At 42.3% G+C, this 72089-nt stretch overlaps 1 protein-coding gene across 2 annotated transcripts; it reads left to right on the forward strand.

Moving 5' to 3' along the window:
* The first annotated feature begins 32981 nt into the window (after nucleotides 1–32981).
* On the forward strand, nucleotides 32982–51137 carry klhl20 (kelch-like family member 20). 2 transcript variants are annotated; one of them, XR_006007246.1, is made up of 15 exons: nucleotides 32982–33101; nucleotides 35610–35673; nucleotides 37632–37889; nucleotides 38014–38122; nucleotides 39127–39333; nucleotides 41947–42105; nucleotides 42265–42359; nucleotides 42604–42719; nucleotides 42872–43055; nucleotides 43205–43348; nucleotides 43662–43795; nucleotides 44128–44336; nucleotides 44577–44683; nucleotides 45723–46458; nucleotides 46762–51137. XR_006007246.1 is itself a non-coding variant. In XM_041949278.1 (14 exons), the coding sequence occupies exons 2-14, from the start codon at nucleotides 35651–35653 to the stop codon at nucleotides 45805–45807; spliced, it is 1830 nt and encodes a 609-aa protein (XP_041805212.1). In that variant the 5' UTR covers nucleotides 32982–33101; nucleotides 35610–35650; the 3' UTR covers nucleotides 45808–51137. The 2 variants fall into 2 exon arrangements, 1 of the variants encoding a protein (XP_041805212.1); XM_041949278.1 differs by having other exon boundaries at nucleotides 45723–51137.
* The last annotated feature ends 20952 nt before the right edge of the window (nucleotides 51138–72089 follow it).

The following is a 72089-nucleotide window of genomic DNA, read 5'->3' on the forward strand; positions in this document are numbered from 1 at the left end:
GTATCATCCTGTGCCTTAACCAGCCATGTTTTGTGAATTATTTACACCAGATATCTTGACTTGTACTTGAAATGATCAGCCTGCTCCATGTAATGAATAATAGGAAAGGTCACAGTCTGCTTTATTGCAATGTTTATTACCAGACAAAACAGACTTTTTATATATTAGTATATGCCTCACTGGCACGTGCCGAGAGCAGCAGTCAGTGCAGCTGACAGTAACTCACCTCTGGTGAAAACCAGGGATTCCCACAAGAGCAAAGGCGTGATCAGATGTCACCTTATTTTGATGGACACACTTCCAGAGATGTGTAGTGCTGAGGGCAATCTCAAGACCACTGACGTGGAGGAGTTGCCCCTTTGTAAGTGTAGTATTGAAAAGCTAGTGAATCACAAACATCACCTCCAGTACCAGACTGATTGGTCAGCCACAGGTAAGGGTCTCAAATTAATGGACAGGAGGCTGGCAACTTCAATTTAATTAGCCACTTTATTTACACATTCAATAGTACATAAAACAGATAAAAACAGGGCAATTTATCGAGCTGGACTGCACTGTCATACACCGTCACTCATAGCATGGGATGCAAGGAGATACAATACACTAGGCTACAATGCAGGACAAGATGCTCGTGGTTGCCAAGGAATTACTTGGCAACAGCCTCAGAGACAGGTAATTAGTGGCCCCCTAAAAAAATCAAGATAACAAACTCACAGCAAACAATAATAATCATATGATCACACCAAAAGAATGAATGCCACTGCAAACTCACACAAGGGACCTTTAAACAGGCTGTCTCTTAGTTGAGGAAAGGGATTGCACCTGCCCATAAATGTATGGCACTGACCCATAAAACTTATTGCACATGACGGCATCACTCAGCTCAGATTAATTACCAAAATATAATATGACCTCAAGGAAGAATAAAAGAAAACAACTATTAAAATGGCCCGCTGATTAAAAAAAAACAAACTCTTAAGGTGGGAAAAGAAAACAGTGACAGACAGTGTTGCACAGGATGACAGTTCTTTAAGAAAGCATACTAGCAGCCAAACCAGCGGTGTGCGTGATGCTGCAGTGGCCACAAATAAAATCACTCCAGGTTCACTCTGAGTTCTCCCTGAGCTGCTAGAATTTAACGGAAACAATTTAATTTTAGCGTGCTTACACGGCATCCACTGTTTAAAGAAAACTGTGCTATACAGCGCAGCGTTCGGTCTCATCAGATGAGCTGCGCTCTACAGCGCAGCATACAGCCTCTCCTCAAGCTCAGCGAAAGAAATGTTTGGTCTTCAAGGGCTTATTTTTATTGCAGTGATAAACATGCAAGGTATATAATGGTATCAATCCAGTGAAATTGGCGTCTACAACAATGGACTACACGTGCTGCAGCATTAAAGACTGTTTTATGCGCGATACAATGTGCACTTAATTTCTCACCAAATTAGTCAGGCGTTGGATTCGCTCCAGCATTAACCTGTTCAACCAAAACTGTTCCTTAGAAAATATCTTAACTCACTGCGTATTATTTGTAGTATTGGCTTGCAGGTAAACAACTTAATGAACAGTTAAATAGACCATGCACAAATGAAATTGAGGCACTTTTTTAATATATGATGAACATGTCTTGGTCCATTTGGAATGAAAACTGCACAGATGAGTGATTTCCTTTTTTTTGTAAGTAAACTCAGATTTTATTTTTTCACTACTTTCTTGTGGGATGTCTTGTGTCTCACCCTGTAATAAATTGACACAAATTACATCACCTTATTAAGAGACCATCTGAGGTGTAGTCAAACAAGCATAGCCAACCTGCCACGTGCTACACATACGTGTCTGTGGTGCTTTTATGAAATAAACTGGTATGAAATTACAAAAAAGAAAAACATTACCAAATCGCAAAAAAACAGAAAAACAAAAAACATTTGCAACCACAAAAGGCTTTTTTAAGGCACCAAACAAACATGCAGCAGTTCAATTAATCTGAGTGAACGTGTGGAGACACAAGTTTTACACAACTGCGAACATACTTAGAAATCTAAAACTGAACTTGCATTTACATTAAAATGTATATGTACAATCACAAATTTTGATTGGCCTGTCCAACCCCCCCACCCCCCCAGGAATTGAACATGAAATAGTAAGTTGTAATTATATCATAATACTCCAGAATTAGCTGTAGGAGCCAGTGACTCGGTGCGTTGCCCCGTGTCCCTAAAAATAGTATGAAATTTCTTTTTTTTTTTTTTTTTTAAATCTGGAACCACGTGATCCTGGAATAGCCCCGCCCACCAATGTTTGTCGTCAGAGTTCAAGGGCGTTGATCTATGATTGAACCTCCCAGAATTAATGACTTGAATCAGCTACACACACAAGCACGTTTTCCTAAGTGTCCTACTACGATCTGCGAAAACAATTAGAGTCTGCAACAGACAAATACAGTCCACTAGAGACCAGTACAGTCCGCTACAGATAGTGCAATGGCTTACCGACGCAACCCCACAAACCCTAACCCAAGAAACAGGGATCACTTTGTTGGCCCTGTTTCTCAGGGCAATCCGATCCATCCCGGAGAATTTCTCCGTCTACAATCTGCTCTTGAGCAAAGTCGCCACCAGAACAACTTTCTGAGAGTCCAGCTGAACCGCGCCTGGTTTGAAAGGGATCAGCTCCTGAATGCGAAGCGCAGACACGTCTACACTGTGTCCAACTTGGAAGAGGAAATACGTAGACTGGAAGAGAAAAACAGCAGTGAGAGCAGCGCAGAAGGTGAATCTGATGTCTCCCCCAAAGAGACGAGCGTGGAGTCCCAGGTGGAAAACATCCAGCACCTGGAGAACAGCGAGATGGCAGAGACTCAGAAGAGACTGCAGATGCAGGTGAAGCAGCTGGAGCAGCAGCTGCAGGAGAGGGACGCCCACATCCTGGACCTCACAGAGGAGAAAGAGCGTCTCTCTGAAATGCTCGCAGCGGCCACAGATGGCGCTGAAGTTCTCAAGACCAACTTCACGAAGGAGCTGGCCGAGAGGGAACAGAGCTGGGAGACCAGACTCAGAGAGCTGGAGGCCAGAAACAGACAGCTGTCCGACAGGGAACAGAGCTGGGAGACCAGACTCAGAGAGCTGGAGGCCAGAAACAAACAGCTGGCCGAGAGGGAACAGAGCTGGGAGACCAGACTCAGAGAGCTGGAGGCCAGAAACAAACAGCTGGCTGACAACGCACAGCGCTGGCAGACCATCGTCCAACAGGTGGAGGAACTGGAAGAGCTCTGCCAGAAAAGGAAGGAGACAGAGACAACAACGGAAAGTTGTAAGACTGGACAGGAAAAGGAAGAGAAAGAGCAGATGAAGGAAAGGAAGAAGAAAGAAAAAGAGGAGAGGAAGGAAAGGGAAAAGAAAGACAAAGAAGAAAAGGAGGAAAGGAAAAAGAAAGAAAAGGAAGAAAAGGAGGAAAGGAAAAAGAAAGACAAAGAAGAAAAGGAGGAAAGGAAAAAGAAGGAAAAAGAAGAAAAGGAGGAGGAGGAGCGAAGGAAAAGGAAAGAAGAAGAAGAGAGGAAGGAAAGAAAAAAGAAAGAAAAAGAAGAGAGGAAGGAAAGGACAAAGAAAGAAAAAGAGGAAAAGGAGGAAAGGAAAAAGAAAGAAAAAGAGGAGAAGGAGAAGAAAGCTGCCGGTTGCTCAACCACAATTCCCTCTCCCCCCTCCCTTCCTCCCACCCGCATGTTCGGACCTCACTTATATTTTGACGTCAGATCCACCGACACCCCTTTCCCGTCCTCCCGTCCCCGCCGCTCCATTCCACGCCCCTAAACTCCACCATCACCCCTACCTCCTTCCCCCCTTCCTTCCACCCCCCCATCCCCCCATCCGTCTGTCCTCTAAATTTCGGGACAGCAGGATGGTTTACAATTTGGCATTAATTGCCAAACAAATAAAAAATCAATCAAAATCATATTAAAATCAATCATTAAAATCAACTATAAATCAAAGAGAATCAAATGAAATTCAATCATTAAAAATCAAATAAAAAGGAATGAATTCGATTAAAAGGCACGTGTCTGCGTCTGTGAATAAAGGTATACAATAGAAAAACAACTGTAAGACATTATGGTGGTTATAAAGAAGAAGTGCTGCTGTCTGTCATCAAATACTGAAACAACACTGAAATCCTGTTTGAACACGATGAACTTCAGCTCATTAAATATGTTTCCAAACGCTCAGTAACAGCAGCTGCTTCTGTACTGGTCAGTGGTGGAATGCAATTAAGAGCATTTACTCAAGTACCGCTGTGAAGTACAAGTTTGAGGTACTTGTGCACTGTAAAAACTGTCACTGGGTTTAATTACTATTTAGTCAATAAATAAAGGTAAACTATACGCACTAAACATACAGTGCTGTTATCACTGTTCCCTCTTTGTGGTCAGAAAGGAGAGACGATCAGATGTTAATGGAACAAATATAAAATGAAGGACGGACAAACTTCTCACGCGTGTTGTGATGACGCTCCCTCCTGCTGCAGGTATTTGAACGGCCTCTGGCAGCAGAAAGAAGTCTGTTCTGTGTTTATGTCCCTTAAAAAATGAAAAATGAAGCGAGTGGGTGCAGAGAGCAGGGGAAGCCACTGGGGGGCGACACATACTGACAGGCTTCCACCCAAGAGGCGCTTTTACACCGACACACTCCACTGTCAAGTTTCAATGATTTATTAATCACATTTAAGTCAGTTTTGTCTCAGTTTTGCAACATGATTAGCTGCCTTTTGTCAGTAAGCTAACGTCATACTGCCACTCAATTAGACGGGACAAAATAAACAGCAGAGAGGGAGACATCGGAAAAACGACCATAATACGTTGAAAAGAAATCTGATTTCTGGTTTGAAGCCTTGGCTGAATGAATTTAAGTTTGAATAAAACGAGGTTACTGGTGAATAGCGTGTGTATCATTTTCTAGCTCTATGAATGCATCACGGTCACGTTGGCAGAGAACCGCGCATGCGCAATTAATTCACACAGTCGTGGGGTCGAAGCCATAGACCAGGGGTCGGCAACCTTTACCACTCCCGTTTCCCACAGTAAAGAAAACACGGAGCCACAAAACCCTTTGATATTTAAAATGAAAAAAACACTGCATGTAACGTTTCTTTTTAGCCTTTATGCTATGAATAAACAAACTATCATGTGTTGCATTTATGAAATCAATCAACGACTGCAGAGAAAATGAAATGACATTTCTTCATGCAACAAAAACATTCTGAACTCAGAATTAAAGACGTTGGGTTGAAGGTTACTTTCAAGTAAAATACTCAATGTCTGTTTGAGTCCTTGTATTTATGAAAAAAACTCTCCACCAGCCGCAAACCAAAAATGCCGTCCACTCTCTGCGTGCCGTCATCATTTTACTGGCGCGTGCAGTCAGCTGTCACCCTGAATAATAAAAGGACTATTTCACTGAACAACGAAAAAAAAATATGAATATATGTTAAATAATAGGCAATTAAAATATTAATCAAAGGTGGTTAATGTGATTTCTGCTCCTGAACCTCAGCGCACAGCGTCTGCACCTCAGGGCTGTGCGCCGTCACCTGCATCTGCACAGAGGATCATAAACTGTCATCTGTGAGGCGTGCACGATGTTTGTTTCAAAATGAACGAACTAAAATAAAATACATTTAAATGCTCATTAATTATTTTCAGGAGCCGCATCAGGGATGAAAGAGCCATGCGGCTCCGGAGCCGCTATGTTATAGGCCCTTATACAGCCTGTTGAGATAGACCTAAAAGAAACTGTGTTATTGGCAGTCGGCACCACAGCTATAATAGCAGCATCCAGCCACTGAAAGTTTTTTTTGTCAATCGATACAGCACGATGTAAGCACATGTATGTAGCAGTAGGGCTGTAGCTGTGTGCTGCCTTAATTGGTGCTGGTCTCTGCTTGGGGCGCAGTCTATAAAGGTGGCTGGTTGTGCCCTGGGAGCCCTCTTGCCTGAAGCTTCCGGTTGCCCAGCCTCCAGTTGCTTCACCATGTCGCCTCATGCCGGATCGCTCGGCTCGCCGGTCCTCGGTTCCTGCACTTAGGTGTCCCCTCTCCATGGTCGGAGACAATCGCGGCCCATTGAGTGTCTCTCCCTCTGCGCCTCGTCTCATGTGCTGTAGCGTGGAGGTGGGTGGTCCGCGGTCCTCTGCCGCGAGCTCTCCTCTTCCTCACCTTGTGATGGTCGTCCTCCTGACGGGTACACGTGTGTGCAATCCGCTCTACCGGCTCTAACTCCGCCCCTCTGCACGCCGCATCAGCTGGCTGCTGTTTCGCCGGTCTGTGTTACCTGCTGTTTTGCCGATCTGTGTTACCTATCAATAAGAACATATATTAAAATATGTTACACACACTTGAATTATTTATTATGATAACTGAAGTCAATGATGATGATTATAATAGTTCAGCATTTTTGGTTAAAGAACAATGATATTGTATCATCCTGTGCCTTAACCAGCCATGTTTTGTGAATTATTTACACCAGATATCTTGACTTGAATAATAGGAAAGGTCACAGTCTGCTTTATTACAATGTTTATTACCAGACAAAACAGACTTTTTATATATTAGTATATGCCTCACTGGCACGTGCCGAGAGCAGCAGTCAGTGCAGCTGACAGTAACTCACCTCTGGTGAAAACCAGGGATTCCCACAAGAGCAAAGGCGTGATCAGATGTCACCTTATTTTGATGGACACACTTCCAGAGATGTGTAGTGCTGAGGACAATCTCAAGACCACTGACGTGGAGGAGTTGCCCCTTTGTAAGTGTAGTATTGAAAAGCTAGTGAATCACAAACATCACCTCCAGTACCAGACTGATTGGTCAGCCACAGGTAAGGGTCTCAAATTAATGGACAGGAGGCTGGCAACTTCAATTTAATTAGCCACTTTATTTACACATTCAATAGTACATAAAACAGATAAAAACAGGGCAATTTATCGAGCTGGACTGCACTGTCATACACCGTCACTCATAGCATGGGATGCAAGGAGATACAATACACTAGGCTACAATGCAGGACAAGATGCTCGTGGTTGCCAAGGAATTACTTGGCAACAGCCTCAGAGACAGGTAATTAGTGGCCCCCTAAAAAATCAAGATAACAAACTCACAGCAAACAATAATAATCATATGATCACACCAAAAGAATGAATGCCACTGCAAACTCACACAAGGGACCTTTAAACAGGCTGTCTCTTAGTTGAGGAAAGGGATTGCACCTGCCCATAAATGTATGGCACTTACCCATAAAACTTATTGCACATGACGGCATCACTCAGCTCAGATTAATTACCAAAATATAATATGACCTCAAGGAAGAATAAAAGAAAACAACTATTAAAATGGCCCGTTGATTAAAAAAAACAAACTCTTAAGGTGGGAAAAGAAAACAGTGACAGACAGTGTTGCACAGGATGACAGTTCTTTAAGAAAGCATACTAGCAGCCAAACCAGCGGTGTGCGTGATGCTGCAGTGGCCACAAATAAAATCACTCCAGGTTCACTCTGAGTTCTCCCTGAGCTGCTAGAATTTAACGGAAACAATTTAATTTTAGCGTGCTTACACGGCATCCACTGTTTAAAGAAAACTGTGCTATACAGCGCAGCGTTCGGTCTCATCAGATGAGCTGCGCTCTACAGCGCAGCATACAGCCTCTCCTCAAGCTCAGCGAAAGAAATGTTTGGTCTTCAAGGGCTTATTTTTATTGCAGTGATAAACATGCAAGGTATATAATGGTATCAATCCAGTGAAATTGGCGTCTACAACAATGGACTACACGTGCTGCAGCATTAAAGACTGTTTTATGCGCGATACAATGTGCACTTAATTTCTCACCAAATTAGTCAGGCGTTGGATTCGCTCCAGCATTAACCTGTTCAACCAAAACTGTTCCTTAGAAAATATCTTAACTCACTGCGTATTATTTGTAGTATTGGCTTGCAGGTAAACAACTTAATGAACAGTTAAATAGACCAAGCACAAATGAAATTGAGGCACTTTTTTAATATATGATGAACATGTCTTGGTCCATTTGGAATGAAAACTGCACAGATGAGTGATTTCCCTTTTTTTGTAAGTAAACTCAGATTTTATTTTTTCACTACTTTCTTGTGGGATGTCTTGTGTCTCATCCTGCAATAAATTGACACAAATTACATCACCTTATTAAGAGACCATCTGAGGTGTAGTCAAACAAGCATAGCCAACCTGCCACGTGCTACACATACGTGTCTGTGGTGCTTTTATGAAATAAACTGGTATGAAATTACAAAAAAGAAAAACATTACCAAATCGCAAAAAAACAGAAAAACAAAAAACATTTGCAACCACAAAAGGCTTTTTTAAGGCACCAAACAAACATGCAGCAGTTCAATTAATCTGAGTGAACGTGTGGAGACACAAGTTTTACACAACTGCGAACATACTTAGAAATCTAAAACTGAACTTGCATTTACATTAAAATGTATATGTACAATCACAAATTTTGATTGGCCTGTCCAACCCCCCCCCACCCCCCCAGGAATTGAACATGAAATAGTAAGTTGTAATTATATTATAATACTCCAGAATTAGCTGTAGGAGCCAGTGACTCGGTGCGTTGCCCCGTGTCCCTAAAAATAGTATGAAATTTCTTTTTTTTTTTTTAATCTGGAACCACGTGATCCTGGAATAGCCCCGCCCACCAATGTTTGTCGTCAGAGTTCAAGGGCGTTGATCTATGATTGAACCTCCCAGAATTAATGACTTGAATCAGCTACACACACAAGCACGTTTTCCTAAGTGTCCTACTACGATCTGCGAAAACAATTAGAGTCTGCAACAGACAAATACAGTCCACTAGAGACCAGTACAGTCCGCTACAGATAGTGCAATGGCTTACCGACGCAACCCCACAAACCCTAACCCAAGAAACAGGGATCACTTTGTTGGCCCTGTTTCTCAGGGCAATCCGATCCATCCCGGAGAATTTCTCCGTCTACAATCTGCTCTTGAGCAAATTCGCCACCAGAACAACTTTCTGAGAGTCCAGCTGAACCGCGCCTGGTTTGAAAGGGATCAGCTCCTGAATGCGAAGCGCAGACACGTCTACACTGTGTCCAACTTGGAAGAGGAAATACGTAGACTGGAAGAGAAAAACAGCAGTGAGAGCAGCGCAGAAGGTGAATCTGATGTCTCCCCCAAAGAGACGAGCGTGGAGTCCCAGGTGGAAAACATCCAGCACCTGGAGAACAGCGAGATGGCAGAGACTCAGAAGAGACTGCAGATGCAGGTGAAGCAGCTGGAGCAGCAGCTGCAGGAGAGGGACGCCCACATCCTGGACCTCACAGAGGAGAAAGAGCGTCTCTCTGAAATGCTCGCAGCGGCCACAGATGGCGCTGAAGTTCTCAAGACCAACTTCACGAAGGAGCTGGCCGAGAGGGAACAGAGCTGGGAGACCAGACTCAGAGAGCTGGAGGCCAGAAACAGACAGCTGTCCGACAGGGAACAGAGCTGGGAGACCAGACTCAGAGAGCTGGAGGCCAGAAACAAACAGCTGTCCGAGAGGGAACAGAGCTGGGAGACCAGACTCAGAGAGCTGGAGGCCAGAAACAAACAGCTGGCTGACAACGCACAGCGCTGGCAGACCATCGTCCAACAGGTGGAGAAACAGGAAGAGCTCTGCCAGAAAAGGAAGGAGACAGAGACAACAACGGAAAGTTGTAAGACTGGACAGGAAAAGGAAGAGAAAGAGCAGATGAAGGAAAGGAAGAAGAAAGAAAAAGAGGAGAGGAAGGAAAGGGAAAAGAAAGACAAAGAAGAAAAGGAGGAAAGGAAAAAGAAAGAAAAGGAAGAAAAGGAGGAAAGGAAAAAGAAAGACAAAGAAGAAAAGGAGGAAAGGAAAAAGAAGGAAAAAGAAGAAAAGGAGGAGGAGGAGCGAAGGAAAAGGAAAGAAGAAGAAGAGAGGAAGGAAAGAAAAAAGAAAGAAAAAGAAGAGAGGAAGGAAAGGACAAAGAAAGAAAAAGAGGAAAAGGAGGAAAGGAAAAAAGAAAGAAAAAGAGGAGAAGGAGAAGAAAGCTGCCGGTTGCTCAACCACAATTCCCTCTCCCCCCTCCCTTCCTCCCACCCGCATGTTCGGACCTCACTTATATTTTGACGTCAGATCCACCGACACCCCTTTCCCGTCCTCCCGTCCCCGCCGCTCCATTCCACGCCCCTAAACTCCACCATCACCCCTACCTCCTTCCCCCCTTCCTTCCACCCCCCCATCCCCCCATCCGTCTGTCCTCTAAATTTCGGGACAGCAGGATGGTTTACAATTTGGCATTAATTGCCAAACAAATAAAAAATCAATCAAAATCATATTAAAATCAATCATTAAAATCAACTATAAATCAAAGAGAATCAAATGAAATTCAATCATTAAAAATCAAATAAAAAGGAATGAATTCGATTAAAAGGCACGTGTCTGCGTCTGTGAATAAAGGTATACAATAGAAAAACAACTGTAAGACATTATGGTGGTTATAAAGAAGAAGTGCTGCTGTCTGTCATCAAATACTGAAACAACACTGAAATCCTGTTTGAACACGATGAACTTCAGCTCATTAAATATGTTTCCAAACGCTCAGTAACAGCAGCTGCTTCTGTACTGGTCAGTGGTGGAATGCAATTAAGAGCATTTACTCAAGTACCGCTGTGAAGTACAAGTTTGAGGTACTTGTGCACTGTAAAAACTGTCACTGGGTTTAATTACTATTTAGTCAATAAATAAAGGTAAACTATACGCACTAAACATACAGTGCTGTTATCAAACACTGTTCCCTCTTTGTGGTCAGAAAGGAGAGACGATCAGATGTTAATGGAACAAATATAAAATGAAGGACGGACAAACTTCTCAGGCGTGTTGTGATGACGCTCCCTCCTGCTGCAGGTATTTGAACGGCCTCTGGCAGCAGAAAGAAGTCTGTTCTGTGTTTATGTCCCTTAAAAAATGAAAAATGAAGCGAGTGGGTGCAGAGAGCAGGGGAAGCCACTGGGGGGCGACATATACTGACAGGCTTCCACCCAAGAGGCGCTTTTACACCGACACACTCCACTGTCAAGTTTCAATGATTTATTAATCACATTTAAGTCAGTTTTGTCTCAGTTTTGCAACATGATTAGCTGCCTTTTGTCAGTAAGCTAACGTCATACTGCCACTCAATTAGACGGGACAAAATAAACAGCAGAGAGGGAGACATCGGAAAAACGACCATAATACGTTGAAAAGAAATCTGATTTCTGGTTTGAAGCCTTGGCTGAATGAATTTAAGTTTGAATAAAACGAGGTTACTGGTGAATAGCGTGTGTATCATTTTCTAGCTCTATGAATGCATCACGGTCACGTTGGCAGAGAACCGCGCATGCGCAATTAATTCACACAGTCGTGGGGTCGAAGCCATAGACCAGGGGTCGGCAACCTTTACCACTCCCGTTTCCCACAGTAAAGAAAACACGGAGCCACAAAACCCTTTGATATTTAAAATGAAAAAAACACTGCATGTAACGTTTCTTTTTAGCCTTTATGCTATGAATAAACAAACTATCATGTGTTGCATTTATGAAATCAATCAACGACTGCAGAGAAAATGAAATGACATTTCTTCATGCAACAAAAACATTCTGAACTCAGAATTAAAGACGTTGGGTTGAAGGTTACTTTCAAGTAAAATACTCAATGTCTGTTTGAGTCCTTGTATTTATGAAAAAAACTCTCCACCGGCCGCAAACCAAAAATGCCGTCCACTCTCTGCGTGCCGTCATCATTTTACTGGCACGTGCAGTCAGCTGTCACCCTGAATAATAAAATGACTATTTCACTGAACAACGAAAAAAAAAATATGAATATATGTTAAATAATAGGCAATTAAAATATTAATCAAAGGTGGTTAATGTGATTTCTGCTCCTGAACCTCAGCGCACAGCGTCTGCACCTCAGGGCTGTGCGCCGTCACCTGCATCTGCACAGAGGATCATAAACTGTCATCTGTGAGGCGTGCACGATGTTTGTTTCAAAATGAACGAACTAAAATAAAATACATTTAAATGCTCATTAATTATTTTCAGGAGCCGCATCAGGGATGAAAGAGCCATGCGGCTCCGGAGCCGCTATGTTATAGGCCCTTATACAGCCTGTTGAGATAGACCTAAAAGAAACTGTGTTATTGGCAGTCGGCACCACAGCTATAATAGCAGCATCCAGCCACTGAAAGTTTTTTTTGTCAATAGATACAGCACGATGTAAGCACATGTATGTAGCAGTAGGGCTGTAGCTGTGTGCTGCCTTAATTGGTGCTGGTCTCTGCTTGGGGCGCAGTCTATAAAGGTGGCTGGTTGTGCCCTGGGAGCCCTCTTGCCTGAAGCTTCCGGTTGCCCAGCCTCCAGTTGCTTCACCATGTCGCCTCATGCCGGATCGCTCGGCTCGCCGGTCCTCGGTTCCTGCACTTAGGTGTCCCCTCTCCATGGTCGGAGACAATCGCGGCCCATTGAGTGTCTCTCCCTCTGCGCCTCGTCTCATGTGCTGTAGCGTGGAGGTGGGTGGTCCGCGGTCCTCTGCCGCGAGCTCTCCTCTTCCTCACCTTGTGATGGTCGTCCTCCTGACGGGTACACGTGTGTGCAATCCGCTCTACCGGCTCTAACTCCGCCCCTCTGCACGCCGCATCAGCTGGCTGCTGTTTCGCCGGTCTGTGTTACCTGCTGTTTTGCCGATCTGTGTTACCTATCAATAAGAACATATATTAAAATATGTTACACACACTTGAATTATTTATTATGATAACTGAAGTCAATGATGATGATTATAATAGTTCAGCATTTTTGGTTAAAGAACAATGATATTGTATCATCCTGTGCCTTAACCAGCCATGTTTTGTGAATTATTTACACCAGATATCTTGACTTGAATAATAGGAAAGGTCACAGTCTGCTTTATTACAATGTTTATTACCAGACAAAACAGACTTTTTATATATTAGTATATGCCTCACTGGCACGTGCCGAGAGCAGCAGTCAGTGCAGCTGACAGTAACTCACCTCTGGTGAAAACCAGGGATTCCCACAAGAGCAAAGGCGTGATCAGATGTCACCTTATTTTGATGGACACACTTCCAGAGATGTGTAGTGCTGAGGACAATCTCAAGACCACTGACGTGGAGGAGTTGCCCCTTTGTAAGTGTAGTATTGAAAAGCTAGTGAATCACAAACATCACCTCCAGTACCAGACTGATTGGTCAGCCACAGGTAAGGGTCTCAAATTAATGGACAGGAGGCTGGCAACTTCAATTTAATTAGCCACTTTATTTACACATTCAATAGTACATAAAACAGATAAAAACAGGGCAATTTATCGAGCTGGACTGCACTGTCATACACCGTCACTCATAGCATGGGATGCAAGGAGATACAATACACTAGGCTACAATGCAGGACAAGATGCTCGTGGTTGCCAAGGAATTACTTGGCAACAGCCTCAGAGACAGGTAATTAGTGGCCCCCTAAAAAATCAAGATAACAAACTCACAGCAAACAATAATAATCATATGATCACACCAAAAGAATGAATGCCACTGCAAACTCACACAAGGGACCTTTAAACAGGCTGTCTCTTAGTTGAGGAAAGGGATTGCACCTGCCCATAAATGTATGGCACTGACCCATAAAACTTATTGCACATGACGGCATCACTCAGCTCAGATTAATTACCAAAATATAATATGACCTCAAGGAAGAATAAAAGAAAACAACTATTAAAATGGCCCGTTGATTAAAAAAAAACAAACTCTTAAGGTGGGAAAAGAAAACAGTGACAGACAGTGTTGCACAGGATGACAGTTCTTTAAGAAAGCATACTAGCAGCCAAACCAGCGGTGTGCGTGATGCTGCAGTGGCCACAAATAAAATCACTCCAGGTTCACTCTGAGTTCTCCCTGAGCTGCTAGAATTTAACGGAAACAATTTAATTTTAGCGTGCTTACACGGCATCCACTGTTTAAAGAAAACTGTGCTATACAGCGCAGCGTTCGGTCTCATCAGATGAGCTGCGCTCTACAGCGCAGCATACAGCCTCTCCTCAAGCTCAGCGAAAGAAATGTTTGGTCTTCAAGGGCTTATTTTTATTGCAGTGATAAACATGCAAGGTATATAATGGTATCAATCCAGTGAAATTGGCGTCTACAACAATGGACTACACGTGCTGCAGCATTAAAGACTGTTTTATGCGCGATACAATGTGCACTTAATTTCTCACCAAATTAGTCAGGCGTTGGATTCGCTCCAGCATTAACCTGTTCAACCAAAACTGTTCCTTAGAAAATATCTTAACTCACTGCGTATTATTTGTAGTATTGGCTTGCAGGTAAACAACTTAATGAACAGTTAAATAGACCAAGCACAAATGAAATTGAGGCACTTTTTTAATATATGATGAACATGTCTTGGTCCATTTGGAATGAAAACTGCACAGATGAGTGATTTCCCTTTTTTTGTAAGTAAACTCAGATTTTATTTTTTCACTACTTTCTTGTGGGATGTCTTGTGTCTCATCCTGCAATAAATTGACACAAATTACATCACCTTATTAAGAGACCATCTGAGGTGTAGTCAAACAAGCATAGCCAACCTGCCACGTGCTACACATACGTGTCTGTGGTGCTTTTATGAAATAAACTGGTATGAAATTACAAAAAAGAAAAACATTACCAAATCGCAAAAAAACAGAAAAACAAAAAACATTTGCAACCACAAAAGGCTTTTTTAAGGCACCAAACAAACATGCAGCAGTTCAATTAATCTGAGTGAACGTGTGGAGACACAAGTTTTACACAACTGCGAACATACTTAGAAATCTAAAACTGAACTTGCATTTACATTAAAATGTATATGTACAATCACAAATTTTGATTGGCCTGTCCAACCCCCCCCCCACCCCCCCAGGAATTGAACATGAAATAGTAAGTTGTAATTATATTATAATACTCCAGAATTAGCTGTAGGAGCCAGTGACTCGGTGCGTTGCCCCGTGTCCCTAAAAATAGTATGAAATTTCTTTTTTTTTTTAATCTGGAACCACGTGATCCTGGAATAGCCCCGCCCACCAATGTTTGTCGTCAGAGTTCAAGGGCGTTGATCTATGATTGAACCTCCCAGAATTAATGACTTGAATCAGCTACACACACAAGCACGTTTTCCTAAGTGTCCTACTACGATCTGCGAAAACAATTAGAGTCTGCAACAGACAAATACAGTCCACTAGAGACCAGTACAGTCCGCTACAGATAGTGCAATGGCTTACCGACGCAACCCCACAAACCCTAACCCAAGAAACAGGGATCACTTTGTTGGCCCTGTTTCTCAGGGCAATCCGATCCATCCCGGAGAATTTCTCCGTCTACAATCTGCTCTTGAGCAAATTCGCCACCAGAACAACTTTCTGAGAGTCCAGCTGAACCGCGCCTGGTTTGAAAGGGATCAGCTCCTGAATGCGAAGCGCAGACACGTCTACACTGTGTCCAACTTGGAAGAGGAAATACGTAGACTGGAAGAGAAAAACAGCAGTGAGAGCAGCGCAGAAGGTGAATCTGATGTCTCCCCAAAGAGACGAGCGTGGAGTCCCAGGTGGAAAACATCCAGCACCTGGAGAACAGCGAGATGGCAGAGACTCAGAAGAGACTGCAGATGCAGGTGAAGCAGCTGGAGCAGCAGCTGCAGGAGAGGGACGCCCACATCCTGGACCTCACAGAGGAGAAAGAGCGTCTCTCTGAAATGCTCGCAGCGGCCACAGATGGCGCTGAAGTTCTCAAGACCAACTTCACGAAGGAGCTGGCCGAGAGGGAACAGAGCTGGGAGACCAGACTCAGAGAGCTGGAGGCCAGAAACAGACAGCTGTCCGACAGGGAACAGAGCTGGGAGACCAGACTCAGAGAGCTGGAGGCCAGAAACAAACAGCTGTCCGAGAGGGAACAGAGCTGGGAGACCAGACTCAGAGAGCTGGAGGCCAGAAACAAACAGCTGGCTGACAACGCACAGCGCTGGCAGACCATCGTCCAACAGGTGGAGAAACAGGAAGAGCTCTGCCAGAAAAGGAAGGAGACAGAGACAACAACGGAAAGTTGTAAGACTGGACAGGAAAAGGAAGAGAAAGAGCAGATGAAGGAAAGGAAGAAGAAAGAAAAAGAGGAGAGGAAGGAAAGGGAAAAGAAAGACAAAGAAGAAAAGAAGGAAAGGAAAAAGAAAGAAAAGGAAGAAAAGGAGGAAAGGAAAAAGAAGGAAAAAGAAGAAAAGGAGGAAAGGAAAAAGAAGGAAAAAGAAGAAAAGGAGGAGGAGGAGCGAAGGAAAAGGAAAGAAGAAGAAGAGAGGAAGGAAAGAAAAAAGAAAGAAAAAGAAGAGAGGAAGGAAAGGACAAAGAAAGAAAAAGAGGAAAAGGAGGAAAGGAAAAAGAAAGAAAAAGAGGAGAAGGAGAAGAAAGCTGCCGGTTGCTCAACCACAATTCCCTCTCCCCCCTCCCTTCCTCCCACCCGCATGTTCGGACCTCACTTATATTTTGACGTCAGATCCACCGACACCCCTTTCCCGTCCTCCCGTCCCCGCCGCTCCATTCCACGCCCCTAAACTCCACCATCACCCCTACCTCCTTCCCCCCTTCCTTCCACCCCCCCATCCCCCCATCCGTCTGTCCTCTAAATTTCGGGACAGCAGGATGGTTTACAATTTGGCATTAATTGCCAAACAAATAAAAAATCAATCAAAATCATATTAAAATCAATCATTAAAATCAACTATAAATCAAAGAGAATCAAATGAAATTCAATCATTAAAAATCAAATAAAAAGGAATGAATTCGATTAAAAGGCACGTGTCTGCGTCTGTGAATAAAGGTATACAATAGAAAAACAACTGTAAGACATTATGGTGGTTATAAAGAAGAAGTGCTGCTGTCTGTCATCAAATACTGAAACAACACTGAAATCCTGTTTGAACACGATGAACTTCAGCTCATTAAATATGTTTCCAAACGCTCAGTAACAGCAGCTGCTTCTGTACTGGTCAGTGGTGGAATGCAATTAAGAGCATTTACTCAAGTACCGCTGTGAAGTACAAGTTTGAGGTACTTGTGCACTGTAAAAACTGTCACTGGGTTTAATTACTATTTAGTCAATAAATAAAGGTAAACTATACGCACTAAACATACAGTGCTGTTATCAAACACTGTTCCCTCTTTGTGGTCAGAAAAGAGAGACGATCAGATGTTCATGGAACAAATATAAAATGAAGGACGGACAAACTTCTCAGGCGTGTTGTGATGACGCTCCCTCCTGCTGCAGGTATTTGAACGGCCTCTGGCAGCAGAAAGAAGTCTGTTCTGTGTTTATGTCCCTTAAAAAATGAAAAATGAAGCGAGTGGGTGCAGAGAGCAGGGGAAGCCACTGGGGGGCGACATATACTGACAGGCTTCCACCCAAGAGGCGCTTTTACACCGACACACTCCACTGTCAAGTTTCAATGATTTATTAATCACATTTAAGTCAGTTTTGTCTCAGTTTTGCAACATGATTAGCTGCCTTTTGTCAGTAAGCTAACGTCATACTGCCACTCAATTAGACGGGACAAAATAAACAGCAGAGAGGGAGACATCGGAAAAACGACCATAATACGTTGAAAAGAAATCTGATTTCTGGTTTGAAGCCTTGGCTGAATGAATTTAAGTTTGAATAAAACGAGGTTACTGGTGAATAGCGTGTGTATCATTTTCTAGCTCTATGAATGCATCACGGTCACGTTGGCAGAGAACCGCGCATGCGCAATTAATTCACACAGTCGTGGGGTCGAAGCCATAGACCAGGGGTCGGCAACCTTTACCACTCCCGTTTCCCACAGTAAAGAAAACAGGGAGCCACAAAACCCTTTGATATTTAAAATGAAAAAAACACTGCATGTAACGTTTCTTTTTAGCCTTTATGCTATGAATAAACAAACTATCATGTGTTGCATTTATGAAATCAATCAACGACTGCAGAGAAAATGAAATGACATTTCTTCATGCAACAAAAACATTCTGAACTCAGAATTAAAGACGTTGGGTTGAAGGTTGCTTTCAAGTAAAATACTCAATGTCTGTTTGAGTCCTTGTATTTATGAAAAAAACTCTCCACCGGCCGCAAACCAAAAATGCCTTCCACTCTCTGCGTGCCGTCATCATTTTACTGGCACGTGCAGTCAGCTGTCACCCTGAATAATAAAATGACTATTTCACTGAACAACGAAAAAAAAATATGAATATATGTTAAATAATAGGCAATTAAAATATTAATCAAAGGTGGTTAATGTGATTTCTGCTCCTGAACCTCAGCGCACAGCGTCTGCACCTCAGGGCTGTGCGCCGTCACCTGCATCTGCACAGAGGATCATAAACTGTCATCTGTGAGGCGTGCACGATGTTTGTTTCAAAATGAACGAACTAAAATAAAATACATTTAAATGCTCATTAATTATTTTCAGGAGCCGCATCAGGGATGAAAGAGCCATGCGGCTCCGGAGCCGCTATGTTATAGGCCCTTATACAGCCTGTTGAGATAGACCTAAAAGAAACTGTGTTATTGGCAGTCGGCACCACAGCTATAATAGCAGCATCCAGCCACTGAAAGTTTTTTTTGTCAATAGATACAGCACGATGTAAGCACATGTATGTAGCAGTAGGGCTGTAGCTGTGTGCTGCCTTAATTGGTGCTGGTCTCTGCTTGGGGCGCAGTCTATAAAGGTGGCTGGTTGTGCCCTGGGAGCCCTCTTGCCTGAAGCTTCCGGTTGCCCAGCCTCCAGTTGCTTCACCATGTCGCCTCATGCCGGATCGCTCGGCTCGCCGGTCCTCGGTTCCTGCACTTAGGTGTCCCCTCTCCATGGTCGGAGACAATCGCGGCCCATTGAGTGTCTCTCCCTCTGCGCCTCGTCTCATGTGCTGTAGCGTGGAGGTGGGTGGTCCGCGGTCCTCTGCCGCGAGCTCTCCTCTTCCTCACCTTGTGATGGTCGTCCTCCTGACGGGTACACGTGTGTGCAATCCGCTCTACCGGCTCTAACTCCGCCCCTCTGCACGCCGCATCAGCTGGCTGCTGTTTCGCCGGTCTGTGTTACCTGCTGTTTTGCCGATCTGTGTTACCTATCAATAAGAACATATATTAAAATATGTTACACACACTTGAATTATTTATTATGATAACTGAAGTCAATGATGATGATTATAATAGTTCAGCATTTTTGGTAAAAGAACAATGATATTGTATCATCCTGTGCCTTAACCAGCCATGTTTTGTGAATTATTTACACCAGATATCTTGACTTGAATAATAGGAAAGGTCACAGTCTGCTTTATTACAATGTTTATTACCAGACAAAACAGACTTTTTATATATTAGTATATGCCTCACTGGCACGTGCCGAGAGCAGCAGTCAGTGCAGCTGACAGTAACTCACCTCTGGTGAAAACCAGGGATTCCCACAAGAGCAAAGGCGTGATCAGATGTCACCTTATTTTGATGGACACACTTCCAGAGATGTGTAGTGCTGAGGACAATCTCAAGACCACTGACGTGGAGGAGTTGCCCCTTTGTAAGTGTAGTATTGAAAAGCTAGTGAATCACAAACATCACCTCCAGTACCAGACTGATTGGTCAGCCACAGGTAAGGGTCTCAAATTAATGGACAGGAGGCTGGCAACTTCAATTTAATTAGCCACTTTATTTACACATTCAATAGTACATAAAACAGATAAAAACAGGGCAATTTATCGAGCTGGACTGCACTGTCATACACCGTCACTCATAGCATGGGATGCAAGGAGATACAATACACTAGGCTACAATGCAGGACAAGATGCTCGTGGTTGCCAAGGAATTACTTGGCAACAGCCTCAGAGACAGGCAATTAGTGGCCCCCTAAAAAATCAAGATAACAAACTCACAGCAAACAATAATAATCATATGATCACACCAAAAGAATGAATGCCACTGCAAACTCACACAAGGGACCTTTAAACAGGCTGTCTCTTAGTTGAGGAAAGGGATTGCACCTGCCCATAAATGTATGGCACTTACCCATAAAACTTATTGCACATGACGGCATCACTCAGCTCAGATTAATTACCAAAATATAATATGACCTCAAGGAAGAATAAAAGAAAACAACTATTAAAATGGCCCGTTGATTAAAAAAAAACAAACTCTTAAGGTGGGAAAAGAAAACAGTGACAGACAGTGTTGCACAGGATGACAGTTCTTTAAGAAAGCATACTAGCAGCCAAACCAGCGGTGTGCGTGATGCTGCAGTGGCCACAAATAAAATCACTCCAGGTTCACTCTGAGTTCTCCCTGAGCTGCTAGAATTTAACGGAAACAATTTAATTTTAGCGTGCTTACACGGCATCCACTGTTTAAAGAAAACTGTGCTATACAGCGCAGCGTTCGGTCTCATCAGATGAGCTGCGCTCTACAGCGCAGCATACAGCCTCTCCTCAAGCTCAGCGAAAGAAATGTTTGGTCTTCAAGGGCTTATTTTTATTGCAGTGATAAACATGCAAGGTATATAATGGTATCAATCCAGTGAAATTGGCGTCTACAACAATGGACTACACGTGCTGCAGCATTAAAGACTGTTTTATGCGCGATACAATGTGCACTTAATTTCTCACCAAATTAGTCAGGCGTTGGATTCGCTCCAGCATTAACCTGTTCAACCAAAACTGTTCCTTAGAAAATATCTTAACTCACTGCGTATTATTTGTAGTATTGGCTTGCAGGTAAACAACTTAATGAACAGTTAAATAGACCAAGCACAAATGAAATTGAGGCACTTTTTTAATATATGATGAACATGTCTTGGTCCATTTGGAATGAAAACTGCACAGATGAGTGATTTCCCTTTTTTTGTAAGTAAACTCAGATTTTATTTTTTCACTACTTTCTTGTGGGATGTCTTGTGTCTCATCCTGCAATAAATTGACACAAATTACATCACCTTATTAAGAGACCATCTGAGGTGTAGTCAAACAAGCATAGCCAACCTGCCACGTGCTACACATACGTGTCTGTGGTGCTTTTATGAAATAAACTGGTATGAAATTACAAAAAAGAAAAACATTACCAAATCGCAAAAAAACAGAAAAACAAAAAACATTTGCAACCACAAAAGGCTTTTTTAAGGCACCAAACAAACATGCAGCAGTTCAATTAATCTGAGTGAACGTGTGGAGACACAAGTTTTACACAACTGCGAACATACTTAGAAATCTAAAACTGAACTTGCATTTACATTAAAATGTATATGTACAATCACAAATTTTGATTGGCCTGTCCAACCCCCCCCCCACCCCCCCAGGAATTGAACATGAAATAGTAAGTTGTAATTATATTATAATACTCCAGAATTAGCTGTAGGAGCCAGTGACTCGGTGCGTTGCCCCGTGTCCCTAAAAATAGTATGAAATTTCTTTTTTTTTTTAATCTGGAACCACGTGATCCTGGAATAGCCCCGCCCACCAATGTTTGTCGTCAGAGTTCAAGGGCGTTGATCTATGATTGAACCTCCCAGAATTAATGACTTGAATCAGCTACACACACAAGCACGTTTTCCTAAGTGTCCTACTACGATCTGCGAAAACAATTAGAGTCTGCAACAGACAAATACAGTCCACTAGAGACCAGTACAGTCCGCTACAGATAGTGCAATGGCTTACCGACGCAACCCCACAAACCCTAACCCAAGAAACAGGGATCACTTTGTTGGCCCTGTTTCTCAGGGCAATCCGATCCATCCCGGAGAATTTCTCCGTCTACAATCTGCTCTTGAGCAAATTCGCCACCAGAACAACTTTCTGAGAGTCCAGCTGAACCGCGCCTGGTTTGAAAGGGATCAGCTCCTGAATGCGAAGCGCAGACACGTCTACACTGTGTCCAACTTGGAAGAGGAAATACGTAGACTGGAAGAGAAAAACAGCAGTGAGAGCAGCGCAGAAGGTGAATCTGATGTCTCCCCCAAAGAGACGAGAGTGGAGTCCCAGGTGGAAAACATCCAGCACCTGGAGAACAGCGAGATGGCAGAGACTCAGAAGAGACTGCAGATGCAGGTGAAGCAGCTGGAGCAGCAGCTGCAGGAGAGGGACGCCCACATCCTGGACCTCACAGAGGAGAAAGAGCGTCTCTCTGAAATGCTCGCAGCGGCCACAGATGGCGCTGAAGTTCTCAAGACCAACTTCACGAAGGAGCTGGCCGAGAGGGAACAGAGCTGGGAGACCAGACTCAGAGAGCTGGAGGCCAGAAACAGACAGCTGTCCGACAGGGAACAGAGCTGGGAGACCAGACTCAGAGAGCTGGAGGCCAGAAACAAACAGCTGTCCGAGAGGGAACAGAGCTGGGAGACCAGACTCAGAGAGCTGGAGGCCAGAAACAAACAGCTGGCTGACAACGCACAGCGCTGGCAGACCATCGTCCAACAGGTGGAGAAACAGGAAGAGCTCTGCCAGAAAAGGAAGGAGACAGAGACAACAACGGAAAGTTGTAAGACTGGACAGGAAAAGGAAGAGAAAGAGCAGATGAAGGAAAGGAAGAAGAAAGAAAAAGAGGAGAGGAAGGAAAGGAAAAGAAAGACAAAGAAGAAAGGAAGGAAAGGAAAAAGAAAGAAAAGGAAGAAAAGGAGGAAAGGAAAAAGAAGGAAAAAGAAGAAAAGGAGGAAAGGAAAAGAAGGAAAAAGAAGAAAAGGAGGAGGAGGAGCGAAGGAAAAGGAAAGAAGAAGAAGAGAGGAAGGAAAGAAAAAAGAAAGAAAAAGAAGAGAGGAAGGAAGGACAAAGAAAGAAAAAGAGGAACAGGAGGAAAGGAAAAAGAAAGAAAAAGAGGAGAAGGAGAAGAAAGCTGCCGGGTGCTCAACCACAATTCCCTCTCCCCCCTCCCTTCCTCCCACCCGCATGTTCGGACCTCACTTATATTTTGACGTCAGATCCACCGACACCCCTTTCCCGTCCTCCCGTCCCCGCCGCTCCATTCCACGCCCCTAAACTCCACCATCACCCCTACCTCCTTCCCCCCTTCCTTCCACCCCCCCATCCCCCCATCCGTCTGTCCTCTAAATTTCGGGACAGCAGGATGGTTTACAATTTGGCATTAATTGCCAAACAAATAAAAATCAATCAAAATCATATTAAAATCAATCATTAAAATCAACTATAAATCAAAGAGAATCAAATGAAATTCAATCATTAAAATCAAATAAAAAGGAATGAATTCGATTAAAGGCACGTGTCTGCGTCTGTGAATAAAGGTATACAATAGAAAAACAACTGTAAGACATTATGGTGGTTATAAAGAGAAGTGCTGCTGTCTGTCATCAAATACTGAAACAACACTGAAATCCTGTTTGAACACGATGAACTTCAGCTCATTAAATATGTTTCCAAACGCTCAGTAACAGCAGCTGCTTCTGTACTGGTCAGTGGTGGAATGCAATTAAGAGCATTTACTCAAGTACCGCTGTGAGTACAAGTTTGAGGTACTTGTGCACTGTAAAAACTGTCACTGGGTTTAATTACTATTTAGTCAATAAATAAAGGTAAACTATACGCACTAACATACAGTGCTGTTATCAAACACTGTTCCCTCTTTGTGGTCAGAAAGGAGAGACGATCAGATGTTAATGGAACAAATATAAAATGAAGGACGGACAAACTTCTCACGCGTGTTGTGATGACGCTCCCTCCTGCTGCAGGTATTTGAACGGCCTCTGGCAGCAGAAAGAAGTCTGTTCTGTGTTTATGTCCCTTAAAAAATGAAAATGAAGCGAGTGGGTGCAGAGAGCAGGGGAAGCCACTGGGGGGCGACATATACTGACAGGCTTCCACCCCAGAGGCGCTTTTACACCGACACACTCCACTGTCAAGTTTCAATGATTTATTAATCACATTTAAGTCAGTTTTGTCTCAGTTTTGCAACATGATTAGCTGCCTTTTGTCAGTAGCTGCCTTTTGTCAGTAAGCTAACGTCATACTGCCACTCAATTAGACGGGACAAAATAAACAGCAGAGAGGGAGACATCGGAAAAACGACCATAATACGTTGAAAGAAATCTGATTTCTGGTTTGAAGCCTTGGCTGAATGAATTTAAGTTTGAATAAAACGAGGTTACTGGTGAATAGCGTGTGTATCATTTTCTAGCTCTATGAATGCATCACGGTCACGTTGGCAGAGAACCGCGCATGCGCAATTAATTCACACAGTCGTGGGGTCGAAGCCATAGACCAGGGGTCGGCAACCTTACCACTCCCGTTTCCCACAGTAAAGAAAACACGGAGCCACAAAACCCTTTGATATTTAAAATGAAAAAAACACTGCATGTAACGTTTCTTTTTAGCCTTTATGCTATGAATAAACAAACTATCATGTGTTGCATTTATGAAATCAATCAACGACTGCAGAGAAAATGAAATGACATTTCTTCATGCAACAAAACATTCTGAACTCAGAATTAAAGACGTTGGGTTGAAGGTTGCTTTCAAGTAAAATACTCAATGTCTGTTGAGTCCTTGTATTTATGAAAAAACTCTCCACCGGCCGCAAACCAAAAATGCCGTCCACTCTCTGCGTGCCGTCATCATTTTACTGGCACGTGCAGTCAGCTGTCACCCTGAATAATAAAATGACTATTTCACTGAACAACGAAAAAAAAAATATGAATATATGTTAAATAATAGGCAATTAAAATATTAATCAAAGGTGGTTAATGTGATTTCTGCTCCTGAACCTCAGCGCACAGCGTCTGCACCTCAGGGCTGTGCGCCGTCACCTGCATCTGCACAGGGATCATAAACTGTCATCTGTGAGGCGTGCACGATGTTTGTTTCAAAATGAACGAACTAAAATAAAATACATTTAAATGCTCATTAATTATTTTCAGGAGCCGCATCAGGGATGAAAGAGCCATGCGGCTCCGGAGCCGCTATGTTATAGGCCCTTATACAGCCTGTTGAGATAGACCTAAAAGAAACTGTGTTATTGGCAGTCGGCACCACAGCTATAATAGCAGCATCCAGCCACTGAAAGTTTTTTTTGTCAATAGATACAGCACGATGTAAGCACATGTATGTAGCAGTAGGGCTGTAGCTGTGTGCTGCCTTAATTGGTGCTGGTCTCTGCTTGGGGCGCAGTCTATAAAGGTGGCTGGTTGTGCCCTGGGAGCCCTCTTGCCTGAAGCTTCCGGTTGCCCAGCCTCCAGTTGCTTCACCATGTCGCCTCATGCCGGATCGCTCGGCTCGCCGGTCCTCGGTTCCTGCACTTAGGTGTCCCCTCTCCATGGTCGGAGACAATCGCGGCCCATTGAGTGTCTCTCCCTCTGCGCCTCGTCTCATGTGCTGTAGCGTGGAGGTGGGTGGTCCGCGGTCCTCTGCCGCGAGCTCTCCTCTTCCTCACCTTGTGATGGTCGTCCTCCTGACGGGTACACGTGTGTGCAATCCGCTCTACCGGCTCTAACTCCGCCCCTCTGCACGCCGCATCAGCTGGCTGCTGTTTCGCCGGTCTGTGTTACCTGCTGTTTTGCCGATCTGTGTTACCTATCAATAAGAACATATATTAAAATATGTTACACACACTTGAATTATTTATTATGATAACTGAAGTCAATGATGATGATTATAATAGTTCAGCATTTTTGGTTAAAGAACAATGATATTGTATCATCCTGTGCCTTAACCAGCCATGTTTTGTGAATTATTTACACCAGATATCTTGACTTGGATAATAGGAAAGGTCACAGTCTGCTTTATTACAATGTTTATTACCAGACAAAACAGACTTTTTATATATTAGTATATGCCTCACTGGCACGTGCCGAGAGCAGCAGTCAGTGCAGCTGACAGTAACTCACCTCTGGTGAAAACCAGGGATTCCCACAAGAGCAAAGGCGTGATCAGATGTCACCTTATTTTGATGGACACACTTCCAGAGATGTGTAGTGCTGAGGACAATCTCAAGACCACTGACGTGGAGGAGTTGCCCCTTTGTAAGTGTAGTATTGAAAGCTAGTGAATCACAAACATCACCTCCAGTACCAGACTGATTGGTCAGCCACAGGTAAGGGTCTCAAATTAATGGACAGGAGGCTGGCAACTTCAATTTAATTAGCCACTTTATTTACACATTCAATAGTACATAAAACAGATAAAAACAGGGCAATTTATCGAGCTGGACTGCACTGTCATACACCGTCACTCATAGCATGGGATGCAAGGAGATACAATACACTAGGCTACAATGCAGGACAAGATGCTCGTGGTTGCCAAGGAATTACTTGGCAACAGCCTCAGAGACAGGTAATTAGTGGCCCCCTAAAAAAATCAAGATAACAAACTCACAGCAAACAATAATAATCATATGATCACACCAAAAGAATGAATGCCACTGCAAACTCACACAAGGGACCTTTAAACAGGCTGTCTCTTAGTTGAGGAAAGGGATTGCACCTGCCCATAAATGTATGGCACTGACCCATAAAACTTATTGCACATGACGGCATCACTCAGCTCAGATTAATTACCAAAATATAATATGACCTCAAGGAAGAATAAAAGAAAACAACTATTAAAATGGCCCGTTGATTAAAAAAAACAAACTCTTAAGGTGGGAAAAGAAAACAGTGACAGACAGTGTTGCACAGGATGACAGTTCTTTAAGAAAGCATACTAGCAGCCAAACCAGCGGTGTGCGTGATGCTGCAGTGGCCACAAATAAAATCACTCCAGGTTCACTCTGAGTTCTCCCTGAGCTGCTAGAATTTAACGGAAACAATTTAATTTTAGCGTGCTTACACGGCATCCACTGTTTAAAGAAAACTGTGCTATACAGCGCAGCGTTCGGTCTCATCAGATGAGCTGCGCTCTACAGCGCAGCATACAGCCTCTCCTCAAGCTCAGCGAAAGAAATGTTTGGTCTTCAAGGGCTTATTTTTATTGCAGTGATAAACATGCAAGGTATATAATGGTATCAATCCAGTGAAATTGGCGTCTACAACAATGGACTACACGTGCTGCAGCATTAAAGACTGTTTTATGCGCGATACAATGTGCACTTAATTTCTCACCAAATTAGTCAGGCGTTGGATTCGCTCCAGCATTAACCTGTTCAACCAAAACTGTTCCTTAGAAAATATCTTAACTCACTGCGTATTATTTGTAGTATTGGCTTGCAGGTAAACAACTTAATGAACAGTTAAATAGACCATGCACAAATGAAATTGAGGCACTTTTTTAATATATGATGAACATGTCTTGGTCCATTTGGAATGAAAACTGCACAGATGAGTGATTTCCTTTTTTTGTAAGTAAACTCAGATTTTATTTTTTCACTACTTTCTTGTGGGATGTCTTGTGTCTCATCCTGCAATAAATTGACACAAATTACATCACCTTATTAAGAGACCATCTGAGGTGTAGTCAAACAAGCATAGCCAACCTGCCACGTGCTACACATACGTGTCTGTGGTGCTTTTATGAAATAAACTGGTATGAAATTACAAAAAGAAAAACATTACCAAATCGCAAAAAAACAGAAAAACAAAAAACATTTGCAACCACAAAAGGCTTTTTTAAGGCACCAAACAAACATGCAGCAGTTCAATTAATCTGAGTGAACGTGTGGAGACACAAGTTTTACACAACTGCGAACATACTTAGAAATCTAAAACTGAACTTGCATTTACATTAAAATGTATATGTACAATCACAAATTTGATTGGCCTGTCCAACCCCCCCACCCCCCCAGGAATTGAACATGAAATAGTAAGTTGTAATTATATTATAATACTCCAGAATTAGCTGTAGGAGCCAGTGACTCGGTGCGTTGCCCCGTGTCCCTAAAAATAGTATGAAATTTCTTTTTTTTTTTTTTAAATCTGGAACCACGTGATCCTGGAATAGCCCCGCCCACCAATGTTTGTCGTCAGAGTTCAAGGGCGTTGATCTATGATTGAACCTCCCAGAATTAATGACTTGAATCAGCTACACACACAAGCACGTTTTCCTAAGTGTCCTACTACGATCTGCGAAAACAATTAGAGTCTGCAACAGACAAATACAGTCCACTAGAGACCAGTACAGTCCGCTACAGATAGTGCAATGGCTTACCGACGCAACCCCACAAACCCTAACCCAAGAAACAGGGATCACTTTGTTGGCCCTGTTTCTCAGGGCAATCCGATCCATCCCGGAGAATTTCTCCGTCTACAATCTGCTCTTGAGCAAAGTCGCCACCAGAACAACTTTCTGAGAGTCCAGCTGAACCGCGCCTGGTTTGAAAGGGATCAGCTCCTGAATGCGAAGCGCAGACACGTCTACACTGTGTCCAACTTGGAAGAGGAAATACGTAGACTGGAAGAGAAAACAGCAGTGAGAGCAGCGCAGAAGGTGAATCTGATGTCTCCCCCAAAGAGACGAACGTGGAGTCCCAGGTGGAAAACATCCAGCACCTGGAGAACAGCGAGATGGCAGAGACTCAGAAGAGACTGCAGATGCAGGTGAAGCAGCTGGAGCAGCAGCTGCAGGAGAGGGACGCCCACATCCTGGACCTCAAAGAGGAGAAAGAGCGTCTCTCTGAAATGCTCGCAGCGGCCACAGATGGCGCTGAAGTTCTCAAGACCAACTTCACGAAGGAGCTGGCCGAGAGGGAACAGAGCTGGGAGACCAGACTCAGACAGCTGGAGGCCAGAAACAAACAGCTGTCCGAGAGGGAACAGAGCTGGGAGACCAGACTCAGAGAGCTGGAGGCCAGAAACAAACAGCTGTCCGAGAGGGAACAGAGCTGGGAGACCAGACTCAGAGAGCTGGAGGCCAGAAACAAACAGCTGGCTGACAACGCACAGCGCTGGCAGACCATCGTCCAACAGGTGGAGAAACAGGAAGAGCTCTGCCAGAAAAGGAAGGAGACAGAGACAACAACGGAAAGTTGTAAGACTGGACAGGAAAAGGAAGAGAAAGAGCAGATGAAGGAAAGGAAGAAGAAAGAAAAAGAGGAGAGGAAGGAAAGGAAAAAGAAAGACAAAGAAGAAAAGAAGGAAAGGAAAAAGAAAGAAAAGGAAGAAAAGGAGGAAAGGAAAAAGAAGGAAAAAGAAGAAAAGGAGGAAAGGAAAAAGAAGGAAAAAGAAGAAAAGGAGGAGGAGGAGCGAAGGAAAAGGAAAGAAGAAGAAGAGAGGAAGGAAAGAAAAAAGAAAGAAAAAGAGGAGAGGAAGGAAAGGGAAAAGAAAGAAAAAGAGGAAAAGGAGGAAAGGAAAAAGAAAGAAAAAGAGGAGAAGGAGAAGAAAGCTGCCGGTTGCTCAACCACAATTCCCTCTCCCCCCTCCCTTCCTCCCACCCGCATGTTCGGACCTCACTTATATTTTGACGTCAGATCCACCGACACCCCTTTCCCGTCCTCCCGTCCCCGCCGCTCCATTCCACGCCCCTAAACTCCACCATCACCCCTACCTCCTTCCCCCCTTCCTTCCACCCCCCCATCCCCCCATCCGTCTGTCCTCTAAATTTCGGGACAGCAGGATGGTTTACAATTTGGCATTAATTGCCAAACAAATAAAAAATCAATCAAAATCATATTAAAATCAATCATTAAAATCAACTATAAATCAAAGAGAATCAAATGAAATTCAATCATTAAAAATCAAATAAAAAGGAATGAATTCGATTAAAAGGCACGTGTCTGCGTCTGTGAATAAAGGTATACAATAGAAAAACAACTGTAAGACATTATGGTGGTTATAAAGAAGAAGTGCTGCTGTCTGTCATCAAATACTGAAACAACACTGAAATCCTGTTTGAACACGATGAACTTCAGCTCATTAAATATGTTTCCAAACGCTCAGTAACAGCAGCTGCTTCTGTACTGGTCAGTGGTGGAATGCAATTAAGAGCATTTACTCAAGTACCGCTGTGAAGTACAAGTTTGAGGTACTTGTGCACTGTAAAAACTGTCACTGGGTTTAATTACTATTTAGTCAATAAATAAAGGTAAACTATACGCACTAAACATACAGTGCTGTTATCACTGTTCCCTCTTTGTGGTCAGAAAGGAGAGACGATCAGATGTTAATGGAACAAATATAAAATGAAGGACGGACAAACTTCTCACGCGTGTTGTGATGACGCTCCCTCCTGCTGCAGGTATTTGAACGGCCTCTGGCAGCAGAAAGAAGTCTGTTCTGTGTTTATGTCCCTTAAAAAATGAAAAATGAAGCGAGTGGGTGCAGAGAGCAGGGGAAGCCACTGGGGGGCGACATATACTGACAGGCTTCCACCCAAGAGGCGCTTTTACACCGACACACTCCACTGTCAAGTTTCAATGATTTATTAATTACATTTAAGTCAGTTTTGTCTCAGTTTTGCAACATGATTAGCTGCCTTTTGTCAGTAAGCTAACGTCATACTGCCACTCAATTAGACGGGACAAAATAAACAGCAGAGAGGGAGACATCGGAAAAACGACCATAATACGTTGAAAAGAAATCTGATTTCTGGTTTGAAGCCTTGGCTGAATGAATTTAAGTTTGAATAAAACGAGGTGCTATTAAAGCACCTCGTTTTATTGCTATTATTGCTATCAAATATATATCTAATGTAAATAAGTGATTGATCACAAAATGGATGTACATTCTCATTAAGAGCAACTCTGGTCCTGGATAATTATCAAGAAATAAATGTGTACTCTTTACCAAACTTGAGCAGTCCAGAGCACCTGTCCCCTTCAACACTGTTGAAGCAGAGCCGGCTGTCAGCAAAGCCAAGATGCAGGAAGGTGGAGGAGGAGCAGCAGGAGTTTTTATATTCTGCATTTAAATTAACATGAGACACACAATAAGACATGTTCAGCATTCAGCATCCTCTGGGTAAGAACACTGCAGAATATTCTTTCAATAACATAATTAACTGGACTGAAAAAAAAATCAATGATCTCTATCCATACCTTGGCTGTGTTGGGGAAATATGTCTCACTAACATGAGGCCAAAGTGTTTTGATCCTGCAGGTGGGTGCTCCTGTGTTTTCTAAGAGCTGATGGTGCCTGTGTGTCACTGTTCTGAGGACATCAGTTACACAAACACACAGTACATGTCATCCATCAGAGCCAATAACACAACAGCATGGCTTCATTGTTCCTCTGCAACAAGTGCTATCCATGGTGCTGATCCCTGTGCACACCCCAGAATGGACACAGACACTTCCAAGATAACCAGGAGTCTCTAACTCCACCATCTACCAAACACCAGACTGACTCAGGCTATCAGTATTCTGCCGTTCTGTTGTTCACAGCCTCATAGAGCATCTATGTTTGCTGACTGAGAGACTCCATTTGATAGAACATTGACTCCCTCTGAGATAAACTTAGACGTCCCTTCAGGAGAGTGAAGTCGGTCTTTAGTCCTTCAGTCCTTTTTTCTTCTGTATTTTTGACATGATGTTCTTTGTTAAATCCTGAGTGCTTGCCTTATTGAATAAACAAGCTTCCAGACATCCTTTGTTTATTGCTCTCTCCTCCTGGGTCCTCCTCATCACTGGATAGAGACCTCCATGGTCATCCTCAGCGTACAATAAAACACAGCTAAAATAGCAATATTTCACCCTTATGTGTTAATGGTGAGGGAACTGTGGAGCTGACTACACGTTGTGCTCATGAATACATATACCACTGCCATAATTATGAAGTATCAAACAGTTTAAAAACATATGTGAAACCTTCCTTCAACATGAGGATCAATCAACTGTTAGCACACAGATGTGTGTACCTGTTTTAAATCATAATGATGATATCACCCAGATGACCCTGATCAGAACTTTACACACCCTCGAATGTTTGGCCTGATAATATACACACAAGGACACATACAAGTTTGAATGGACATTAATGGTAAGTTTGGGTAAGTTTTGATTTTGTGTAAATCAGGAAAAGGACACAGAAAATTCAGCATGTTATCTGAAAAGATTAGAAGACAATTTGCATTCATCAGCCTGGAAGCTGCACATGGGACGCACTTTGACTTTCCAACATGACAATGATCCACACATAAGGCCAAGTCAACCCAAGTGAAGGTTATGGAGTGGCCATCACAGGCTCCTGATCTCAATAACATTCAGACACTTCACATCTCAAATGTGAAATTAAACAACTCAAGAATTTACGGGACCTGGAGCCTTTAGCCAAATAGAATGAGCAGCTTCCACCGTAGAAAATAAAGAGCCTCATCCACAATGATCACAAAAGACATTGGTGCTAAAGGGGGCAATAGACAGTATTAAGATCTAAGGTTATGAAAACCTTTGAACCAAGCCCATCTCAGTATTCTCTTTATTGCTATGTTTTGTTTAATATTTTACAATGCTGTGATGCCTTACCGTTGAATTTAAATTCCATTAAAAATAAAAGAAATGTATTTTGATTGTGAGTAGTTTCTCTATAAAACAGTTACAATCCAGTAGGTGGCAGTAATGCGACCTATGTGGATGCCAATCACCGTAAAACTCAACAAAAGAAGAAGATAGTGCTCTTGCTGCCTGTCCCTTGTGTTGAATTGTACTGGGGCGTTGACTTTACTGTTCACTGCTGGACCCTCAATTGCCGACGATAATGTGTTGCTTACTGATTGTCACGACATTACAGATATCTCATTATTATGTGTTATATTACTTCATTATTGCAAACGAGTGATATATTGCTGTATACGTTAACGTTACCCCCAGCACTGGAAAGCATACAAGAGTGCATTATTGGTGTAACAGGGAACTGCACAAATGTCCTTTGTGTGGAACCAATTGTTTTGTACATTGCGTATCTGTACAAGTTCCATAATACTGACGACTTGTCTTCAGGTAATGCAATGACGTAATGTCATACTTTTATTTTGAAAAAACACTGTCCGGAAGTGGCGCTTGGCATTTGGCATGCGCATAATAATACCGAGGAAGAAAAGCAGCAGTGTTTAACCGACGGCATTAAAATTGTAAACATAAGCAACCTGGACGACTTTTCTGCGTCGTTGGGATGGAAATATAAGGTAAGGTTTTTGTTAAATGTGTCTACTTTTTGCAAGATAGTTGTCACTTAAAAATGCCAACAAATGCCGTTTTGATAGCGTTGACGTTAACTTAGTAATCGCTAGCATTACAGTTTATAACATCCAATCCGACCTGATGCTGAGACAGACTCTCAAGCGGCCACAGGCACCCTACGTGTAGGGAATGTCTTCATTTTTCTTACATTTCGTTTTCTTTGGTTATATCGATTCACTTTAACGTTCTACGTTTGAATTATCGCCGGTGGATTCCCTATCACAGTGCTAGCATAGCACATACCATTCCCAGACATCCTCGGGAAGTGGTCTGACTCGTTAGCTAGCTCGTTGATTTTTACGGATCTGCGCATTTAAACATTGTCCTGGAAGCACACGTTATTTCTGTTTACTCACTGCTTTCTACCACAACCACCGGTCAGCTTCACAGGAATCCGATTTCCTACATACTAGTGAAAATAGTGAGCTAACTAGCTAGCTAACTTCGCATCCGGACCAGTCTATCTGCTGAAACTTCGAGAAACAAACAGTTAGCCCAAGTCTTAACTAGTTGATAGTCGTGTGAAGAATGCAGCATGAAACAAATCAGTAACAGGGGGCGACCGCGTATTAACGTCATATGAAGTGGCAGGACTGACACAGGGGATGTTTTGACATAAAGCTGAGGTAAATGGTCTGTGAACATCTGAGCCACTGTCTTTCTGATCCCGTGCAACAGTATCCGTTTTGGCTTGCTGTCTTCCCACTAAGTAATCCTGGTCTGTGATAAGGTTAACACCGTCTGTGTAATGTTATCTGTAAACTGTGCCCCATCTATTCTGTGACAGCTGATTAGCAAACCCACAAGCTGTTGCCAGTATCCAATTTGTAATCACTTCAACAACAAATTAAGTTTTTTTTATAAGACAGGAAAAGAGGACTTTTAGTAACCTCCCCCCCACACACACAGTAAAGGGTGTCACACCTGAGTGTTACTAGCGAACACACTGAGTTATCAGTTTGTCCCAACGTCTGTAAGATGTATTGCAGTTCAACAGTTTTCTTGCAATTAGGAATGTAACAGTACTCAAATTCCCTGCTCAGCATGTACCTCAGTTTTGGTGTCATGGTTCAGTACATTTTTCAGTACAGCAGGGAAAACAAAATCTAAATAATGAATGAATATAAACATTAAACAAGGGCTCAATGGCCATAATGTTTTCTTCACAGTTAGGGCAGTCAAATATGATCATATTCTCAAGAAGAAAATACAAAAACAAAGAACAGAAATGTCTGTAATGCTCCATTGTTCAGACCCTGACCTGTTGATCAATTCAGAACAACTGCAGCTTGTGCTTGTTTATACACAGCAGCACAATGGACTGACTAACATGCACACGTAACAGGGCTCAAACACTTTGACCAGATCCTTAAATCCTGTGTTCTTTACACAGAGTATGGCATTAGTTATTGCTTTGGGCCGAAGCTGCAGTGAGAGGCTGCCTGAGCACTGTGAGGAGAGGGACTTGCTTTCCAGCCTGTTTTGTCCAATTCCTCAAATCGATACGTTCAGGAGACGCAAGTGTAAACTACGTGTTTGAAGCGTTCCCATAGACATAATCAACTTGACACTAATCATTGTCCATTTTTGCTGCAGATAAATAGGAAACCGTAATGCTCCCATACAGTAGATCATTAGATGTCACAGGGAGATCCTCCACCTCTGGTCTCACATTTGTGCTTGTCATTCGAATGGCAGTAACACTACATTAGATTGACTGGCTGACCTAAGCTCACAAGCTTGTTACAGCTGATAGACAACAACCAAGCACTGCCAAAGGTTTCTGTCTAAAACTCCCTTTACCGAACAGTTCGAGATGAACACATGTACATTTAACACCCCGACTTGTGGTAAATGCTGCCTTTGTGGAGCCTGTTGTGGTAGTGTTGTATGGGACTGCATTATATTGAAATTTGTTTTACAATCCATCCAACCCCATTTACTTATGTGTGTGGGTAGCAAAAAAGCAAAAATATCACCTCATAATTATAGTCACCAAGTAATCGCTGAGGTAATTAAATACCTGCTTCAGTCAGTGTCAACACATACCCAGTGTGCATCATGAAGTTTGCAAGGCAGGGTTTATTGCAGGGTGATGGTATTTGATTACAATGCAACAGGTACAGAGCAATTGGTGGCGTAAAGGTGTGTGTAATAAAGTAGTCATTTGGTGTACATAAGTCAATCTGATCTCATTCTTGCTTTGAGAAATGGCTTCTCATTAAATGTGGAAGGTAGCAGGACAGGAGTGTGGCACAAACTACAATTAAAAAGCAGCAATTACCCTCAGGGGAGGATGTCAATGCCTTTTCATCAGCAAACTGAGCACATTTCCCAAAAAGAAACATAAAACCAGATACCAAAATCTAAATGTTAAGTCTATAGTCCTTCTGTTCCATTCATGGTGATGACAAATCAAACTCTGTAGTCAGTTTGTTTTGTTGCCTTTGTAGGTTAACCTCAAGGTGTGGGACCAAACATTATTCTTCAGTGCATGGACGCAAAGCCAATGCGCAGGTAGGTGTGGTTTGAGTGTTACCACTGTGTGTAATGTGTGAAAGATCGATTGTGTATATGATCCTTTTGCAGAATGAAAAATCTCTGTATTAGATTCAGACTCCTTGTAAACAAGAATGGTTTTAATCAGAGCGTAGAGTAAATGTCACCATGAAGGCAGGTGTTGAATGTCGTGTTTTTTACTCAAGGAAAATCATTTGTACCAAAGAGGGGAAAAAATATCCACTATAGCAATGAAATGCTTCAGAATGAGTCTCATTTAGAGAACTGGTGTGAACCCCCCCGTGACTCACTGGTACCTTACTGCTTTGTCACCACATAACCTTGTCTGCAAGGCAGACAAATCCCAAAAAAGGGTTAGTGTTGATAAGACAAGTCTTTTTTTCTTTGTTTTAGTCAATAGAATCCAGTTTTAATTTTAGTTTTATTTGAGTCAGTGTTTTAGTTATCATTTTCTCAGACAGCTTCATGATATTGTTTTTAGCTGATGGACATTTCTCCTGGCCATAAACATTCCAATGTGAAGTAAGCATGCCTTATATCACGTGTTTCTTCATCTAGGTTGAGAATGTGTTACTAACTTGTAATGCTTCCATATCATATACAAAATGAAGGCCTGAAGTTTGTTAGAAAAAGTGCTATGCAATCATATTTCCTTCACAGGTCGTATTTATTTTCTGCATGAATCTACAACACAACAACTCTAAATGGCCTCTGCATGTTTGTTAAACTGCATCATTATGGCAGATGGGCAATTATTCTGGGAACATAATGTTTATTCACCTTACATAGATCCAAAATTAATCCTGAATTATGTTAAATGTTTGCTGAATGTGTTTGCGTCTGTTTATGAGTTGTGATAAATCATAAATGATCCTTTAGACATAGCCTGTATAAAACAATGGATGCAGCCACTTGGTAGTGCCTGACTCCACTAAATTTCTGGCTAATCCAAAAATAGGCAAAGAGGTGGAGCTGAGGTGGGCTGAGTGAAGCGGCTAGCTGTCACTCAGTGTGGCCATGCCCATGATTATGCATAACTTTAAGCCTTAATAGAATTTCAATGTGTGACTTATATAAAAATTCACGCTCCGTACAGTCATGAACGGGCAAATTAGCTTCCAAAGAGACCGAAAGCATTATATGTTTAGTTCTAAGTGGAAATTAACATACATACTGAACAGAGGTTTGAGGTTTGGCTGTAATTTCTGTTGTCAACATTTTTTTTATTTACATTTCCATTACAACTTAGTCATGAAATTTTCACTGGTTTGCCCTTGACCAAAAGCCTGGTCACTGGGGACTCTGCCCAGAACCTGCTTTGACAGTTTTGTATGAAGTTACCGTAAGGGATGAGACTCTCTCTAGCTTGAATATTTAATGCAGTGTATCCTTCACAGAAACTTAGCAGGAGACAGGCAGACTCCTTGCTGTGAAATGAATATGTAAAATCCTCCCTTTGTTGTTCTAAAAAGAATAAATAACCCCAAAAAGAAATGATACGTCAGCCTACATTAGTCTCATGTAGTCTCTGCAAACAAAGGGTGTCGCGGGACATATGCGGGCTGGAGGCCTGAGGTTCCCCACCCCTGGTTTAAACCCAACCCACCATAACCCTGATGATGTCATAATTTCTTCTAATTTCAGAAAGGTCCCTCCAGAAATACTGACACTGTCACGGGCTGAATAGTACTCCTTGTGATGAGGAGACTGTCTTCATGTGTAAGACAGGAGTGTCCTATAATATTGCTACAGATTAGTGTTACAACATGTCAGATACAAATGTTGATTTACTGAATTGTTATTTGCAACATTTAAGTGTGGAGACAGTATTTTGGGGCCTTTGGATTCACAGGTATACTGGATATGTCAACAGATGTCATTTACTACAGGACAAACAAAGAAAAAGTGAGGATATATTTACTCTCTTACGCACTGTCCATCTGGTTGACGTTTAGGGCCACCAGCGCACGCCAAGACGCCACTGGAATGGACATTACCAGCCGCTGTACTCTGGGGGACCCCAACAAGCTCCCTGAAGGGGTCCCCCAGCCTGCACGCATGCCCTATGTCTCGGACAAACACCCGCGGCAGACCCTGGAGGTGATCAACCTGTTGAGAAAACACCGTGAGCTCTGTGACGTGGTGCTGGTGGTGGGTGCTAAAAAGATTTACGCCCACCGTGTGATCCTGTCTGCCTGCAGCCCGTACTTCAGGTACAAAGAGATAAACCTTGTACTCAACTTACATTTTATAAAGGAAAATATATCTGCAAATGAATCCAAATTAATATCAAAGTGCAGGCGCAGTGCTTTGAGTGATATCTCTTGTTCTGTTCAGGGCGATGTTCACTGGAGAGCTGGCAGAGAGCAGGCAGACTGAAGTGGTTATCCGCGACATCGATGAGAGAGCCATGGAGCTGCTCATTGACTTTGCCTACACTTCACAGGTAACAACAGCAGCAATGTGTGACAGTGTTTCATTGATATTTGGCTGTCGGGATTAGTGGTGTGTTATTCACAGTAATATTTGTTTTCACAAATTGCCATGTGTCACTGTTGATGAGAATTTATAACCACATTGACCAAAAGCATGCAGATGCTCAGTATCACAAAAAATCTGGTAAACACAACAAAATAAGTGGTGCTAAAAGTCAAATGACTGGCCGTGATGGCTTCACGTCCTCCCGCACCGAACAGGCTTCAGTGGCTCACAGGCTGTGTGCATTTGAACAAGTGCTAACAAGAAAAGGAGCTTTATTTGAAATCTGCTGCAAGTGCAGAAGTTTACATTTATTTCATCAAATCTGCATTAATGACCTCAGACCTCAGGCAGAATAAACAGGACCTCCACTGTAATGTGACTCATTTTTACTTTTACATCATTTGTTTTACACAATTGAATTACAGTGGATGCAACTAGGAATATTTGACAATGATCAACAGAAAATCTTCAGTGTAAAGGCGAATCTCAACAAATTGATCTAAACTCTATTAACATATTTAACATGATTAATAACTGCATAAGCAGCACCAAACTCATCACAGGTACAGCCAGTTGTTTTTAGTTGCATATGTTGAGATTGTCTGGTCGAGGTAGTTTTCACAAGTGATTTTAGTTCAAAACCACCAGGATCTGAACAGTCTGTTTGCTGATTAGCTGGTTTTCTGGCAAGAACTACCATCTTGGATACAGAAGAAGCTACACACAAACCCACAGCAAGGTCATTGAAAGCCAGACTGTATATCCTTCAGAGTACAATAAGGTCTGTTATAAAAAAATACGACCATCATGGTGCAGCAATAAATCCAACTGGAGTGTTCTCAAACTGAGTGTCTCTGCGAGAGGCCAGTTGAGAGTGACAAGGAGCTGCAGGGTTCCACAGCTGAGTTGTGAGAAAGTCTGCAGACAACAACTCGCTCGTCTCTGATGTCTTGACCTCCCTGCTCCTAGGTGACTGTAGAGGAGGGAAACGTCCAGACGCTGCTCCCCGCCGCCTGCCTTCTCCAGCTGGCTGAGATCCAGGAGGCCTGCTGCGAGTTCCTCAAGAGACAGCTGGATCCCTCTAACTGTCTGGGCATTAGGGCCTTCGCAGACACGCACTCCTGCCGCGAGCTACTCCGCATTGCAGACAAGTTCACCCAGCACAATTTTCAGGAGGTAGGAAGTCACCTTTCCTTCTATCCTGCCACACAGCTGTCAGAACTGGGCTTTTGTTTCATGCACTATGATGCCCCAACTACTTTTTTGGCAGTCAATACTGATCATCTGTGTATTGTCTGATACTGATGGTGTTTTATTTTGTTACAGCAGCTGGTATGGCAGTATTATATGACAGTTTGACTGCTTTGTAATGTACTTGGGTCTGCACCAGTTGACAGTGTAAGCCAGGCTAGAAATGCTGTGTGACTGTACAGTATGAAGTAAAGAACCACAAAAAGTCAGTCTTGCTTTTTTCTTGTTTTGATGTAGTTTGCTGTTTTAATAAGAGGAGCAGGTGGCGGTTTGAGTGATACCTGATTCCACCATAGAGCTGTGTGCACTGCACTGATTCACTCCTCTCTGTCTCTCTCTCAAACACATTGACACTCGAGCAGTCTGTGAATAGTAAAGTATGATCATACCTGCTGCGTTATCAACTCAGCCACTTTTCAGACCCTTTTAGCAACTTTATTTCGAAAAAGCGACAATGCAGTCCCTGGCTTTTCTTAGACCTTAGTTCCTGGGTCTCTCCCCCTCCTCTTGCATCATGCACAGGCAGTCAGTGTGTGAAAGTGTGGGAGTTCAGTTGTGGTGAGGTATTAGCAAAACAGAGTACCTATGGAGGACGTAGAAAGTTAACAAAAACACATGTCGAAAAGCTTAGCTGTAACAAATATAGTGGTTGATAGTCTGTTTGACAGTATAGTTTCACATGGATAGAAAACATGGAAAATGACCAAACAGTCTATTGATTCATGATTATTAAGGTCTGTTGCAGACATGTGCTTACACAGCACATGAGAAGCTGTCACCGAGTTTTATAGCTTCACTGCGCACTGCTTTCCAGAAGAAATGGATGCAGTCGAAGAGTGAGGCAGTAACAAAGTGTCTCTGTTTCAGTTTCACTCTGTTTTAGGGCTGAAAAAATCAAAACAAAAAGGAAATATTATTGAAATCGTGGTATGGTCAAGTGCAAGATCCAAGTCAGAGGAGCTGCAATTTTTAAAAAGTGTCACACTATACTATTAGAAATGCAGCATTGTGGTGCTACAGAGATGGCCAGCTTGTTATATGCTAGTAATAATAATAAACAAAAAGAGAAAATTCCCTTAATCTCTCACCAGTAATGCTTCATCCACAGACAAATTCAGACAGGCAGAAAGAAATGTTGGTTTGTAGCTTGTGAGTCAGTAGAACAGGGAAACAGGCTTCAGGCTGTTGTGCTCAGCTGTGTGGGCTGCACAGCAGCTGACACACAGACTATCTTCTTGTCTTGCATCTGTCTTTGGCAATAATTGGGAAGTTTGTGACATTTCTGACAAACCATAGATTATGCGACAAACAAGTTGGCTGACTGACGGACAGAGAAACAGACACTGAATGACTCTACCTGTCATTTATTTTCTCACTTGATGGAAAGTGAGGATTTCTTGATGTTCTGCTATTGATAGAATATGTGAGGTATTCACAAACACATTAAATGTGTGTTGATTGTGTTGTCACCCATAAAGTGAGTAAGTACAGAACACTATTTGTGTATATAGCTTCAATTAAATGGTCACATAATCAGTAGAGCTTAACAGGACCTCCACAGCCATGGTCTGACCTCACAGGTGTCCTCACTTATGTTGTCTGATTAGACCTCTTGTTAAAGGACTTGGTCAAGACGTGTTAGTCTGCAGCCAAATTCACCATTCATTCTAAATTCAGTGAAAATTCAGCGTTTGTCAATCTGGCTGGAACATTAGGACCGGCACTGTGACAATATGAAAACAGCTAAAGGGCTGCAACGATTAGTCGATTAATCATTTAGTCGATTGGCAGAAAAATAATTGGAAACTATTTTGATGTTCAAATAAATGGGCTTGTTTCCCTGTTTGACATTTTATAAACAAAGCAAATAATTGCCAGATTCCTTGATAGTGAAAATAATTTTTTCTTTAGCTGCAACCTTGAACAGTTCTGTCTATGATGCCTGGACACCTGCACCCAGCCAATTTCAACAGGCGTAACAGCTACATCTGGTGGACAATATATATCATTACATTTTCTGTGAAAGAATGGCACAGTGAAAATACCGCAAAATATAACACATCATTTTGATTGTTGGCCTTTGTTACGAACCTTTTTCCAGGTTGATACTGACCTTTCCCAGCAAAGGTGAAACTAATAATTGTTAACGACTGTGTTCTGTTAACGTGTCCCAGTCAGTCAGAGCTGTGCTTAATACCAGAGCCGTGAAACTGGTCAAACTAAATTGGATGCAGCCAGTAATATTAATGTTATCAATTACACCTGTGTTTCTTGCTATTCCATGTCAAGACGTTTGTCTTTAATTTGACCACGGACAGGATTAGTAGAGCACGATTTTCAGGTGCTGCCTGATGTGATCAATTTAAAATGCTCAAGACAGAGAAAAGCAGTTTGCATTGTGATGATAACAATAATGCAGTGATGACTTGGTTTTGAAGACTGATGGATTTCGTGGTTGTGGAGAATTATAATTTATCGTTTTCTCTTTGTGGCAGAGCTGCTGACTGACTGACTGACTGTTCTGCTCTGTTCTCTTAGGTAATGGAGAGTGAAGAGTTCATGCTGTTGCCTGCCAACCAGCTGATTGACATCATTTCCAGTGATGAGCTCAATGTGCGGAGCGAGGAGCAGGTTTTCAATGCCGTGATGGCCTGGGTGAAATACAGTATCCAGGAGCGCAGACCGCAGCTACCCCAGGTTTGTGGCTGAAGAAATATCTTACAACAGATTCGGCCTCTGTTGCCAGTTCTGTTACTTGCATACCACACACTCATGCACAACACTTAACGTTGCTTCAGACTTCTGTTGGAGCAGAAGAACACTTTGGAACTGATGTGGGTTTCCTGTGCTCTGTAGGTCCTGCAGCACGTCCGTCTGCCCCTGCTCAGCCCCAAGTTCCTGGTGGGCACCGTTGGGTCAGACCCTCTCATTAAGAGTGACGAGGAGTGCAGGTGGGTTTGTTTGTCAACCAGTTGAGTGTTTTTGGTGGTAAAATGCTGCTGGTGCTGATCTGGATGCAGGGATTTGTTGGATTTCTCTAAATTGCCAGACATTTATGAACTTCTTCTTAACTTTTTTGTACATTTTTCATATTTATTTCTGAATTTTGAACTACAAATACTGACAGGGGACACATTTACCTTGACAATACATACTATCATATGGATCATATACTTTTATCCCCTGTTGTTTCAGAGACCTGGTTGATGAAGCTAAGAATTACCTGCTGCTGCCTCAGGAGAGGCCACTGATGCAGGGCCCCAGAACCCGGCCGAGGAAACCTATCCGCTGTGGAGAGGTACTCTTTGCAGGTCAGTACCTTTAGGCAATAGATTAAAACCAGGGTTTTCCTTGCATCAAACAGTATGTAGACACAACTGCCCATGTGGAGGATTGATTGCTGAACTAATCATTCTTGTTCTAATTTAGTATTGTCTACTGTCCACGTCTCCTGGTCTTGTAGTTGGTGGTTGGTGCAGCGGTGACGCCATTTCGAGTGTGGAGCGTTACGACCCCCAGACTAACGAATGGCGGATGGTAGCGTCGATGAGTAAACGTCGATGTGGAGTTGGTGTCAGTGTTCTGGATGATTTGCTGTATGCGGTGGGGGGTCATGATGGCTCATCATACCTCAATTCCGTGGAGAGGTGCGGCATGATCACTCAAGCTTTGTCTGAATGCTTTCATTCTTCTTTCCCTTTTCTATTTCATGCTCATCTTGTCTGTCCGCTTAGCTCAATCAAAAAGATCTACCGGTAAAATTTTGCTTCCTCTTTCTTCCTTCTCTCCTGTCTAGATATGATCCGAAGACCAATCAGTGGAGCAGTGATGTAGCCCCCACTAGCACCTGTCGTACCAGTGTGGGGGTGGCTGTCCTCGGTGGTTATCTGTACGCTGTAGGGGGACAGGATGGGGTTTCCTGTCTCAACATTGTAGAAAGGTATCTGTCAGAACCCTTGTGTCTGTGATAAACTGTCCATGTAAACATCGTATAGAGTTTGTTGTTTTTGATCTGACATGAAACCAGCAAATTCAAACCTACATCCTGTAACTTGTTTCCTTGAGGTAGTTCAGTATATTGCATGTCTTATCTTCTGAGTTCATATCCAGGCACTTGTTGTTCATCATGAACAGCTGGCTAAATTCTAGAAGCTTCCCATAAACTTAATGTTTGAACAATCATTTATTGATTTTTTTCATTGGTAGTATGTTATGTAATCACTTCATCTAATAGAATCCTCCTTATGCTTAAGGTATGATCCAAAGGAGAACAAATGGACTCGTGTGGCATCCATGAGCACCAGGCGACTGGGCGTAGCTGTGGCTGTGCTGGGGGGGTTCCTTTACGCTGTAGGAGGGTCTGATGGGACGTCACCTTTAAATACAGGTATGATCCTGAGTCATGTGAAAAATGCAATCTTAAACTGACCCAGAGCTGTGACAAGAGTGATGGATAGGACAAAAGAAACAGGTAGAAACTTATTACAAATTAATGTTTGAGACGAAGTCGAGGCTCCTCCTGTAGAGAGGTGTGAAATGTCTGAGGGGAGAGTAAGAGTGTCGCAGTCAAAGAGTTCAGCTTCCTTCATTCCATAGGTCTACCTCAGCGTTCTGTCAGCTACATGGTCAAGATGTTTGCTGTAATTATTTTCTTTTTTGCTCACATTTGATTTTCCCCCTCCTTTCTCTTTTTTCTTGCGATCTTTCCCTCCTGCTCAGTGGAACGTTACAACCCTCAAGAGAACCGCTGGCACACAGTGTCTCCCATGGGAACCAGGAGGAAGCACCTCGGCTGTGCCGTTTACCAGGACATGATTTACTCTGTCGGGGGGAGAGACGACACCACAGAGCTGAGCAGTGCAGAGCGATACAACCCCAGGACCAACCAGTGGTCTCCTGTAGTGGCCATGACGTCCAGGCGGAGCGGGGTGAGTGTGTCGGGGTGTTTGTGTGTGTGTGTGTGTGTGTTGGGATTTTATGTGGTTGAGATATGAGGCTTGTTTATGTATCGCTGTTGTCACTGCTTCAGTCATAATTTAATAACTAGATTGACTGCATGTCATTTGTAAAAGGTTTTATTAACACGTGTCAGTTGAGTTGCTGTAGTGAATATTAAGGTGCTGAAGTGGTTGTCAAACCTGTCTGTCTGTCTGTCTGTCTGTCTGTAGGTGGGCTTGGCTGTGGTGAATGGTCAGCTGATGGCAGTGGGAGGCTTTGATGGGACGACGTATCTGAAAACTATAGAAGTCTACGATCCCGATGCCAACACGTGGAGGTAAGTACCACTCTGTAAACGGCTTTTTTAGCAAGATTATTAGCTCCACAGTACCATATGATGCTATTTGCTGTAGCTGTGGGGTCGGCCAGCTAAAGTACAGTTGCAACTTTCCATTTGATGTCTGTAATTTTAATACGTACCAGTAAAGTTGACAGTGTTTTTGATGTGTATGTAACTCTTGTCATGCTCATTCACAGACTGCTCTTGTTTGTAGTCAGTAGTTTCTCTGAAAACAGGCAGAGGGTGGGTGTTACATCCTCCAACATTTTCATTTTCATTTCATATCCAGAGATTGAACAGTAAATTAGCACAGTCTTGATACCAGCTTTCAAAAAGCAGCATCCAATTTGTCTAAAACTGTTTTTACAGTGTATTTAAAGTGGTTAGTTAGCATCACTCGACACACCTTGTCTGACATGTCTGAAAGCATATGAAAGCAGAAAGCAGGTTTTTATTTGTGGTGCTCCAAACATTCAACAGCAACATCCATGTCCACATTCCTCCAATCACCTCACTATCAACACTTAATTCCTCTCAAAAAACTCTTTATCCTGAGGTCTGATCATCCAAAATAACAAGGACACTGTTTCTGTGATGATGATTTTTCCAGAATTTGAGTTGTCCAGACAATCTTGCCATGCCAAGCAAGGCATATTAGATCTCATCATTGACCACTATGGGTGGATAAATACTTGCCATGCAGCTTCAGCTGCATCCTCCTCATCATCATCATTTAACAACATAGAAAATATCTAGTAAACACATCGAGATATTAAGAAAGTCACAGAACATGCCAGAACGAAACAACTCTTGACTTAATTAGATTGAGTGGTATTACACACACTCGAGACAAAGCCATTAAACAGGCGTACTGAACTGTCCATCACAGAAGCCCCGATTAATTTTGTTTTCTATTCAGCCATTTTCACATTCATGAGTACCACAGCAGGGTCTTTGGATTGTATAATTTCTACTGCACAAAAGAACTTTTGACCTTTTCCTCCCTGATCATTTGGTTGTCTCTCACTCTTTCCAGGTTGTACGGAGGAATGAACTACCGCCGGCTAGGTGGAGGGGTGGGCGTCATAAAAATGACTCACTGTGAATCCCACATATGGTAACACCAACCCCCGCCACCACACACACACACACTCACACGCTTCTCATCACCGCGCAATGGATGCCTCTTTTCACCAACTCTCGTGCCTCCAAAAGAGACGCTGTAATGAATGCGAGGATGAGAAAAACGTGGGGGGAGACGAGACGGAAAGAGGAACGAACTTTGAACTCTTGCTCATCCCCAACCCCTCTCTGAGGTCACTAACTTTGGATTACCCTGCTATCATGGATTGACCGCAGTCACCACGAAGTGCACTGAGAGCAGAAGTCGACCAAGAACCATTAAGCTTCCAGTTTGGCGAGGACAGTCCTTCTCCTGTGACCTCTCAAAGTTTTTATCCTCCAAGCCTTTCGGTCTGGGACATTTGGTTTTGGCTCGTGTGATGGCCGGAACTCAACTTGGGGAGATTAGGTTACAATTCTGAGATTTAAAAAGTTCAAATGCATCAGGTCACTGGGAGAGGGTTTTTCAGTCTTCCAACTGTGAAAGCCTCCATCACTATCCCTTGTCCTAAAACCCCATCCACCAGATTGTGGCTGCTCACCACCACCCTCAATGAGTTAAAAACAGCCATCAGGACAGCAAACCCTCTGTTCATTGTGTGAAATCCATTATTTCCTGGAGACACGGCATTGCATACTGACTGTCAGAGGTAAATCTCTCATTCATTTTCTACTTTGCTCTAGGCTTCGAAGCATACGTCTTAGCTGTGGCTGTTGTGTCTCTGGGCCTCGTGTGTAGCATTGAACAGTAGAAAGCTGTCAGGCAGTTACCTTCTGAAGACGTCTATACATCTGGGATACCCAGAGAGGAAAAACCTAATTTATTTTACCAATAACGGCCACCAGGGAAGATGGGTAGCATTAGAAGAGTGTGTATGAGGGAGTCACTGCTACTCAACATTTCCTTCCAAACTTTCTGTTGTTGAACGGGGCTCTGCTGCTGCACTTTACAGGAGGTTTTGTTTGCTACCTTGGATGTTTGAAGATTTCAGTTCGGATGCCGACGGTATGGTTAAAGGAATACACTACACGGCCTGCTAGTCGACTTAGCCCCTTAGTGGAAAGAACTCAGACACCGAAATCATCCAACTGTGTCACTGGTGTATTGCTGGTTCCTGAAGGCCTCAGTATGCTTCAAACAAGCTCATGGCTTCGCATTGTCACACATAGTTATGGGCTGAAATTCCATTATTGGAACAATAACAATAATAACATTTTCTTGCGTATCGTCCAGAGATATCCCGCATTCTTACTTTATATCAACACTCAGCGGCCTGCTGCATTGCCTCCACATTGCTCCGTCACCCCACCTCTCCCGTTTTTCTTCAAGAATACTTTTCTTTTGCGTATCGTTGTTGTCTGGACACGATAAAGTAAGCGCACGAACAGGCATTTTCTGTCTCCTCAAAGGTATTGATGGTGTTGCACTCTGCTGTACATTCTAATATTGTCGTTCAAAGTTCAAACCCCGCCTACTTTCACACGTCCACACACCTAATCAGTTGTTGTGCAGCGTGGGGATGATTGTCATACTGTCTGGTCCAAAAAGTTACAAAAATTGTCCCCTCGGTTCTATTTTAGACCCTGTTAGATGATCTGATAAGCACTTTGTTTGAAGCATACTGAGACCTTAACAGTGTCATAGACTGCATTTGACAGTAGTATTTGTGGCTAGCTTTACGTTAATGGTGGAAATGATATTCTTTATTGTTGTTTTGTCAACAAATCTCACAGAAATACCAAAACCAACAACGTGTTAGTCCGTCAGTCACTCATTGTAGCTTTCCTAGACTGTGTGTGGTACTCCAATCCCATTCAGCCCTACAGATGTCTTTCAATCTTTGAAAACAAATATTGTAAATATATCGTTCAATTCAAAAAAAAAAATTACCTAAAACAGCTGTCAAACATTACTCGGACAGGAGGAAATAGTACATTTGTTGCGGACTACTTTCAGCTGCGGATTAATCCACATTTGGGGCTGTAGTGAGCATTTGGGGCAGTGGGACGGTGTGAGTGGGACTGAGTCAAAATAACCGACAGAGTGTGTGTTCATGGTAATGAAGGAACATGTCACCCAGTGCGACAGTGTGGTTTACTGATGTGTTTTATAGGTTTTGGACAATAATGGAGCTCTAAGGCACCAAGAGATAAGATATATCAGGCTTTGAATACACACACTATACTTGTTAGTACGATACATTCATTGTCGTTTTGGGACTGCACATCAGGTTTGTTGACAAGAAGAAGAATATCATCTAACCCTTTAACACCAATTGCAGTCATTTTAAAGCCATCATAAATGCTGTCCATGTTGTCGATTGGAAATTGAAATACAACACAAACATTCTGCTTTAAAATACTTGATTACTTCTGGCAAATTGTGTGTTGATAGCTGAGGTCATAAAATCCTTTACACACGTTTTTGCTTTGACACGTAACACTGGAGCCAGTGATCTACTTTGGACACAGATGATTTTTGTGCATGTGTAATATTATGCATTATGTAAACTAACTTCCTTTCCCAAACTGATTTTGTTTCTTCCTGAATGCACTGTCAGAGGTGCAGCTGGCTGAACAGAGCAGAGCAAAGCTCAATTCCACGATGCAAGAATTAAGTCCAGTGTCAAACTCAACATTTGATGAACATTGTAAATAAGTGTTTTATGTCAGAACTGAAGCAGTTTTTCAGCTTTCCATTTAAAATGCTGATCACCTCTGGGGGATAGATTTACCATAACCTAGGCTTCCCCAAGGCCCGAGTTCAGTTCAGAAATGTTAGGAGAAACTTTTGGACTCTCAGTCATTTATTAACATGTCGGATAGGGTTTGACCCACATTTGACCCTCTGCTAAGCCCCGCCACCCTCAGGCACTGTTGCTAGGCCTGTCAAGCCTTCTGTTCTCACACTGGACATATGTAGTTTACAGTAGAAAAAGGTGGCAGATATACCTTCAAGATTTGCAGTAATCTGTGAAACACTAAGTTGTCTCCAAACGTCCCCAAACCAAACAAGGAGCAGGACTGAGCTGCTATTAATGCTCATTTTAGTTGCACCTTGGCTCACAGATTGACATATCCACAAACAGTGCATGTATCGGTCCTGGACAGGTATTTCTCAAATGTATCCTGTAATCCCACAAAATAATATAGAAAGCTAATGACATGCCCATTGCCTTTGGATGTAATGCTTTGTTTCCACAATAGGTAGTAAGTTAGTAGGGCAGATATGCTAACATTTGCAGCCTACATTAGAGCGATGAAGACAAAGATTAATCCATGCCTCACACGTTTGCTCTTGTGTTTTAGGGGTTTGAAAGACTACCGAAAAGACACCCCCCTCCAAACACTTGAAACACTGAGTATCGCTCTTCTTAGAGCCTCGTGCACACTGCATCAATGTGTAGAGAAATGGAAAGCTTGACAAGCCCGAAGGTGCCTAGTTACACTCATTGAGCTATGATTGGACAGTTGCTGGTAGAATGGGGGGTTTAACGATGGGTCAATTCAGCAGTTTTAGGGTCCAGAAAGCCTGAGAATTTGTGTTTGTTCCATGATATCCCTGATAACAAAAGCCAGGGAGCCATTTTCTCATTTAAAGTGGAGGAGAATTAAACCTAGTTTTCTTATTGGGTTTCTGTTACATGCTTTACTCTTCTAGCATCAAAGTCTGACCTCTGTCCTGCAACAAACTCAAAATAGTTGTCATGACAGCGGACTAAGGCAAATGCAGTGAAGTGTATTTATCCCAGTTTGTTGTTCAAAGAATGGCCACATTATTATAATTTGAATCTGTACATGCATTAATGAAGTAAACCTCCCTCTGCAGTAGTCACTGATTGATATTATCCACACATTAAGGGGTCTGGAGACACAGGTCCTATTTTCTGCCTTCACAGTTCCCCCCTTCTTGTTTACACGTCATTGTATGCAGCGCAGTATAATGGCACCACCTGCTGGAGGACAATTTAAGTGCAGCACTGATATGAATCATAAAAAACCTTTTGCAGTTGTCTAAGCGGTTCCCGGTCATACTGATCTCAGCTCAGTGTGAGACAAAAGTGGAGACACTCTGAGTAGAAGGTGGAATTGGTTTGGACGAATCTCAGAATTTATTGCACTGTGATTATCTTTTTTTTTTTTTTTTATCGTATTTTATATGGCTGTTATGGCTGTTCAGCTTTCCAGATATGGGGGAAAAATGTAAAATCCTAATAAATCCACCTGGGAATCAGACATTTCAGGCGTGGCGCTGAATGACGGATCTTTTTCACAGATGCAACACATGTCACTTGCTTTGTGTCACACACAGTTCATCACTGCTCTGCACTTTAAATCACATGTGCAACAAATGAATTGCTGTAATGACCGGCAAGTGACAGCACATCCGAGGTGGTTTTCCATGAGCACGCAGGTCTCAACCTGAATATTGGTGTTGATGTTCAATGATATGGCAACTGTAGATTTTTGTTGGGTTTAGTTTTCTATGCTAGTGGGAGGTTTCAAGCGGCAGGACGACTGTTCGTCTGATCATGCAAAACCTTCTGTTGAAAGTGTTTGTTTTTGGGATGTTTTGCAGTCACACCTGCTGATCCCCACTTGAAATATTGAATTCATTTCATTGAATTTTCTAAAGTGCTGACATTGGAGAACAGCAAGGCTCTGTAACACATCTTCCATACTGACTTTGATAAATGCACATTTTTCACCAAACAGAATTGAACAAAAAACGATGCAGCATGGCCAACCGTGTATACCTGCTTCTTGAAAACTGTCCCGAGAATATGTTGCTCCTCTTCACTGCCACAGAATTCCAAGGAAGTCTCACTCAGCTTAAGAGTCCATACATGGTATTTCCAGACGAGCCCTGTTACTGTTAAATAGCTTTCCTTAAAAGTCAAAACACCATGTTTTCAGCTTTGTGATGGTGCATTTTAAAATTTTAAATGGGTTATTTCGCTTAAAGAGTAGAGCTGTTCAAGACACAGGTAACTCATGGGTGAGACATTTGACTTAACAAATAGTGATTGGGCTGTTCTGCACCAGTAATACTGTATTTGTTCTCCCAAACTGAGTGGACTTTCCCTTTACTCATGTAAGCTACTAATGATGCATTGTGATAGTGATGAACAGAAGTGGAGTTCAGTCAGTAGCCGATATTCAGTATCTTGTTTTGAGTAGCCTCTGTGCAGTGTGTCCAACATGTGACCCACACATGGCTGTGATCTCTGGTGTTTGTTTTCATATGTCAGACAGCCTCCTCTGAGCTGGGATCACCACAGCAGCTCTGGACTCACCATGTTCACTATGACAAAGATTAAAATCTTTCCCTGGAAAAACAAGCGTGTCTGATTCTTTATGGGATTTAGTGTAGAACTGAGCTTTTGGGGGGGAAATAAATGAATTCAAAGTACTTTCTCTGCTGCAAAGAAGAAAAAGTGTAATATTTCTTCGTCTTAATTGTCAGTGTTATTTTTAGGTTACAGTTTATGTTTTTTTTTTTTTTTTTGTTTGTTCCAGCACTAGTCTGAAAACCCCAAAATAAGAGTTCAGTATGACAGCAAGACTAATGATGGTCTCTTACAGTAATGAATCTACAGGCTGCAGGATGCTCATGGTGGCTAAGTGCTGCTTATCCACTGAGTTTCAGAGAAAATCCACCACCCAGAACAAGTGATGTGGTGTCTCTATGATATCACCCGGCTCTGTTTCCAGCAGCTCTGACAGATTGTAAATTGACTTGGATATCGGACTGTGACTGATTCACAGCCAGCTCTATGTTTAAAGGTCACACATTTTTATTATGGGACATGTCAAACAAGTATTCTAAGAGCACACAAAGTCAGTCATGATGTTATCGGGAAACGGCATCACTAAATGTTGGGAAATAAAATTAAAATCCACTATAACTGAACAGCTACCTGAATAAAAACAACTGAAAATAAAGGCGCAGGCAGCAATTTTCTTCAAAATTAGACTTTTCTAGATCAGAATGCAGATGATGAGAGATAAAATGACAGAAGCCATTTTTAAGATAATTGATTATTACAGTGTCACCTTGAGGTCAATGACTGTCAGATGTGCCTGAGCAGTGCTGTAGGTGGAATGTACAACCCATGAATCTGGGATTTGGAGTTTGAGTCTGTTTGTCTTTTTGATCAATGGTGGGGCTGACGCACACACCATAGCACTGTGCAAAAACTCCACAGGGCACCTTTAATTACAGTACAGGAAAAGTATCTGTCTCCATCCCGGGCCTATGAAGCAACCTTAATACTGAAGAGTAGTGTTGTCAAGAACATTAACTGAGAGAGGTTGTGTCCCAGCGTCTGCATGAGCAGACAGACGGGGACATCTTGACAGGATGCTGTTTACACAAAGCTAACATGTTGTGCCAAAATCTGTCTCACACAGAAATGAATTTCCCCCCCAGTGCATGTTCACTTCAGTTTCACATCAGATAACAAAATACTTTCAAGGTCTGTTTTCTCACTGCTGGCCTCCAAACAATGGAGAAACATTTTTTAAATCTGGGATTGCAAAGAGCAAAAAATGTCTCCTAAAAGAAATCCCCCCCAGATGCCTTCTGATGAAAGCCTTACAATTTGCAGAGGTGTACCCATATGAAAGCTGAGTTTAAGAACATAACTGGGGACGTAAAGCGCCGATCCACTGCTGAAGACATTTGGACGCACCACAGGGAACGTTTCCTAGCAGCCTGCTGGATTAACTCCTCTGCTTTGAAGCATGAAGAAGATGCTACAGCCTGTAAAAATATAACAAGGAGACACGTTCCGTGTCATGAAACCGAGCACGTCCGTTCAGCTTGGCGCTGTCACAGTCACTGCGGCTGATACACTCACGGATTTATGGCATCAAAACACGAGGATGCCGGTGAGGTCTGCACACCCGCACTCTCAAGTCAGACTAACATGTGGAGGAAGTGGCCTCTTAAAGGAGAGGTTCACATTTTTCCAAGTGACAGTGTTCACTTGTTAATATGTACATTAAAAAGAGTTATTGGTGCCTGTAGTGGTTCCTGCTTTCCACAGGAGCTGTAGAGACATCGCTTCCTAACGTGATTCCACTGTAAGAGATGAAGGGTCAGAATCCAGAGTCGTCGCTCTGCACAGAATTCCCTGTTTGTTAAGGAATGACCCTTGGTGTTGTGGGTGGTGCTGCAGGGTACCTGGGGCCGTTGCTACAAGCCATTCAGTTGCAGTGAGACATGACCAGGGTTGTCCCTTGTCACTGATCCTGTCTGTGATCTTCATGGACAGAATCTCAAGCCTGTCAGCGTTGGGGAGTCAGATCAGTCTCAGTAGTAATGCACACATGAGGACCTGATCTGACTCCAGTACCAGTTGAGGTATTTCAGGCATCTGAACAGGATTTTCTGGGCACATCCAACTGGCAACGGAAAAAGGATAATACATGTACATCTCATCTGGCTGGAGAGCACCCCAGGATCCCCCAGGAGGAGCTGGAAGATGGTGTTGGGAATCTGGACTACCTTGCCTAGCCTGCTATCACCATGACCCAAATTTGGATAATGTAGGAAAAATGGATGGATGCCTGGATGGACGGAAGTTAGTTGTGTGAACAAAGTTAAGTTCATCCATCGCATTTTAGGTGAAGTAGTAAGTGATTCGAACCTGTCCGAGCTACAACCCCAACACCATGTTTGCAGTATTTCAGGAAAAAACACAGGACACTTGCGAGAGGCTATCGTATAAAATCTTACTTACAGCTTACATTTACCCGTCATCATCATCATCATCATCACCTGTAGTCATTCACTAAACCACACTATATAAAAGAAGGCTGGCGAGAGGCGCAGGGCGAGGACAGCCTGAGCTGCTTTGTTTTAAACAGACGTTTGTTTTGTTGCATTGAGGAGGCTGAGGCAGTGCTTGGTATGAGTGCAAGCAGCGAACAGTGAAATGTCAATAGGCTCTCTATATGCTCTGCTGTGCTGTTTCCTCAAGGCACCTGCGGGTGGACACACACCACACACACACACGAACACAAACTCACAAGACAAGAGATGAACTTACTGTGCACACATCTCTGCACCTCTCTTCCTCTGTCTCAGTACACTTTCTCTCTCTTTCCCATCACTTTCTCCTTTTAGTGTCTCATAAATGTAGACGGAGCCGAAGGCCACAGGCTATTCTTTACTGAACGATCTCCTGCTCGCTGCGTCTGTCCCAGCAGACACGCCCTCACCCTAAAATATACACTCAATCATGAAAACTTTGCTCTGGGCAACACTCCAAACAATTTGAAATACACTTATATTGGTTTGTGGCTCAGCAGGCGCTGCCTTATGCTCCAGTATGTATACTGTATATAAATATATATATGTGTGTGTGTGTGTGTGTGTGTGTGTGTGTGTGTGTGTGTCACTGGGGTTTTTACAGCACATCTTTGGCAGTTATAATCTAAACACTGAGCCAGAAATACAGCCCACTGCCCACTGATGTATTCTCTGTGGAAGATAACAGGAGAAGCTGTATGTTGTTAAGAGGGTGAAGTATAAGTTCATTCCTCTGGCTGGTTATATATCATATCTACATATAATAAATAGCATCCAACAAGTGTAAGATGCAGCATTGCTGGCCTCAGAAAGACTTTGACTGATCTTCAGTACCAAAGAGCAGCAGTGAGAGCTTTTTATGCTGAACCCTGTTTCCTCAAGTGAACTTAACTTTGCAATAAGAACATTTTTTTGTGAATGATATGAGCAGTGTTAGCAGAAAAATACCTAAAATATATATGAATATTAGAAAAAAAGCTGGGACCTAAATGAACAATGCACTGCAATTCTGTGTCAGACCCCTTAATATCCTGAGCTGAAATCAGATTGCAGTCAAAACTGATGGATATTTGATCTTTACACAGATCTTTTTATTATTAAACAGAAGCAGAAAAAGGAAAGGAGCAGAAAAGTCGTTTTTCTCTCTCTGAAGGGCTCTGTCAATGTCACAGCAGAGCCGGCAGGCTGAACAACATCCAGACCAACAGATGTCGAACAGAGATGAGAGTTTAGGGTTTTAATCAATGCCTGGAGAGGAACTTTAAAAAAGTTCCTAAATTCCTAAAAACTCATCTTTGTTCATCAAAATTACATATTTAGATTTTTTTCCCATGAAAACATCCCTTCATGCACTGAACTATCTTTGGGATATTCTACACATTTGCTCTCATGTAGATCCATACTTCGCCATGCCCCGCCCTGGACTGTCCCACCACCTTTACAACGGAAGGGAATTTAGCAAACACAGCAAATAGACCCTTATGCCTCTTGTCAGCTTTTTTTTAAAGAAAGGTTAAAAATACTTCTGGAGGCTTCTCTCTCCACCCGCTTCTCCTCCGCCTGCCTGCAGCTTCGACTCTGCTCATCAAACACACAAACGTCATCGGCAGCTCAGCTACCTGACAAACTGTTTCAGTTACGTTGGCTCTAACTTTCAGCCATTCAAACTGTCCCGTCAGCATTTGACATGAATCATCATGGAGCCTGGCAGTCTGACACTGGCTAACATTACCCAGCTGACTGCAGGTCTGTTGGACACAGTCGGTGGATAAGACACAAGAAAAATCTACTCGCCGACTGACCAGCGTGTTGGCTCGTACTTGCTCTGTCCCCAGGAACGAAGAGAACAGCGTCATATAACAGAGCTACTGCAGGTGACAGTGTGGCTCTCAGATTTTCAGATCCTTCGGTAATAAATAAAGGCTCATCATTTCTCCTTTTGCAACTTTGAAAAAATACTGAAACTTAGCTTGAAGAATACCCGCACATACACCTGGCCTTTCCTCTGATAACCACCTGAAAGTTGGGACATCATTGGTCCACTGCAGATCTAAGGTGGAAATGCTCAGACTTGGGGTTCACTGTTTACTTCGCTCATAATGTCTTGTACATTATAAAAAAACACCACATGGACATGTTGGCAAGGTTAAAAACTTGATTTTCATTGGAGGGGGTCTGTAATGTGCTGTGAATGCCAAGCTAACCAGCTACACAACCTGCAAAACTGACATTAGCAGTGCACACCTGGTCATGTCCGTGCTGATACGACACTCTGAAGTGTTGAGTCATTGGAGCGCAGGGCTGAAGGTTTGCAGCGCTGCTGTTTGTGGCTACGCCGTGACCGAAAAACGAAGTTCCCAGGTGACGTTGAGATGGCGAGCCGCAGAGCACCGGATCCATCCAAGCCGCCTCACAATCTCTTTCATGGCCAACAGCAGAGGGTGTTTCCTCAGTGCTCCACCTGGATCTCTGTGATGTTGCAGTTGAATATTGAATAGAATTAATCTGCATGCACTGACTTCTTCAGTTATCTTGTGTACTTCTGTTGGCTCGAGGGAAACTTCAAAAAGACAATGTGCTTTAAAAAAGTCATAAAGGGAACAGTTCTTTAGTCTCTTACTGAGGCACTGAGGCTTGTTCGGGAAAAGTTAAAATTGCTTGTGTACTGTTTGGTGAAGAACAAAGAACTTATAGATATACTTTGCAAGATTTTCCTAAAAATCAATGTATCAACTCATACAAAAATAATCCCTGTCTATAGCTCACTGGTGTATGTGGTGGTGCATTTATCTACAGAGATTCTGCCTTCTGCCTGTGTTTTATTCTCTTTTTATTTCATCTTCTTTCTTATTTTGCTGTGGTCAGGACGTTTCTGGGCATCGGCCTATGGGCAGTGAGTGCGGAGCCCTCGGCCAATAGCAGCGTGAGGTCGGGACTGGATAAAAATGTAGTGACCAGGCTACATCTCTGTTTCTGTCGCTCTGCCTGTGTCATGAGCTGCAGGTCTGTGTGTCTGTTTGACCAATGGTGGGGCTGACACACACACACACACACACACACACACACACACACACAAACACACACACACAAAGCAGAGAGGCAAACAGCAGAGAGCAGCAGCACTTTGGCCGAATTCACACAAAATTCAGCAATGCGGCACTTTCCCGCTGAGGTGTGGGCATGTTTATTTGTGCTTTAGAACTTATCCGTCAGGAAACAACCACAAAATAACATTTTACTTCTATCACTCACTTCTTCTCAGAAAGGCACTTCTGGTGTGACCTTTATCTTTAGCTCAGATCAGAGGAGATAGGAGGTAGGAATGTCATGTTAGAGGCTAGAGGCCGAACCGAGCGTTGTTACATGAGATGCTCTGGTCAACAGGGGATTTCCTGAATAAACAATGTATTTAACAATTATTTTATTTTAATTTATTCAATATTTATTTTGATTGATTGATTCAATATTTCTATTTATTTTTCCTTTCCAGTCTCTCTGGAACCTCACGTCTTCCTTTAAGACCTGCAGAATTATCCTCTCTCTCTGGTTCTGGCTGGCTTCCCTCCTGGTCCTCCTCCTGGTCCTCCACTGCTGTACTTGGCTCTGGCATGTCCTCAGTGATGGAGGCAGTTTGAATGGTGCGGTGGTGGAAGGTGTCTGTCCAAACCCTCATCCATGAGGACAAACCAAGCTGCAGCAGTGGGTTTCTCACTCACACCCCCTCCTGACTCTGGACACTTGCAATCAAAAGTGTATTCATTAACTTGCATGATTAAAACAAATCTAATTTCATTTTAAGATCACATGTATGTAATTTATATGTATTTTTTAATTGGCCCATTGTTTTTGGCTTGCAATGAAGTCTCCTTCTCCAGCAGGACCACCTAGTCCAGAAAAGTCCTAATCACAGAGAAAAACCCACAGGGATGCAGAAGAGCTTGTCTCTGACCCATTCATCCACTATGACCGCCTTCCTATGTGAGCTGCTGTGTGTTAATCATCCAGGTGTTTTTTAATTGTGGCAAACTGGTTTCCTAATCGATGTGTCATATTTGTAACAGATGCTCACTCAGAGGAACGTGTCCGGGGCTTTAGAAAGATTCTAAAATCATACCTTTACCCAGAGACAGAAAAGCAGGTTTTACTGATTCCAGCTGTAGGCTCATGAGTATCCTCTCTGTGCTAGGGAAGCTACTTGAGAAGATGAAGAATTTTTAATCAAATGTTAAATTATTTACATGGAAATGGACTATTTCCATCAGCACAGCATGCTTATAGAGGGCACTCTACGGGCACTCCATTAGTACACATGGCTGATCAGTGGCTAACATATGGATAACAGGGAACCAGTTGTGGAGTTCCTGGATTTTACTGCAGCTTTCGATGGCATTCAATCTCATTGCTAAGCGCAAAGGTTGTGGTTTTTCACCTTTAGCTCTGGCCTGGATGAGGAGTTACCTCTCTGGGAGAAAACAGCCAGTGTTTTTCGGTGGTCGCTTCTCTGACAGTAAAAAATATCTTGCGGTGTTCCACAAGGGAGTTACTTGGGGCCACTGTAAATGATGAACGCTGATGTAGTCTCAGTATGTATGATGATGACTGAACACGGTCATGTTGAGCTGCATATCATTACTAAATGGGTGAAAAGTAGTACTGAACATTGCTAAAACTAAATGTATTGTATTTTGTAGTAACAGTATTCTTGCTAACCCCCACTGTGCTCATCATGTCTATAGATGGGATATCAGATGAGCAGGTCACTAAAAACCAAATTACTGGGTGTTAAATGAGATAACTTACTTACCAATATTGAGGAATCTTGCACAGATGTTATTTTGTTATTGCTATTTTATTTTTATTTTACATTATTTTTTGTTGTGTTTGTGACCATTTTGGGAGGGTGTCAAAAAGACGGTCTTATAATAAGGATCAAAAGATGGTTAAATTTGAAAAAATTATAATAAATTGCTATCGATTTCGTTTTTGGCTTGGCATAGCACACATGTGCATAATATTTTTTCATTTCATTCCATGTCACTACGTGAGGGTACATTTATGTTTTATTATAACGTAAAAAGTAAAATTCAGCACCATGGAGAGCTGGAATTTTTCTGCTCAGTGTTGTGCTGACGGCACAGATTATATTCTCTTCAGTTTGGTTGCAGATGAGACGCATTTCAGAAGGTTGGTGTGATAAATGCGTACTTTTCAGTCCATTCATCATTAAAGAGTTGGTTTTCCGCGTCAACTTTTTGTTTCATGGCCTTTGAGGTGCTGTTTTACCTGTGTTAAGAGGCCTTTTCCTTCCACTAACTAACTCTGTATTAGTGTTGAAGCCAGTGATTGATATCTCAGCCCCACAATCGAGGCTGGGTTGTAGTTACCTATTAGATTGGATCTAGCCACTGAGTTGGCGCCTTTATTTAATGTTACATGTATCTTCGGGAATGTTATTGTTCTAGCCTTATGTTTCCTACAGATGGGAAAATATTGAAGATTATTTGAATTATTTGTGTTTACTCCATATTGTAGTGATTAAAGAGGTCAATATTTAGTGCATTCTTTGACGGTTACCGGTGCAGGGAGGGATAATTAAGCACGTGGTGCCTTAATGCCTCTAAATTACTGTATGTGTGTTACTGCATTTAATGCAATTTTTATTGAATTACAAAGGATGCTTTGATGTTTTATTTAATCTTCATAAAATGTTAGTTACTTTTTGGTGAAGAACAAAGAACATATATATATATATACTTTGCTAGATTTTCCTAAAAATCAATGTATCGACTCATACAAAAATAATCCCTGTCTATAGCTCACTGGTGTATGTGGTGGTGCATTTATCTACAGAGATTCTGCCTTCTGCCTGTGTTTTATTCTCTTTTTATTCCATCTTCTTTCTTATTTTGCTGTGGTCAGGACGTTTCTGGGCATCGGCCTATGGGCAGTGAGTGCGGAGCCCTCGGCCAATAGCAGCGTGCAGGGAGGGATAATTAAGCACGTGGTGCCTTTGATGTTTTATTTAATCTTCATAAAATGTTAGTTATTAATGTTGATATAGTCCACTTAATACTTGAATGGTTAAATGAAGCACTTTGAATGTAGTTATTGTTCATAACTGCAAATTAAACTTGAACCTAAAATTTATTTTTGTTGTACAACTAAACTTCTTTGAGAACTTGATTTGAGCTAATTAATATAAAATGCAATGAATTTAATTGGTAACAATTCATGGAGAAACAGAAAATGAACATGATTTAGATCTAGCCATCTAGATTAGATAAGACTTCATTAATCTCACTAATTCACTGATTTTGGACTTCATTTGGATCTGGTCTGGCCTACCTACAGGTCGGGTTTTTTTTTAGGTTTTGTTTTACCCAGGTTTCCTTCCTGGTGTGTTGGTGACATCAGCTGAAAAAAGGTTGGAGGCTGGCGTACTATCCTGCTGGGGATTGTATGACCTTTAGTCCCAGATCTCAAGACCAGAGATTCCCAGTGTGAACTGGGTGGTGAGCCAAACCGAACCATTGTTATCCAACGTGTACAGAGTTTCCTGATTCCCCCTTCCCTCACGGACTGTGTGGTAAAATGAAGTAGATGGTAACCGTGAAAGGGCCCCGACGAAAGAAAAGTTAACTTTGGGTACACAGGGTTTTCTTTCTCATTGCCGGCTTTATTATTTTCATTTACTCTTTTCTGTTCATTGTTCAAAATATTGTTACATTCACAATTGTGTTGGTTTTTATAATAATAATTGAAAAAACTCGTTGTTGTTGTCTGCTTCATTATTATGTTCAAAAATACTGGCTCTTAACAGCTTAGTGTCTTCTGATACTGGTCCAGCTATTTATCATTGATCATCACTTACCTGTGCTCTGTTAATATACCCTAACAAGGGTTACACAACACATTTGGACAAAAATAAAAACATAATGTGGCTTCATGGTACCTGAAACAGAAAAACAGCAACTGGATTCTTCTTGTGAGGACCAAAGAGAAAATATGGTGTGGTCCCCACTATTAAAGCAACTGAACTATCAGTAATCCCACCATTTATGACTCTATTTACATTCTGAAATGGGGACAAACTCGCTGCACTGTTTAACATTTGTTTTACATTTCTTTTTTTTTTTCAATAACTTTTCCTCATGTCCTTGCTTAACATTTGGTTTTTATTTCAAAGTCTCAACAACAAGCTTCAAAGTAGTAGACAGTACAAAAAAAGGAGAAATAACTAAAAATAGCAGGTAAATACTGACCTGGTCACAGGTCACAAATAATGTTCGGCACATTATAAAACGTTAAGTTGCTATAGCGATTTCAGATCACAAGGCTGAAACAGGCTGCTCACACTGCTTAGTGGCTGAAGTTACATTTCCCCTCTGACAGCAGCTTCTTCACATCAGGCTGGCAGCTGTCAGACTGCTCTGACAGTCGCTTCCCCTTGTGTGTTTTTATCGAGTTCATCTTGGAGAAGCAGCCTCGCAGGTGGAGGCTGAACTGAACATGGTGAGCACAGACACAGCCAGCGTCTTTAACGTCCCACAGTCCTCGGGACAGGACAGCCAACATGTGCTCAGGCCTTCAGCACCCTGGAGTTTGTCTGCTCAGTGTTGTGGTGACCCCGCAGATTATATTCTTTTGCAACAGCAACAGTTTCTTTGCAGATGAGACAAACAGGTGACACATTTCAGAAGGTCGGCGTAATAAATGCACACTTTTTGGTCCATTCATCATTTAAGAGTTTACTCAAACTGAGTTGAGGAAAAACATCTCTATCACTCCTGGTGGTTGACTGTGGTATAAGTGATAGCAGCCTGATTGATAAAGGCTAGGAATGCCTTCAGTTTTGTAATAAAATAAAATAAAAATATACAATAAACATGAAATAATAATGCTAGGCCAAAATGTGATTTTTATTTCATTTTATTTGAGTGTCTGTCCAGGAACATTCTGGCCCTCTGACAAATGTAGTTGGTGACCCCTGCTGTACATAATGCCTCATTCATAATGAATACAAAAGCGAGAGAAAGTAAACCAATAAAAAATTGGTAACAAAAAAAGTTTCCTTCTGTGAGACAAGAAAGTGAAGTCTGTATTTAAAGGCAGCAAGAACAATCACAATATTCCACATTTGGTGGTATTTGTATGCAGTGTCATCAAACTGCTTGTAAAGAGTCTGCTGTTGTAATGTCAAATTAGCATTGTCAGTGATTGAGCTGAAAACAGGGCCAAGGCAGACAGTTGGGCCAGGTTGATCCATATCTATTTCACCATCAGTAATGACCCCATAAATAGTAATGACATTCACTGTTAGTACCACACACAGAGAGATGAGAACTATTGCAATGGTTCAGACTGTATCAAGGCATTCAGTGTGTTGGCTGAAGACAAACAGTCTGAAGGAGCTTGATCAGATGAGTGTCTCAAACATTGTATCAGGACACGTTCAGCCCCCAGGAAGCAGACAGTGGGCTTGAATACCAATTACCTCCTCATCAAAGGTGAGCATGACACCTGCTCAATCGCCACAACAGACGCTGCCCAAGAGAATGGACGAATGATGCACACACATACATCCATCATACAAAGCTACAGAAATTGTGGAAGACAAATGCCAGCTCCACCTCATTCAGATCAAACCCAGTATGGCCCAACATATATGGCTGCAGGGGGATTAACAGGTGAGGCGGGAGAAGACCACATCAGAAGTGTCTGTGAGCAATTCAAGGTGAAAACGTGAGTATTTTTCTAATTTACGCAGCTCTGTTTTTTCTTCTGTTTTAACTTAGATTAGATAACTAAGACTGCAGTGGAGTTAATAGATGTACTGTCAGAAACATCCATTCGTCCATCGTCATATTCTGAACATTTCCCTGTCAAAAACTTCATGGAAAGACTGAAAATAGCTTTCAGTTGTGGGCCTGGCCTTCCTCTGCCATTGTTGCTGAAGTCTGCTGTTATTGGCTGCACGGGTGACTGTGGGGTAAGTGGGGCCTGTGTCCTGACTGGCAGGCTGGCTATCTAGCTACCCCCTCTGGTGCTTATGGAGCTTCTCAACTCTGGAAATATTCGAGCACTTTTTCCTCCATCAATTTTTCGTAAAATTGCCAATATTTAAAACCTACACAGTGTGATTCCTCGCCTCAGAATTGTCAGAGGGAAAGAATGAAGGAGGGAGACTCAGGCAGCTTTTCTGCTCATGTCAGAGGTCACCAACAGCGATCCGGGACATGTTAATATCTGTGGGAGAGGACTCTCAGGAGGATATGCGACATTCACGGAGGTCTTGGGATAGGAAACATGGACTGTGCACCTGTGTCGAGAGAGAGAGCGCTTAGAGAACAGCTTCTTGCTTTTATAACATGCACTGGTATACTGACCAGATGGCGATTGCCAAGTAATTGAGAATAAACAGCAACAATAAACCAAACAGGAATCCACTACATATCCATTTTGCTACATAAGGACAAATGGTTTCTGTTACTAATTGCAAGTGCTTATTTAACTAGTTTTATACATAAGTAATTTTACTTTTACTTAAGTAAATGAGCACTAAAGTAAAAGTACCTTTACGTGTATACAGTATTTTCAGTGCTCTTTCCACCCCTGGAAAAAACAGTTTTCCAGTTCTTCCCTCCCTGCCCACATTGTGACAGTGACACTGTCTGCCTGTGACAGAATGGTGACATTACCTCTTTATGCAACTACCGTTTAAAATAAAATGATTTAATTGGTTGTATGAAATCAAGTTCTGTCTCCCAGGTGGAACACAGAAGACACAGACTTGAACATAACATAAAAGCTGGAGTACCTGCAGCCATCACCAGTGGTTAAAACATCATCGCCATCGCCACCAACCAGCTGTCATACAGAAGACTCATCATTAGCTGATTCATAACCACTTGATGGTCTGACAGCCTTGCTACTATTTCTGTTGAGGCGAGAGAAGCTTAAACTCTCTCTGCAGAGGATGAAGAGGACACTTTGTAATGACTTGAGTCTTTGAAATGGCTCTCTTGTTGGAAATGTGACACAGGCAGTTTACTCCAACGACATTACTGCCCACTTCTGCCGCTTTAACCTGTTCTTGTCATCAGTCAGGAAATTACCAAGCCAATAAAAAAAGGATTTTTAAGCGTCCGTTGGAAGTGCAATCGTTTTCAGCTTTCCCTCTTTTACACTACTTGCCTTGTACTAAGAGACAAAGTTAGCAACTGGTTAGTGTAACAAGTACTTAGCTGCTAAAGAGCCGGACCTCCTCCTTTCCTCAGGACTTGGTAAAAATGATAAAGCAAAAACAAGAGTGAATATAAGAATTGACCAGAAATATAACTTAAAAAAAATGAATGTTTAGTTTGTTCTGTGCTTTCTGGACGTGTTAAAAGGCAACAGTGTGCTAACATTTTGAGAAAAAGACTACAGTAAGCTATTGTAGGTTATATTTTTTATTATTTTATTATTATATTCAACACTTCTGCCACTTCTGTCGTAATATAAGAAGCCATAAATAGTGATGTGTTTATTTCAGACCAAATAGACAGAATATTTTCTATAACATTGATGGGAGGCATGACTGCCTGCTTTCCCCTCCGGTACAGCAGGTGGCATCTCAGGATGTTTTCTGAAACCTTTCTTTACCAGCTTTTATTTCTTGTTAGCCTCTTATCTTAATATTTCCCGCTTCTATCATTCTGAGAGAAGGGGGTTTCACTCCCTAAATTGGTTGTGCTCATTTTAAACTTGTGATGACCCAAGGTTTATAGAAGGGGGGCAAAGACATTAGCAGACACCATCCTGAGGGTTGGTCGTGGCTCCTGGCATAATCCACATAACATCTGAACAACATTCAGTCATCATACTCAGATACATGGCTGATGCTGGCAAGGTTTTACAATGTCAAAGGCTACTGGGGAAGACTGAAATTGAAACTTGTTTATGACAGAACTTTAAAGAGAGTGCAGTACTTTGCAAATTAATTCAAGAGTACCTCTACATCTGGCAACGTTTCCTTCAGTTCTGATAGGATGCCTGTTCCAGCTACCCAGGAAGCACTGCAGGTCAGACTTCAGGTGTGGGAGAAACACATAATGCACACAAAAAAAGGGGGAACTCATCTGAGAAAGTGCTGCTCTGAGACCGATATATTACCTTTGATTGTGGACACTTTTGCCAGCAATAAAGCTACCACGTCTGGTTCCTAACCCTAACATGCATCAGACAATGTCCACATTTTCCACCCCTGGTCACAACGTACCCTATAAGAATTTAAGTAGTCATCATGCTGAATGATTTGATGAGGATGAATATGTGACACACTAACTGATGCTTCTTCAGCAGATTGAACAGGCAAGTGAAGGGTGTTGACCAACCCCTGTAGACTGTTAATGAGTTCCAGTGGGATGTTCAAGTGCTGTGAAGTGCTTGTGAGCAACATCCAGGAGGTATCCCAAATCTAGTACTTCATTTCTGAGAATCAAGTTGAATCTTGTTTGAATCCTCTGCCAGATTTGCTCTTGTGCTTGCTCCTGCAGGCACAGACATCGCCAAGTCAGCATACAATCAGGACAGGGGCGTAGCAATGCATATCCTCCCAGGCTCCACCATCTCATCCTGATATGTTCACTTCTGGCACCAAAGTAACTTTAATCTCTATACAACTGAATACATTTCATTACATGATGTTAAAACAGTCATTCCAACACAGACTGCACTTTGATCAAAACAAGCCAAGACCCAACGGCCTATGTAACTAAAAATATAATGTTAGATGTATTTGGACTTCAGTTGGAAAAACAAACAAACTACTGTCCCATAAATTCATGCTTTTTTAGAATGGAACTGAAATTAATTAAGAAGAAGCTACATTCTGATACTATCAGTACTGTATGTGTAGCATGTGGCAATTGAACAACACAGACAACATAAGCCCTAGCACCACATTTGCACATCAAATAAAGCTTGTAAAACGAAAATGTTTGCAGCTCTGGGGCTTTCAAAGACATGTTACTTATTTGAATTTGTGCCGTTTGTGGCTGGATCATAATCTGCAAGAGCAGACCATATAATGGGTACCGATTTGTTTGGTTCCTTCTCACTTGTAGTTCTAGAGAGAGAAATGATGACAGTTACCATGGCAGTGGCAAAGGTCCATTGGGTAATGCTAACGCTTCACTCAGTTTCCACTGGTTCCCCTGGTAAATCCTGCATGCTCTGCATGAGTGCACACAAACGGGCATGCACGCAGAGTACGCGAACAGCGCCATGTAGATAGCAATCATTACGGATAGCAATTTGGCTAATGTAACTTAGTTTGATAGAAGCTAACTTACATGGTAAATCTCAACTTTACTTCTTCCTTAACACAACAAAACATCAAACTGACTACTGCAGCACAGTCAACATATCTAATTAATACTTAATTTGTAGGAATCGTGCAAACTTCCGTGTGTCCGCAACCGCCAAAACTTGCGCTTGCTGCACTGAACAAAATTCAGGGCACTGAACTGTCACTCAAAAACTCTAGCCAATGAGAACGCACCGTTAAAAAACCCGCCCACGCAAGAGATTTGTGTTGGAATCGCAAACAAAAGTCAAACGAGAGAGCTGGCAGCGTAACCGCAAAGCTGACAGTGAGAGAGAAAGTCTGACCAGTGAGAAAGAAGCAGAGGGAGCCGAAAACTAAAGGACTTGTTGTCAAAAACATAAAACACCAATACTTTGTTTTACAAGTCAGAAGTTTTACTTTTGAGATGACTCTTTTTTTTCTCTCTCTCTTTTTTTTTCTTATTTTTTGTTTGACATTGAAGGTTTTGTTTCATATTGTTGGCACAAATCTGATTCAATATGTCAGAGGCTTTTGTCTGAAAATAGATTTGCTGGAAGTGATGTTGATGTGTATGATCAGAGGAACAGTCAATTTGAGGCCTGTGAAGTCAAAACAAGCTGAAAGAGTCTGAAGAGAGAATCTTAAGTGGATTGATAATATTTGTTGCACTTCATTATATATACATCATCTTTTTATACTGTATATTTACAGTACATATGTTTAGTGTTATCTTTATATCCCTATTTCTTTTTTTTTTACCAGCATTCCTGCTTTCCATTGTCAGTGACATCTTGAGCACAGATAGGATTTCTTCAGAATACGACTCTCTTCAGCATAGCCGACTGTATATACAGTATGAAGGCGTTATCTTAATCTTGTCTGCTGTTAGTTTTCAGGACAAAAGCATTCCGCTTCAGGGCACAGCCATTCGTTGACTTTGTAAAGTTACAAACACAGTATGAAGGATAAAGTACGCAAAGTGTAATTTTGTTTTAACCTTTTTTTTAATCGGGCGCCAATTTGTTGCAGACAAGGTCTTCTGTTCTGAGAGTACATCACGAAAGTCACTGAGAGATGAGCCTTGATCACTATGATGAGATGCTGATTATGGAGTGGGCTCTCTTCAGAGTTTAGAGACAGCCTGCTGCAAATTGGTTGGGGTCAACACTGATGATAAGAACAAGTGTCCAACTGTAAAATGAAAAATTCACATGGAACAGCTGAAAACTGAAAAGGCAGTTAACATGGTTAAGAAGGCTTTACAAACCCCTGTATTATGTTAATGATTTAAACTGCTGTATTTAAAATGGTCTTTGTAGTTAAAAAAAGATCACAGCTGTAAATACACATCACACTAAATTTATTTTGAGCCCAGAATGAACCCAAATTTTAATACTATAACAGATTGACGGGGACATGGTGGCTCATCCATTCAGACTCCACTCAGAGGTTTATGATTGTATGACCGAAAGCTACAATATGCAACACTTCACCTTGAGGCACTCTGCCATCTTGATGAACTGCCTACCTTGAAATGGTATCTAGTCTGAGCTACCTGGCAGGTAATAAAGCCAGCACAGATGGTAAAGATGCAAATAGTAAAAGTAGACACTCTGCTGTAAAAGAAAAATCATTGCCGTTTCTGAACAGACCGTGCTGCATTCATCTCCTTTTACCTCTCAATGGAAAATAGCAACCATGCTTGTTAGCAATTGAGAGATAAGGTGAGGAACCCAGGAGAGCAAGTTGACCTGTGGCTTATAGAGTGGATGCTAAGCCTCTGATACACTTGTTTTTATCATGCACATTCATGATAACTACCATGCATATCTAGCATTGCCTGCATGATGCAACTGGTGATTTACCACCATCATCAGGTCCAAATTTGAATCCGATCAACTTATGACCTAACGCCTGGAAAACTTACAGCTTTCCTATCAGCCTGTGCCATACTTGAGCAAATGCTAGCATGCTAATATGCAGAACTAAGATCGTAAACACGGTAACCATCATGACTGGCGCCACTGTGTCTACGGCCTCACAGTGCAGCTAGTATAACCTTTGCAGCCACACTCTTGTTTTCATGACAGTTGTTTTTCTGGGTGATTTATGATATTTAGCTGACTTCATTTCTGATGTGTTGGATTTAATATGTGCTTTTATGATATTAATCTTTAAGTTTGTAGATGTTTTTTCCCTTTGCATTGAGCGTGTGCTTTGTGCCCCATGTGGGAGTATCAGACAGTGTTGTCCAGCTCTGCTCTGATTGGTCCAAGCTAAAAGTAGACCTACTCTCAGTTATGCAGATAATGTTCACCTGAGTGATGAATCTGCTCTTTCTGTTGCAGGGAGTTTCTGGGCTGAACTTTCTTGTATTGCCAAAAAAATCTTTTGACAACTGCTATTTTTTAATATGATGTAATCTTTATGACCATTGTTATTCTCTGGATGATTTATGTTATTCATGATGAATATCTGGCTCCACTTTTGATGCTTTGATTTCGTCTTTCCCTTTGTCATGGGAGGCATGCTCTGCCTCCCATGTGGGAGTCTTAGTCGGGTGAAAAAGTCAAAAGAATTACATCCCATGTCCCTTCCTAGACACTTTTCCTTGACCTCAGTGGAAAATGTCATGAGGTCAGTGAATTTCGAAGGACTTCGGAGAAAGCCTCGTGGTGCTGAGAGAATCCAGCTTCTCTCACACTAGACTACGTAATTATGTGACAGCGGATGTTATTGATGTGGGTCTGCACACTGCTACTAGACCGTTCTGAAGATGGATACTAAAAGTACATTTTAAGTATTTCACCCTTTGCGTTCTTATTGTGCTGAAAATATGACTTGATTACCAAAGTTTGGAATAAAGATAAAAAGGAATATATGTATGAACGGAAGTAGGGATTTTGAGGTGCCTCCTCCTTAAATGTGTATGCGAGAGAGAGAGGGAGCATGTGACTATGGACAGAAGTGTTGACGTGTTGTTACACCCTTCCTTGATGTTGGTCTGCGGTTTATCCGCAGACTGGAGTCTGTGTTAACGGTGACAAACAGACAGATCTGCTTTTAGTCGTCGCTCCTCTCCTCCATGAAACGTCTCCGTCCTCACTGCGCTGCATCATTATAAACTATGATGAACTGGTCGTGGGTCACATCTCTCGCCTCTCGCCTCCGTCTCTCCGTCTTCATCTGCCTGCACTTCTCATGCATTAGTTCCACGCTGTCGACTGTGTCGCTGCTGTGGCTGCTTTGACAAACAGCATGTTGGTCTTCAAGTTTGCTGCCTGTTATAGAGTAAAACATTCTCAAATTAGCACAACTGTGTAAAAATAATTGTCATATTTATACAAGACAGGCATAATGTGTAAGGATCTGCTGCTGTACATATAATCAGTCTTAAGTTTCAACCATATTGAATTAAAAACACCATCTGGCTAAATGTGTCTCATATCCATTTTGTTATGTTGTGCTGATTATGATCTGATTTTAAGCCTGTGCATATAAAAGCTTCAGAAGCACAACTCAGGAAACACCTTGAAATGTTGACTGACACAGGCTGTGCATGTGCATTGACGTGTTGACATGTTCTTAAAGGATGGTCCAGTGTTCTCTACGTTAAAGGGGACAAGAAAAGGAAGCACTGAAGCACCTTTCCGACAGCTCTTATCATGGCTGCCACTCAGGTGTTGTTCAGACTGCAGGCGAATCGAATTTGTTTCTCCAGTCAGACCTTTAAGACAAACTGTGCACACTGTTAATTACAAGTGATCAAATCAGATCTGTGTGTCCAGACATTACCAGTCCAGCTGCGTGAAAAGCGTGAAAGCGTGAAAAATGGTGATCCATCATCTCACCCTCCAGACAATCGAGATGTCGAGCGGCGGTGCAGAGCTCCTCCTTCGCAGGAGACTCAGTGACACAGAGGGCTGCTGTACTCCGGTGATGTGGGATTCTGCTCAGTCACTCTGATCCACTTCTGTCAGTCTGGCTTTGACGTTGTCACTGTGTATCACATTGACGCTGAAGACACTTTGAAATCCAATTTGAGTGGCCTGAGCGTCTGGACTGAGATGCATCTGCAGAAATCCAATTGGAATCGCATTTCGGAAAACCTCTAAATGTGATTTGCTAAAATTGCATTTCATGTGTTTTTTTTTTTTTTTGTTTGTTTGTTTTGCAGAGTTTCTAAAATCCATCTGGATACAGTCTGCCAAAATGCCAAAAAATCTAATTTGGGCTGGCAGTGTGAACAAGGCCTTAGATACTTCTGCGTCATCTCACTCAGTCAGGAAATTGCAACCTTAATGTTGTGCTCTGCTCTGATTGGTCGAGCTTGATAGTCGTCTCAATCATGCAGATCACAATCACCTCAGTGATGAATCTGTGCACGGTCGGACCATAACACTTTGCTCATGCTTAGACTTTCCTGCACTTGAGGACGCCAAAGTTTTGATTGAATTTCAAAAGTGGGAGCACTTTGCTGAATAGCAGATGACACTTGGTGACACGGCTCTGTGTTCATCAAGCTTTGAGTGTGATTTCTTAGTCATGAGACGGCTTACTTTGGAGCTGTGCTATTCAAAAACTTGAGGAAAGTAAACAAAACATGCCTCGGTTTTGGGTCCAGTTTAATTTGCAGCCTAGACAGAAATGTTTTGCCCGTGCTGTGCACACAGAGGCATCTCAATACCCTCTGATTACCAGAACAAAGTTTAATCATGTCTTTTTAAAAAGAATTGACTCTGCATTCTCTACCACTTATTTTCCATTATGCCTGAGGATATGGAGCCTATTCCCTATTAGTACTCCAATCATAGACTCTGGCCCTGGTAAACAAATAATAAGGATCCTAAATTAGTGAGACACACACGCACACACACTGGAACAGCGGATGAATTAGAGATCTTTAATCAGCGGCCTCTCAGCAGAGTTCCTGCTTTGTGGTTAGTACAGCCACTGAGATTCAGTATCTGGCTGAATTACACAATATACTTTACACAACATGATGGAACCTTTCACACTGGCAATCAAGCTACAGCAATCAATTCAAATAAATTGGCATTTAACCCATGTGCAATGGATTCAGAGAAAGCTAGACATCATATTTACCGTGATTCTTTCTATCAGGATAAGTAGTTCATTCATTATAAGCGATTGGGTCACTCTGCTCGCTGCATACTACTTTAATGTCTGGATGAGGAGAATTTCATTTGACAAATTCCATGTCTTTCCACAGAAATGCTTCAGCGACAGGACTCAAAAGCATGTTGTCACTCGTTATGGAGCCCAGTAAAAAGCTTGTGTGATTTATGGTTATGTGCGTGCTGATGTGTGTCAGAAGTGCACAGTGAGGAAGCATCCTCGTATGCTGACAAGACGTCACATGTCACATATCTTAGCTATAATGCCCAAATCTTGGATATATTCCAATTACGAGTTTCCATAGTTACAGTCATAGACTTTGATCTTCCAGCTGAAAATCACCTCTGTGTTTTCCTCAAATACTCTTCTAATATGTGCTGATGCATGAAGAAGGGAGAGAAACACACCAGACACAACTCAGAGTTTACAGATATATAACAGTGACAAACCACAGACTGACTGTAGTTTACTAAAGAAGTCATGTTTACACACAGCAACTGTGCAGCACTGCACTGCAATGAATTCTGCATTCAAAGTGCGTTCACATCGCCTTGTTTTTTTGTTTTGAATATGTAATTGCCATCAGGTCTCTGACATGTGGTCCCAGTTCCGGAGACTGTGCATCCCAGAGAGCCAAACCGCTTGGGCCGGAAGCCTTAACCTCCCACCTGGTAAAGATCCTGGAGAGGATGATAATGAACCACCTCTGTCGCCTGGTGAGCAGTGAGCCGGACCCCCGACAGTTTGCATGCCGACCAGGCACCGGTGTGGAAGATGCAGTCGTAGGCAGCTGATTCAGCAACAGACTGCTGCATCCAGCTTGTAAGAAGGAACGCTACCACAGGTCCTTCATTCCAACAGCTGTCAGATTATTCAACTCCAGCACCGCTTAACATAAGACTGTGTTGACGTTTTCCCATTCAAACAACATTTTTACTGTTTTTGTATATTTTCTTCTACTGTGCAATAGTATTAACTTTGTATTTATTCAA

Source organism: Chelmon rostratus, chromosome 12 (assembly GCF_017976325.1).
Source record: "Chelmon rostratus isolate fCheRos1 chromosome 12, fCheRos1.pri, whole genome shotgun sequence".
NCBI classification, from domain to species: Eukaryota; Metazoa; Chordata; class Actinopteri; order Chaetodontiformes; family Chaetodontidae; genus Chelmon; species Chelmon rostratus.

Coding starts and splice junctions, on each gene's coding strand:
- klhl20 (XM_041949278.1), top strand. CDS start 35,651: ATGGACGCAAAGCCAATGCGCAG. Junction 43,056..43,204: donor TACCTCAATTCCGTGGAGAG/GTGCGGCATGAT, acceptor TCTCCTGTCTAG/ATATGATCCGAAGACCAATC. Junction 44,684..45,722: donor CCCGATGCCAACACGTGGAG/GTAAGTACCACT, acceptor CACTCTTTCCAG/GTTGTACGGAGGAATGAACT.